Raw genomic sequence first — 72,089 nt, forward strand, 5'->3', positions numbered from 1 at the left:
TAGAAAGGTAAGACTACAAGCAACCATGCACCTTCTCTCAGAGGGGAGGAAGGGTGGGTCGCATGTGAATCTAAGCAGATACAAGCATCAGAAATACGATTACGGTGAGTAATGTATCCCTTCTGAGGCTTGTGGAATCTGCTTTGATCACATGCTGTGCATAGATTAGCGAGCAGTACCTGAAGAAGGAGGTGGGATGTGAGAAGGGTCATGAGCAAATAAGTGTCTTAGAACCGCTTGTCCCACTTGTGTATCTGCCTTGGAATGGGTGTCAATGCAGTAATGCTGAGTAAAAGTGTGAATAGAGCTCCAAGTAGCTGCTTTGCAAATGGTGTCAAGGGGTACATTTGCAATGCAAGCCAGAGTGGCCCAATGCCTCTTGTAGAGTGGGCTCTTGGCGTGAAAGGCAGAGTCTTTTCAGAGAGTGAGTAACACAGCTGGATACAGTTAATAATCCACTTCGAGATGGCACCTTTAGAGACGCGATCCCCCTCTCTGCCTGTAGCTACAGAGACAAACAGATGATCTGTTTTCCTTAGCGGTCTGGTTTTATTTACATAGAGGACCGCCCTACGCACATCTAGGGTGTGTAGTTTCACCTCAGCCGAGCTTTGAGGGTCCTGGAAGAAAGCCGGAAGCTCGATGGACTGGTTTACGTGGAATTTAGATATAAACCTAGGTGAGAACCTAGGGTGTGTGCGTAAAACCAGTTTGTCTTTATGGACAGTAAAGAAGGGATCCTGCACTGACAGAGCCTGAATTTCACTGACCCTTCTTATAGAAGTAATAGCTACTAAGAAGGCCATTTTATAAGTCAGGTTTTTGAGACTGCTTTTATGCATGGGCTCGAAAGGAGGGCGCATGAGCTTAGATAGCACCACATTAAGGTCCCACCCTGGTGGTGGGTTTGAAATAGGAGGGTGAAGAATCTTTACTCCTTCCATGAAGGCTTTAACTACTGGTACTTTCCACCACAAGACCTTGTTATGGGAAGTGGTGTATGCCGACAGGGCTGCCAGGCGTACTTTCAGTGAGTTATAAAAACCAGTCCTGCATCCAGCAGGTGGAGCATGTATGTAACAATAGTGGAAGGAGTGCAATCAACAGGGTTGATTTGTTTACTCTGGCACCAGATAACAAATCTCTTCCACTTGTCAAAGTAGCAGTGCCTTGTGTTTGGTTTCCTAGATTCCCTTAGGATGTCCATACACCTCTGGTAAATTGAGATGTCCAAACTCTATGACCTCAGGAGCCATGCTGCCAGGTTCATTGAGTTGGGTTGCTGATGCACTGTTTGACCTTGGTGCTGGGACAGTAGGTTGTACCAGGCCGGAAGTTTGATGGACTTGCACACCGCCATCCTGCGTAAGTGTGGGAACCATGGTTGTCTTGCCCACATGGGAGCAACTAGGACGAGCGTCATCGACTCTCTGTTCATCTTGTTGACCACCTTCCTGATGAGAGGAGTTGGTGGAAAACATCCCAGACCAGTTCATCCACAGGGCGTTCCCCTGGGAGTCTGGTTGGGGGAACCTGGATGCAAATCCTGGGCATTGTCTGTTTTCGCTTGTGGCGAATAAGTCTATAGTGGGGAAACCCCACTGAGAGAAGATATCTTCTACGACCTCTCTGTGTAGAACCCATTCGTGTTCCTCTGGGAGGGAGTCTCTGCTCAGAGCATCCGCTAGGGATTTGAGCTCCCCTGGAACATGGTGTGATGACAGGAAGATGTTCTGTCTGAGTGCCCATATCCAGATTTTCTGGGCAAGCTTGGACAGATTTGGCGAACAAGTCCCTCCTTGCTTGTTCAGATAGAACATGGCTGTCGTGCTGTCCGTCCGGATTTGCACTGACAGGTTTAGTAGGTAGGGCTCGAACGCCTGAAGCGCTCTGAATACTGCCAGAAGCTCTAGCAGGTTGATGTGGTTCTTGGCCACTGAGGGAGACCAGAGACCCTGAGCTGTGTGGTGGAGATGGTGAGCTCCCCACCCCGTCAGGCATGCATCGGTAGTGACTACTGCCTGTACTTCGGGATCGTAAAAGGGTTTCCCCTGTGCAAGATTCTCTCTTGTCCACCAGTGAAGGCTTTGTACTAGTGTTGGCGAAACGACCACTAGATCGTCCCACTGACCACTTGCCTGAGACCACTGTTTCGCCAACCATTCCTGCATGGGACGCATGCGCAGGCGCGCATGGGGGACCAGGTAAATACATGACGCCATCATGCCCAGCAAACGCATTGCTTTGCGTACCGTTATTTGGTGACCGGACTGATATTGCGGAATTTGCAGTAGTATATTCCGAATTCTTTCCTCTGAAGGAAATGTCAACCCCTCTTGAGTATCTAGGATTGCTCCTAGGAACTGTTTGGAGGTGCTTGGCACCAGGCTTGACTTTTTCTTGTTTATTGAGAAGCCTAATTCGTGGAGGAGGTCGATAGTCCTTTGAATGTTTGTCCTGCAAATTACTGCGGTTTCCCCCGTTATGAGCCAGTCATCCAGATAAGGGTACACCGGGATTGCCTCCCTGCGTAGGTGTGCAGCCGCCACCGCCAGTACCTTGGTGAATACCCTTGGTGCCGAAGCTATCCCGAAGGGCAGTACCTTGAACTGGTAGTGCCAACTGTCCACCTTGAAGCGCAAGTACCTTCTGTGTGCTGGGAACATGGAAATATGAAAATAGGCATCTTTCATATCCAAGGTTGCCATGTAATCCCCCTTTTTAGGAGGGGGATTACCTCTTGTAGCGTATTCATACGAAACTTTTGGGGCTTGACATACTTGTTGGCAGGCTGTAAGTCCAATACTGGGTGCATTGTCAAATCTTATTTTGGCATAAGGAAGTAAGTTGAATAAATACCCTTGTTTACCTGGTGTCCCGGGACGAGTTCTAGCGCGTCCTTTGCTAGCAGATTGGCGATCTCCTCGAGGAGAATCTTCTGATGTTCTAAAGAGTGTACGCTTTGTCGTGGAGGATGGTTCCGGGGACGCTGCAGTAATTCTATACAGTACCCTGCAGATACTGTTGACAGCACCCATCTGTCTGATGTGATCCCTTCCCAAGCTTGGGTGAAGTTGGAAATGCGTCCCCCTACTGGGGTTGCGTGAGAAGGGACCCTGAACTGAGCGTCACTGCTTTGGTGGAGGCGTGCCGCCTCCTCTACTGGGGATGCCTCTGCCTTTACAATGCATGTCTCTTGATAACAGTACCTTCTGCTATCAATCTGCCTGCGTTGTCCGCGGCGTCAAAAGTTGCTTTTAAAATGCAACCAGAAATTCTGAAATTCGTGCTAACTGGCCCTTTAAGGGTTCTGGTGCAGAGGCTATGAGTGCTGCGACTTCTTCCCACTGATGGCAGTTGTAGCTGGCCAACAGGGTGGTGGAGTTTGCAATCCTTGCCTGATAGGCGGACGTTGAGGCTACTTTCCTGCTGAAACCATATCGTTTTTTGCTCTCCTTGTCTGGAGGAGCTTCGGACGATGGCAAGGGTGTTCCAGCCCTCTTACGAGTGTTAGTGACAACCAGGGAGTCTGGCTTCAGATGTCCTATTATATAGAGAGGGTCAGACTGGGCTGCCCTGAAAAGTTTTTCAACTGGGATTGACTGCTCTGGTGAGGTTCGGGTTCACCAGGGACGGGTCTATTCTTCGCTGAATAGACTTAAGGATAGGGATGGTCTGGGCAACAGGCCTCCTTTCTCCCACTAACTCCTCGGCGAAGTCCCTCTCTTCCTGGACACCGTGGGTGTCAATATGGAAATGTTCTGCTGCTCATGTGAGAACCTCGTTCAGGAGGGGTTGGTTATCGACAGGGGAGTCGGTAACTTCTCTACCGGGGAATCTACTCTGTAGGTTTCAGGGTCTTCCTCTTCCTCTTCTTGGTCCTCATCATCCCCATAGTAGCCCGTCCCGGTTTGCTCTTCTACCATGCCAAATTCTTGGTCCTCACCAAAGGAAGTCTCTCCTTGATACTGTGAGTATGGCCGTGAGTATGGTTGTACATCGAAGGGGTCCGAAGACCTCATAGGTGTCTCAAACCGGGGTTTCTTACTCGGGGGGGGGGGGGGGGGATGGGATCATTAGAGCCTGAGGGTGTAGCCCCTTGTGGATTATATGAAAGGAAATGGTCTGGATTTTTATCATAAAAGTCTGCTAAAGAAGACATCCTTGACATGACCCTATCTATGTCATCACTCGACCATTCTTTGGAACTGAGAATGACTCTCTCAGAAAGTCTAGGAGACTTATCCTGAGTAGATTTGCTGGTTTTAGAAATAGCAGCAGACTGGGGCTTGTCCGTCTGTTTAGGAGGAGTGGAGTGTTTCACAGGTGTGCAGTGGCTGCTTCTTCTGCTGTTGTCCCCCCTCCCCGTGAGTGGAAGAGTGTTTTCCCTGTCCATTGTGGTTACGGAGGTTTTCGACGCCTGGCGTCGAGGATCGGGGGTAGAGTCCCTGTCCTTCGAACGTGGGGCCGCGCTGATCTTGTCTGCGGGCTCCGACTCCTGGAGAGCGGCCTGGGGGTGGAAGTCGTCTTCGTCCTCCGATGATCGAACTTCTGTTAGCTTAGGGAGCGAGGCACTCTTGGCAAGAGTGGATGATTGCCTGGAGTCATGCGACGATCTCGATCGAGAACGCCCAGAGGACACCGATTTGGACCCTTCTCTATGTGCCTCTTTCCGAGAACTCGACGTCGTCGAGTCTCGGTTGGACTTCGTGTGTTTTGTGTGAGTGGTGTGTGAAGTGCTTGTGTCGCCGGGGGCCTTCCCATAGCTGCCCTGTCGGACGACCTTCCGAGGTCGGGGACTTGCGCTCGGCTGTCTTTAGACGCCGTAATGCCCTCGCCGTCCGAAAGCACTGCGTCGCTGCCATCGCTGAAGGCGCCCTCCGCTGCCATGGCCGCCTGCCTGGCGTGGTGGGCCCAACGCTTCGTCGAACGGTCCTTAAGTGTCTTAGGTTTAAACCTACTACACGCTCTGCAGTTCGCCTCGGGGTGGTCCCTCGGCAAGCAGAGATTGCACGTGGCGTGCCTGTCGACCCAAGGGTATTTGCGATTGCACTTGGGGCAGAATTGAAAAGGGGTACCCTCCATACGCACCTTGAGGCAGCGGGCTGTTAAGTGTAGGCAATGTATAAGATGTACCTATACCAAGAGTGTAGAGTATGTCCAACCCCCCACTCTCCCTACTTGCAGGGCCGAGGCCAGAGGCCTTCCGAGGCCCAAATCCGGCGTGCAGCAGCCGACGGTCGAATTCTTCTCCAAGCCGGCGTCGAGTGTCGAAGTTCGACGTTGGGATGGGGAAAGGATGTAAATTTATCGATATTTTAGCAAAAGTATGGCTAAGGCCAGGGGACTCCGCAAAATGCTTCCGACCAGTATGGCGGAAAAAAAACAATCTGAGGGTCCTAGACGCGTGAGGGATCTTGGGTACAGTGGAAGTCACACTAGGGATAGTATTACTGGCACGCCCTGTGTCGACGCCCATTTTCGAGTTTCAAAAAACAAACTAATACTCCGCAGCTTCCACTAGATGTCGGCCTATGCACAGCATGTGATCTAAGCAGATTCCACAAGCCTCAGAAATATATATACTGAGAAGTATATATATTTTGTAAGAAGAATTTTAAAAAAATGATGATCAGGGAGTAGAGAGGTGCAATTTACAACATGGCAGCTCAGTACTTCACTCAAGAGGACCAGGATTGGCCTGAATATGAGGAAGATACGTATGAAATTGATGAAGTGGCGATAGCAAGCAGCTTAGAAAAGGTGCTAGGTTTCTCGGTGGAGACTAGCATCAAGAAAGCTATTTCAGACATGCCCCCGCCTATCCAGCAGCGTCTGGACAACGTAGAGGAGCAACTGCATGAGAACTCCCTGCCAAGAAAAAGAACTCAAAAAAGGAAGCACCTTTCAGATGGGAGATGTATCCCGGTTCACCTGAGTAAAGACTCTACGTCCCCCCCACCCCCCGAGCCAGCCAGAATCGGCCACTGCTGCCCTTTCAGACACCTTCTCATGGCTGAAAAAGGCCTTTTTGGAAAGGAAGGAAACCCCTTCCGCTGATGGACCCTCTTGCCCCGAGGAAGAAAACAGGGGTACCAGACCCTCGAGCCCAGAGAGATACCTACAGGGCTTTGACCAAGAAGGTTATGATGACAACAGTTTGAGTATCCTCATTGACAGAGAGGGGAGACAATCAATAGGGTCGCGACCCTCTACCTCAGGAATTGTGGCAGCCCCCGTCCCTAAGAAGTCACTTGAGGAGCATTATCCCTCTAAGGGGATGTTTTCCCCGGAACATCTGGTACATCCCAGATCTTCCGACTGGGAGCCGTCTCCAAGAACATTGGAGTACATCAAAGACAGGCTGCGTAAGCCATTAGATAAAGAAGTCTGAGCAAGGCTTAAAGCGGAGTGTCCACGCCCGGTAATCCCAGAGAAAGTCGTCATGACACCGGAGTTAGACTCCAAAATGATCACTTTCCTCAGAAAGAATGCTAAGGATCCAAGAAAAGTCATAGATCGTGCCTGGAAATCCTGCCAGGACAGAGTGTTGGACGTCTCAGGTCCATTGGCAAAAATGATGGATCAGGCTGAAGCAGCCATAGCCACAGGTGATCCTATTGATCCAGTGATTCTATCGGGATGGGCTCAACAAGCCATCTGTCTGCTGGGCAATGCTAGCTGTGCCATTTCAGCCGAGCGCTGCAAGGGTATCCTTCACAAAATAGACGCAAAACTATCCGAGTGGGCAGACACCGAGTCCGGAGCCTTCGTCAAGGAAATGGCAAAAATTGTGGGCACATTTACTGCGCTAGACAAAGCACAATCCTCCATTAAAAGAGTCTTCTCTTCAAAAATGTTTGCCAGGGCCAGTCGAGGCAGAGGTCGCTCGTCCGGCCGATACTTCCTTGACCGAAGACCTCAGCAATCCAGGGACCATCAAGCCTGGCAGGATCGCTCAGACACCTTCTTCCCATCGAGAGGGCGAGGAAGAGGTTGCGGTTGGAGGAGAGCCGCCCGATACCCTGCACAGAAGCAGACCTCAGGTCAGTCTACCTATATCAGCGCACGTGCCATTAGTGCCCATAGGAGGGAGGCTAGCTCTTTTTGCGAATGCATGGGATTCCTTATCAGGGGACGCTTGGGTCAGAGACACAGTTCGCGGCATGCGCCTAGAATTCTTCACACAACCTTTTCAGGTAGGCCGTCCCATTTCAATCACAATGTCCAAGCAGGATGAGGTAGAAATAGACAAGCAAATAGGCAAGCATTGAAGCAAGCGATTCGCCCTGCACGAGTTTAGGCGGTTTCTTCAGCCCCATATTTCTAGTGCGCAGGAAACAGAAAGTACGTCCAGTGATAAACCTCAGGGCCCTCAACGATTTTATCATTTACCGCCACTTCAAGATGGAGGGTATTCACATGCTCAGGGACCTTCTGAGACCCAACTACTGGCTCATGCGGCTGGACCTGAAAGATGCATACCTTGCAGTGCCCATACATCAGGACCACGCAAGCTACCTGAGATTTTCCTGGGGACACCGAGATTGGAAATTCACGAGCCTTCCATTCGGTCTTTCTTCAGCTCTGTGGGCTTTCTCCAAGCTCCTGAAGCCAGTTGTGACACGTTTGAGAGAACAAGGCGTCATACTGATAATATATTTAGAAAATATCTTCATGGTGCAATCCCAAGCTCTGGTAGAGCACCAGACCAAGTTGGCCATGGATCTGCTACACAGTCTCTGATTCCTTATAAATTGGGAGAAATCTTTCCTCCACGCATCCAAAACCCTAGAGTTTTTAGGATTCGTCATCGACACCGAAACGGCTCAACTCCGCCCGGCGTCCAAGATTCACTCTACCAAATGGGAGATCCGCAGACTCCTGCAGAGGGACGATATATCTCTTCGAGACCTAGCGAGAGTAATAGGCCTTCTCTCCTCCTCTATCCAAGCTATTTTTCCAGGACCCCTACACTATTGGGAGTTACAGAGGTTGAAGGGACAGCATCTAAGACACAGCCTTTCTTACTCACAATGGCCGACTCTATCACCAGAGGCAAGAACAGAGCTCAACTGGTGGCTCATACACATGGAGGCCTGGACCGGCCGGGCGATCTTCGGATCCGTTCCAGACATAGTGATAGAATCAGACACCAGTCGTTCCAGCTGGGGAGCGAGATGCGGTCCAGTCGCCACAGGAGGGACATGGTCACACCAGGAACTCGGTATGCACATAAACTGCCTCGAGCTTCTAACGGGTTCCTTCGCGGTACGTTCCTTTACCAAAGACAGTGAGCTGTTAAATCTTACTCAAAATGGACAACATTTCAGCGGTAAGATACATCAATCATCTGGGTGGCACCAAATCTCGGCTTCTGGCGGAACTTGCCAAAGACTTTTGGCATTACTGCCTAGAGCTCCGAATTTCTGTCGCAGCAGAATATCTACCAGGCCTGACGAATGTAGTGGCGGATTGGTATTCCCGGAACCCAGTCGATTACAGCGACTAGAGGCTCGACAGAGAAGTCTTCCTTCGACTTCAGCAGATTTGGGGTCCCATGTCCAAAGATCTATTTGCCTCACGCCTGAACATTCAGCTACCAGTGTTTTTCAGCTGGAATCCAGATCCAGCAGCGACCGCGACGGACGCTTTTCTCCAACATTGGACCGAAGGGGTGCATTACGCCTTTCCCCCCTTCAACATAACACGGACCTTGGCGAAGGCCTGTCAGGAACAAACAGAGTTGGTTCTTATAGCCCCGGTCTGGACCTCTCAGATCTGGTATCCAGTTCTTCTGGATCTTTCTACGGATTTTCCAATCCTTCTGCCCCAATTTCCAGATCTCCTACTGAATCCTGCAGGACAGCGTCACCCTCTCCTCCTCCAAGGGTCTCTGGTCCTAGCAACCTGGAGGATTTCAGGTCTAGGTGGAGTGTTCCAGGAATGTCCCACATGGCAGTCCGCCTCATCGAGGAGAGTTGGGCCCCGGCCACACTCAAAAGATACTCTAACTCATGGAACGCCTGGAGAAGCTGGTGTCAGGACAAAGGCTTACATCCAGTTTCGGCACCTGTAGAGGAAATTCTCAATTTTCTAGCGTCCTTAGTAGAAAAGGGTCTGGCCTACAGAACGATTAACGCATATTGTTCTGCTATTTCAGCAGGCCACGACCCCATAAAAGGAATTCCAGCTGGTGAACACCATTTAGTCTGCAGGCTGCTTAAGGGTCTAAGGGTTACTGCTCAACCTCCGACTCGTTACGGTAAACTTTGGGACGTCAAAAAAGTGTTGAACCTTTTTCTATCTTGGCCAGATAATAAGGAGTTATCTCGCACGGCCATATCTGGTAAGCTCACTACACTCCTCTGCCTTGTCTCCTGTAGGAGAGTGTCTGATGTCAGAGCCCTCGATCTGGCGGGCAGAACCTTCTCCCCTGACGGCATAGTATTCCACATACATAGAAGGACAAAGTGCAACTCCAAAGTGATTTCCTACCCTGCCTTTAGAGATCAGCCCAAGCTCTGCTTAGTCTGATGCCTTAAGGCTTACGAGGTGGTCACGGCTCCCCTCAGAACATCTCCTGATGGGCAGCTGTTAATAGCCTTACGTAAACCTCATAGAGCAGTCTCCGCTCCGACCCTAGGACGCTGGTTGCGGTGGACTTTAACCCAGGCAGGAATAGATACCTTGCACTTCGGAGTCCACTCTGTGAGAGGAGCCATGGCTTCTAAAGCTTTTCAAGTCGGAATCCGACTGGAAGATATCATGAGAATGGCGGATTGGTCAAGCGAATCGGTATTTAAGCAAGTCTACCTGAAACCGGTCGAACAGCCGCCATCTAATGTGGTAAGTAAGCTTTAAACTAGCATAATGGGAGCCTCCGGTCTTGACATAGAACAAAGATTTTCCATAATAACTTACTAGAAAGTCTTCATTCTATTAAAGACACAGAGGCAAGCATTATCCCACCCAGCGAGAAATCGGGTTACACCACGTCTAATGACCATTTATCTGCGCTGATAATTGTTATATGTTTTCAAATGCATGACTGTTTTCTTTGGAATAACATAACGTATTTCTCTCCCTCCACTCTATGGGAACTAGGGTTGTAATATGCATGATCTAACTCCAGTTATCTCTCTCTTTTGACAGCGCCTACCGACAAATCCGCCTAATTCAGGGCTCCTTCTTTACTTACTACTACGAGTTGACTACAGTTCCGAATTTTCTGTCGGCCAAGTTCGCAGCTTCGAAAGAGGAAGTGCATCATATTCAAGACTGTTTATGTGGGGACTTGATACTTCGTTGATGGATACTGGTCACGTGTTTGCTGACCTTAGACTGGACTTTCCCTTAGGCCTCTGGGAAATGTAGTTTTATGTTGTTTACAGGATTTATAAGCCACATTTTGTCATTTCACTGTTAAATTTATGTTTATATTTTCTGTATATGAGAAAATATCTTGCTGCTGAGAGCTTTCTTTAAATATATAAATAACGAAAGGAAAGCATAATGCTCGCCTCCATGTCTTTAATAGAATTAAGACTTTCTAGTAAGTTATTATGGAAAATCTTTATTCCTACAAATTCTGTTTGCGAGATACAAAGGAGCTTGGTTGGTCAAACATTTGTAAGTAAGAGAGAGCAATTTACGAGAGTTACATTGTTTAACCGGGAGCCAGTTTAAAGAGCAACAAGCTTGCATGACATGTTCCTTATGTGTGAGTCCGCAAACCACTCTTACAGCACTATTTTGAGCAGTCTGCAAGAACTTTTGGTTATTTTTCGTGGTACCGGCCAAGAGACAATTGAAGTACTCTGTTTTAGAATGCATGAGTGCAGTTGCCAACACTGCAACATTAGCATCCGGCAGAAAAGGTTTAATCTGTCTGATGAGCTTGGTAGTATAAGCGCATGCAGACTTGGTATGTGTGACATGCTTTTCCATGCTAAGATTTATGTTTTAATAGATGCCAAGGGTTTTAACCCAAGGACTTGTTTTGATGGCACATCCTGCGATAGTAAATTGGTCGTACCTGGTATCTAGACTGGTCAAATGTTGGCTGGATCCCACTAACATTAGCTCTGTTTTATTGCCATATGAGGCGAGTGAGTTGGCATTCATCTATCTTTGGATAAGATCATAGACCTGGACAATGGTACGAGAATCTCTGTCGTAATTTCTCGTCAGCTCCAGGACCAGCTGGGTGTCGTCGACATAATTGGTGTATTTAATACCACTATCATACAGGAGGTCAAAGAGAGGCCGGGTATATAGATTGAACAGAGTTGGTTATGGGCAGGCTCCTTGAGGAACACCACAAGATAGCACTTCCGTAGGAGATAGAAATCAATCAGCTGCTACCCTGGCTGATCTGGATCCCAGAAACGAAGCAAACCAAAATAATGCTGACTTTGAGTATTTAGTAATATTCTCCAGTCTCTCAAGAAGTAATGCGTGATCAACAAGATGGAACGCAGCCGAAAGATTGAGCAACATAAGATGGCTACCCGTTTCGAATCCACAATACTTGTTAAGTTGGCTCTGAGATCAAGAATGGCAGTTTCTGTGCCATGTTTAGCACGAAAGCCAAATTGCAACGGACTCAGCATATTATTTGTTTCAATGTATTTCTGGAATTGAAAGTAAGCAGTTCTATGTAAAATCTTTAGCAATAATGTTAAATTAGTGATGGGGCGGTGGTCGCTCGCATCATTAGGATCTAAAGTTTCCTTTTTAAGATCGGCGTGATCCAAACATTTTTAAGGATGCATGGCACTGTCAAATTAAGAAAAGAAGAATTGACAATTTTGGTGATGAAAGGCGCCAAGTAACTAATCATCAAACAAAAGGGAGGTCACTCTTTATAAGTAAAACACATGTGTACCCTTACTTTGGAGGATAATGATAGTCCTGTATTGAAGGAGTATGCCCATCTGCCTTTGACCAAGCTAATGTGTTTATACAAGGTATCAGCCATAATTTCAAGTGTGCATTTCAGATTGATAGATTCAAGAATCAAACACCTCCTGAAGCGTTTCAAGAACAGCTATCTTTGGAATACTTATCTGGTTGTGATGTGTAGTGGGAGGCATTGCATTGAGTGATAGTGAGCTGATCGCAAGAATGATGTTTCACAACAATTGGACTTGCGCCATTGTCTGATTACTAAATGACGCAGACATTAGCGGGGAGTTTGAAGAGTGACACAAGGAGCAACCAGAGGGATTTTTTCTAGCACCTACAAGATGCACATTTTTATACACACTTGTTTTCCCCTGAGGAATGCCCAGCCAGTATCAACTATATGGAACAGAAACTTATATAAGTCGGGCCAATTTTGACACAATGGGAAATTAGGTAGAACAAACCACCACTGTGTCATTGTCCAGTTATTGTGACTGGCTTTTGATATTGGAATTGTCTGAACAATTGTATGTGTATTCAGTGGCGTAGCACAAGATCTAGGGGCCCCCCTGCAAGCAATGCTGAGGGCCCCCCCAACTCGGCAAGAAATCACGGGTAGCGCCACACTCTGGGCCAGCCTAGATTACCATGCTTGCCAATACGCACAAACTTAATGCTGAAGGGGTATGCCTCACACTGCACTAGGAGAAAGATATAAATATGTGTTTTAATGCAATATACAGCACACTTTCTGGGAAAAATGGGCTAAAAAGCCACAGTGTTTGCTATTGTTTTGGGGTAACACCAATCCAATGCATGCAAGTCACCAACAGTGCACATGAACATTAATGCTTTGCAATAAAAAATGCCATGCCATAATGTAAACATGTCCAACTGGCTCCACAATGTAGACCAGTGTAGACTCATAATAACATTACAGTAAAGCATGCCGGGCCACATTTAGACATACCTAGACTGGATGCACCAAAATTACAGTCGAAGCAATAAGACTCATCAAGAACAGAGCACACATTAAAGCCTGTGTCTCTGCCGCCTCTAACAACACGGCCCAGCTCTTTAAAATCAGCAAGGAACTGGCCAATCCTGTTGCAGTCTCAACTGCTCTTGTTCCATCAACATGCCCTCTGTACGGCTTTGGCCTCTTGCTTCTCTGCTAAAACGGAGGTCATCCTGTCCACTATCTCCTCTTCCTTTCTGGGGCCCCCTTTGGCCATTTTCTCTGCTTTTGATACGGTCAACAACACCATCCTGAACAATTCACTCCGTGAGAAACTGAGCATCATGGATAAGGCCCAGGAGTGGCTGACCTCCTTCTTGGACCACCCCTCCCAGGTCCAACTTGGCCCCTTTCACTCTGCCACCTCTCTCTACCTGTGGCATTCCCCAGGGCTTTATCCTCTCACCCTGCTTTTTCTTTTTTTTTGTTTTATAAATTTGTTTATTATTTTCATGTGCAGAACATACAACAGATAACTCTTCCCCCCCCCCTCCTCCACCTCCCTCCCCCCACCAGAGAATATTCTCAAAGTCCTCTGGGAATCGCTCATGCCTTGACCATGTCCAATATTCTTATTTTGTATGGGCACCACTCTTCCATGTAGTCCTATTGAAGATATTCCAACACCTTTCCCCATTCTTTTTCAAAGGAGCCACTAGCGCCCTTCAGGGTGTGTGATTGTTTTTCCATTGTGACCAGTGTCCAGACCTTCTGGAACCAGCCGAAAACCAGTGGGGGATCCGGTTGCTTCCAACTCTGGGCTATAGCCGCCCAGGCTGCTATTAGCAGTCCTATAAAGCACCTCCATTGCGACTTAGACAACTCTTTTGCTGAGAGGTCCTTGAGCCCACACATCCACACCCGCTCCCCCATTCTAGCCACATTCGGGGACATCCCCTGCATCTGTGCCTTTATTTCGACCCAGAAGCCCTGTATCTTTTTCCAGTCCCACCAAATGTGCCTCCAAGTACCTTCGCCTCCACACTCTCTCCAGCACCGATTGGATACCTGCGAAAACATCCCTTTCGACCTCACTGGAGTCAGGTGGCATTGTGTCATTACCTTTAGCCACATCTCCCTCATCTGTACGGATCGGGTCAACCTTGGGATACCGCCCCATAGTTCTTCCCAGTGCTCCCTACTGATGGGCTCCCCCAAAGTTTGCTCCCATTTCACCATATAGGTCCAATTTACCCTTTTCCCCCTGCACATTGATGAACTTATAGAGTTGATACCAGCTTCCTTGTTCCCGGGTTGGTTATAGCAAACTTCTCAAACTGCGTGAGGTCCCGTGTCGCCGCCTGTTTAATCATTGGGGTAACTAACCAGTGTTTAAGTTGTTCATATTTAAACCTACTTGATTCCCTGAGTTTCAGGCTCCTTTTGCATGTTTCAAACGGGAGCACCTCTTGATCCTCCACCAGTTCCCCAATTCTTGTACACCCCGCCGACTCCCAATTCCTATAAGCACCCTTTTCCATACCCGGAATGAATTCTGGGTTCCCAAACATGGGGGTAAAGGGGCCTGGTACCATTGTCACTGTGCCGTTATGCGCCAGTTCGTCCCACAGTCCAGTGGGAGAGCCAAACCCCCCTCCATTATTGGGGCCGTTAACACCACTCTTGATACCCTTGGTGCTTTCTTTTTCCATATAAATGCGGTTATAGCCTTTGCGAGCGCCCTGGAGAAGTACCTGGGGATCTTTATCGAGATAGCTTGAAAATAATATAGCCGTTTTGGGAGAATAGACCTCTTTATCGAGGAATCTCGCCCCCACCATGAGATCGCCAGCTGGTTCCACCTCTCCAAGTCCCTCTTGATTATCCCCAACAAGTCCGGGAAGTTCCCCCATACAGTTGGTCCACCATGCTCGTAAGAGTTATTCCTAAATATTTGATCCCCTTATCTGCAAACCTTAGTCCAAGGGATGCGGCCACCCTCCTCAGTTCCCCCAAGTCCCCTGCCAGTGGAAGAATTTCTGATTTATTCCTGTTTATCTTTAATCCCACAATCGCCCCAACGGTCTCCAGCTCCATTATCACCTCTGGGAGAGTGCGAATTGGGTCCGCAATGATCATCAACAGATCGTCCGCGTACGCGACCACCTTATGTTGCTTACCTGCCATTTCCATCCCCTCTATCGTCCCGGACTCCCTGAGCCCGATTAATAGTGGCTCCAGGAAAATAGCATATAATAGGGGGGAGAGGGGCACCCTTGCTTCGTACCCCTGGATAGCTCCACTCTACCCATGCCCTCGCCGTTAATGCCTATCCTAATTGAGGGGGAATTGTAATTAGCCTTAATCATGTTCAGAAATGTGTCCTCAAACCCCATCCGTACCAGAGTTCAAAAGAGGATTGACCATTCCACCCGGTCAAATGCCTTTTCGGCATCAACGGCTGGCAGAATTGCAGGGGTTTGCATGATATCAAATTTCTCCACCATGTGCGCTATGCACCTCAGTTGTCATGAGTTTGCCTACCTGGTATAAATCCTGACTGATCTTTATTAATCAGGTTGGGTAGTAGCAGGGATAACCTAGAAGCAAGAATTCTTGTGTAGATTTCCGTGTCCTGATTTATCAAGGCAATTGGGTGATAAAACCCTGGGTGTGACGGGTCGTTTCCCGCTTTATGGAAGTCCAGGACCTTCGCTTCGTTCATAGTTGGGGTCACATTTCCCTCCTCTCTAAAGGAGTTGTACAATTTTGGCAGGAATGGGACCAAATCCTCTGCATACATTTTATAGAACGCTGCATTGAAACCATCTGGCCCCGGCGCTTTACGCGTCTGGAGCCCCTTAATTGCTATCCTTACTTCTTCCTTGCTGATGTCCCCATCCAGTTCTCCCCTGTCCTCTTCGGTTATATGCGGCAATGTGAGAGAATTTAGATAGCTATCTTGATCGTCCCCGCTCGGGTTACCTGTGGCATACAAGTCTCGGTAGAAGGCTTGTATGCCACTACCAGCGGCACCTCAAAGGGACTCTTCCCTTTCTCACTTTCCCCCAGAAGCTCACTGTCTTCATAGCCCTGGTTCTCTCTAGGCTGGACTACTGCAACAGCCACTTTCTCAATCTGCCTTCCTCTACTCTCCGCCCTCTGCAACTAATCTAGAACAGGACTGCGAGACACATATCCTTGGCCTCAAGTCCATGGACCGTATCTCTCCAGCCATGAAATCTCTCCACTGGCTCCCGGTGGCTGCACGGTGTCATGATTCCTGCCCCTCATGTCCCCAGCCCACCAAGATGTCAGGCTGGAGCCAGGCCACGATCACCTAGATGGCCCTCAAGGGCCTCTCCATCCCTCCAAAGACCCACTTGGAGTCAGACTTTGCGCTTCTGGCACCAGACTCACTCACTCCCATAGGATAACATTGGGGATTGGACTTGTAGTGCATTGATGGTGACAAGATGGATGCCCCCATATATTTCGGTTCCCAGAACTGCATGTGCAGTCTATTCTTTTGGGTGTGTTTCAGCCCAGAGACACCTGGGATACCCAGAGACTATTTATGCCACACCCAGGCTGAGAAACATGCTTTGCGTTTTCTGCACCTGCAGCGTGACACTCACTGTGTTCGGATCGGTCTCCAGTAGGCCTGCATCTTTCTTCTGCGCTCAAGAACACCGTTAGGAACAGCCTTACCTTGCGGCGCTTCTGCCCATCATTCATCGCTCCTTCTATAATGCGGGCATCTTCAGCGATGTCATTCCCATCCCGGCACGCTGCTTCCTAAGGAAAAGGGAAAAGAACAGAAAAAAGGCATTAGTAAGCATTCAGCAAATCTTTGCTTATTTTTAAAGACTGTACGAGCTTCAAACGCTTACCTGAATCCCAGCGGCTCTGGGGGAACTCTGTCTCTGCAATAGGGAAAAGACACTCCAGGTTAGCGTGGAAACATCTAGAAGTGCTGCATACCGCGCTTACTCACCGCAATTCTTCTTCATAACAGGCATCCACACTGAAAACGTCGCGGTACCTAAAAGACACAGAAAAATAACTCAGTTCAATACAAATACGAAAGGGTTGCACCGCGCATCGTGCTCTCACTCACCTTCAGCGCTACTCATCTCAGCAGCACGTCGCCATCCCCGGATGCCGGCCATCATCTAAGGAAGGAAAGGAACGAAGTTAGAGAACTGTTCAAAAGACTCATTGTACTTACCTGTCGGACTCTTGCCAGTGAAGTAACTAGGCAGCAACAAGCCTGCATCAATCAACGCGCCCCTGCGCTGAAAGCAGGCCGGAGAGCACACTTTCCAAGAAAACAAGGCGAGCTGGGGATCAAAGGGAAGGGTTGGACCCCAGGGAAGAAGAGGTTCAAGCACACAGAGACAATAGGGAGTTAAACTCTACCAATCCTGTGTTTCAGGCCCAGTCTCCAGTCGAGTAGACTCCAGAGAAGGGTTTGAGGTCGTAAGAGGTCAGAACAGGCTGAGTGACGTCCCGTGGATACCAGGTGAGCGTTACACAAGGATCAAGTTCAAGACCCTTTGCATTGGCCACAAGGCTTTCTGAGGCTGGGATCCACACTACATCCAATGCTCTCTTACAAATTACCTTCTTTCTTGAGCCCTAAGTATTAGATGCTTCTCCAGGCAGAGAGGGGGGAATGGTAGATCCCTCTCCCCTGCAGGTGCCTCCCTCTGGAATGGCCTCCCTGCCCCTCCCAAACTTGAGCTGAACCACATGAAGTTCCGGAAGCAGCTCAAAACGTTCCTCTGCTCTCTCCCTGCCCGGCTGACCTACCTGACCTACCTGTTTGCTGTATCAACTGGTTGCTTGGCTACCCTCAGTCTCAATGAGTCCAGGCTCTTTCTTGATAACTCACCCTTGCACTGCCTCTGGGCCAACTATGCAGTTAGGGGCTGTAACTGTAACCCTACAGCCCCTTGTTCTCCTTGCACTAACCAGAGCCACACTGCCCTGGCTGCACTTACTTACTTAGAGCATTGCTGCCCTGTTTTTCCCTCCCCTCCCCTCTCCCTTGCACTTCCCCCTCCCTTTCCCCTTGCACTTCTCGTTCTCACACTTGCGCAATCTGAATGACACAAAGCTTAGTAAGATCATTTATCGTGTCCTCCCTGTTTTCCTTCCCTTGTCGTGCCTAAAAACACTTGTGTACAAGCGCGTTATATATGACTTATCATATCATATAATTTTATCACAGATGCCCAGAAAAATATACAGTGCCACAGTAATAAATGGTTAGACTGGCAGAACCCAAATGCCAGTTTAGCCAGGTAATTACACTTAGCAGGACTGCTTTATCAGAAATGCCCAGTTAAAACAAGTCATACCAAACTGAGGAATGACTAGACTGGCTGCACCAAAATGCCTCTCTAGCCACTAATACCACATCCCATGCCTGCTTAGCATGGACATGGATGACCATTATGATTTATTGCACAATCCCACCCCCTCCACACATCCCCTCTCTCTCCCATCCCCTACCCCAACCTCCAAAATCAGCTTGTTGGTCCAGAATTACCTTAACGTCCCTCTTCCTTGTCCCACTGCTTACGTATGAGGCTCCTTGCCTCATAGGTAAGTACTGGGATGAAGAAGAGTGGGACTAGGAGTAATGAAGATTACCAATAAGTAATCAAGGCATTAAACACAAGTAGTGGTGCAACACCATTGAGCTGACTGGGCTTCATGAAAGGCCAAATCATATAATTTTCGGAGTGCCTCTGCAGGAGCAGAAACTCGCACTCCTAAATTGGATGACCCTAGTGGATGGGTCAAGAATCCTTTGTGTGTGGATAGATCAATATTTAAAGCGTATCCTGTGGGGGGGATGATTCTACTCCAAAGTATTTTCCCCAATGATGGTCAACAGGCCATGGGCTCTGGCTTGGTTTTGACTTAAGGATTTGAGGATTTGGGGGAATCAACACCCATTGTGCCATCCTTGAGAGACCGCTAGACATCTAATTTGGGCTATACTCTTACAGCCAATTCTATGAAAAACACAATCTTGGATTACTTCCCTTTGGAAGTCAAGTCCAAAGTGAATGAATTATGGAAAGAGATTAGATGGATAGCCCCTGATTTACCTAACTATCAGGCTCAGACTGGAGATTTGGAAGGATTGAATATTGACCTAACTGAGGAGGATAGGGAGAACGTCGACATCCTCCCTAATCTGTACTCCTCTTTTGAACTTAATGCGGTATCGGCATTATTGGAAGTCTCTAGAGTGGCTAAGGACTTCCAGGAAAAATCTATGTGGAGTGACACCAGAGCATTAACGGAGGAGGTCAAGGGTGAAGGACCCCTGGATCTGGAGCAAAATCCTCCAATGATTGCTGCGCTCAATTTTGTTCTGAGCTCCCTAGTTAAGGTCTTTGGGAACTTAAAAACCGAAGTGCATCAGCAGTCTGGTGCTCTGCTGGAGATTATTAAGGAGCTGGAAATAAATGAAACATCGTTGGTGGCTTTAAAGTCAGCCGTGAATGATTCAGTACGAGAATCCTTAGCGGAATGCCGCTTGATATCCAAGACTCAAGCTCATAAAATAGATCTGCTGATGGCCCAATGGGAGGGAGCAAAAGAGGAATTGGTCACTCTAAAGTCAAAATGTGTGGAAGTCTCAAGTGGTATTGTCCAAGGCCGATGCCCTGGATGCTTGCAAGTATCCCCTGCAATTTTGGCGAATTTGGGCTTGGATGATACTCCACTATGCACTTCAACTATGGAAGAATTTATTCGGTTGGCACAAACGGAGGTACCAGAAGAGGTCGCTCAGCCCCCTAGAGAGGTGACTGTGAATCCTCTGAAAGTCCATGCTCTTTTTTATTGTTGTTGGAAGCATGGAAGCATCTGAAGATAGTGAAAATTGTGGCCAAAAATCACAATCGAACTGGTGCCACCAATTGCGTCATTCGAAATCTGAAAGGTTTGCAGGTGGAGGATTGTCCCAAAAATAAAAAGAAAGGAACCTCTCAGGAGAATGGGAAAAGAAAACTTAAAAAAGGGCCTGGTAAACCATTACTCGAGTGAGAGTTTAATTACTGAGCAGGAAATTGGAAAGATCAATGTGGGGATTCAAACAGAGCGAATCAAACCATCCCTAAAGATAGCTCTGATCTTTATAAAAGCTGAGCTAAATGAAGGATGGAAAAGCACGACTGGGACCTGCGCGATAGGGTGCCAAAAAGATTTAAGCTCTGAAAATGAATGGATCATTGAATTAGGAGTGGCCCAAAGCTCCAGCCCAATAAAAGCTAAGCTATGTATTGACAGGAAGACAATTGGGGACAACCAATATTTTGAAAAAAAGCAAGGGGTTCGGATACCGTGGTTTAGATCGAATGATCACGCATTGGCTCATAAAGTTAGCAAAACTCAGGAGAATTCTCAAGGCCTGAAGCTATTTCTCTCGAGAGCCACCCTGAATAATAAATTTAAGCAACTTCTGAATCGCTCTGCAATTCTCTGAGATAAATTCCATCCCCAGTCTAAAATATTTCTCAACAGCTGACATTGAACGTGTCAGTTTTCCTCATCGTCCCAACACTGACAATGCAGAATTAGTGATGAAATCCAGATTGGGGCTGTAGGCTATATTAGGGGCCAAGTCAGATTGGACTCGGAGCGGTTTTCTTATATCAAGAGACCGGTCAGATCTAATGGACCTAATTCCCGCGAATGCATCAAATAAAGAACTACGGATCAAATCTCGGTTAACAACCAAATCTTTAACTCCACCAATGAATGTTTGGGAGATGGTACCAGAGATTGTCTCCCAAATTCTCCTGAACCTGGGTAATCCGGGGCAGAAACTCTAGTCAGCACTTAAATTCAAACTCTTTCCTGGAATACGAGGGGTTATAACTCCTTCTTGAATGACATGTCGAAATGTTATATATTTGAAAAGTTCAACATAATTTTTTTCCAGGAAACCTGGTTGGAAGTCTCTCTTGAGATGGATGGTTTCTCTTCATATCACCAGTTGCTACGAGAGCAGGCTTGGGATGGCTTGCAGGTGGCTTATGCATTATGTGTAGAAATTAGGTGTTTGGTGGATCTGTACTGCTTTCTGAGGATGATCAAGGTATCATGATTGTTAGAGTTGAAAGGAAAGGGCAATTTGGTGACCATGGTTGGATATTAGTAAATAGTTACTGGAATCCTGCTTCGAAGTCACTAATTGCCTTCATTCAGAATCTTTCAGAGTTGTTGATTACATATACAATACTTTATCAGTTAGATGATATGGTAACTGTGGGAGATTTCAACTCCGTGTCTGGAAGGTTGTTCTTCAATATCAGATCAAGGTAAACGAAAGATCATTGATGGTAACCTTTGGAGTGAATTTATGGGGGAGTAGGATCTGTGGATGCTCAATGGGACTCTGAGTGGAGATCTCCCCAGCGCCTCAACATGGACGAGGGGTTCTCTCCACTCAACCATCAATTATGTTTTTGTCTCCAAGAGCATGTTTGAGAGTTGTATAGAGTTTAAAGTCACTGATGGGAATCTAAGTGATCATGCCATGTTGGAAGCGACTTTTGGGGTTCATCAGGAGCCCGCTGGCTCTTACTTCACTCAATAGCTATCCATAAACCCTGCTGGAAACAGATTAGTAAGATTTGATAGAGGGGGGCGAACCCTCAATGATAACTTGGAGTGGTCTATAAAAACTTGACCAACCGAGAGTTGTCCATACAGTGTGCGCTGGGACACTTTGCTGAATTCCTTTGGAATTTAAATGCATTGGTGTCTCGTACACCTAAAAATATTCCACCTCATAGACACCAATTTGATTTACAAATCCTGGAGGAAAAACAAGAGAGAGAAAACTTTTGAGAGCCCTAAAAAAGTCAAGACTAATATTCAACAGCAAAATGATGAAGCCAGGTTGATTAATAACTCCTATAGAAATTAGATGAGGTCTCATAGATTCTTGAGGCTCCAAAGAGATGGTGAAGAAATGCTGAAGGCCATATATCTTAAAAACGTGCATAATTTTTGGACCATGTTAAATACGAAAGTAAATCAAGCCCAAGATGTGATTATTCAAGAGCAGACCTGGGTTGATCATTTCGCTAATGTTTATGGCCCGCCTGAGATTGCCTAACCTAGGATTGAGATAAATACAACCTGAGCTCTTAGTTGTTCTACAGAGGAGATTGTGGTTTTAATTACTAAATCATCAGCGTCCCGAGCTTTAGGGCCAAATGGACTCACTAATGCAATCTTGAAATTAAATCCAAGCACATGGGCAAGGGTGTTAAAATTCCTATTTGATAAAATAAGAGACCAGAAAAATTCCAGATTCTTGAAGAAGCTCTGTAATAATTCCCATATATAAGCAAGAGGATCACCTATCCATATCCAATTACCATCCAATTTCTCTTTTTGATGGTGATGGCAAAATATTGCAAGGTCTAGTCTTGAGGGATCCGGAAAGTTGGGCCACTGGTAAAGGCATCATTTCAAAATTTCAAACTGGTTTTAGGAGAGGATTATCGACCTTGCAGAATGATTGGTTCAGGTTGCTTTGTGAAGGGCGGTAGACCTCTGTTCGGAGCCTCGGTGGATTCATCCCAGGGCTTCCATACTATCAATACAGATTGTCTCTGGGGCAAACAGAAGAGTTGGGGCTTGCCCGATAATTTGCTAGCAATATTGATTGTATTGCATCATAATTCAACCTTACGTGTTAGAGTATCAAGATCGGGTAACCTATCGCAAGCAATTGACATAGAGAGTGGTTCGTCAAGGTTGCCTTGTCGCACCGTTTCTCTTCAATTTGTACCTCTCTGACTTGTTTCAGTGGTTTCAAAAATGAATTGTGGCAAGCCCTAAAATCGGAACAACTGGGATATCCTTGTTAGCATACGTCGATGATATCGCTGTTCTAGATTATACACAGATTGGCCTACAACGGCTTCTTAATGCCTTATCTGAGTATGCAAAATTAAACGACTTGACTATAAATCCAGAAAAATCTAGAATAGTGATTTTCAAGTGGCCACAGGGGAAGGCAAAACCTTTTTCTTGGCAGATTGACAATCAAGCCGTCCACATTGCAAATGAGATCATATACCTGGGCTCTAATCATTGAGCTTTTTCGACCAAAAGGGACCTACTATCTACCTTAGTGCTCAAGATTCTGAATTTATGCTCTCGAATGATTAAAATTCATAATAAATTGTGTAAATTCTCCATTCTCCCATTAATAAAATACTACATAGTTAAGGTAGTTCCGACTCGGCTCTTTGGTCTTGAGTGTAATCTCCAAAGTTTTGAAATCGATTGGGACAAAATAGAGGAAAAACTTTGGCAAAGAACCTTGAATCTCCCAAATTCCATCCCTATGGTCTGTATACAATGTGAATTAGGTTTGACATCACTCTTGGCCTGGCTTGAATGGAAATGGATCGCACTTTACAGATTAATCCCTGAGCCTCCTCTCTTGTTACTTTATTTTATTTATTTATTTTTTTATTAAAATGTTCTGTTTGGTTATACAAACTTTTCATTTATATCATTTACAAAATGAGAACGGGTTGAAATTTAAGTTTCTTATTCTTGGTGATTGATAGTACTCAGAATCGCAGTCCAAAATTTAATTACTGTTATGATCAGGTTCTTATCATGTCCTTTTAAGATATGGGCCCATCGTTCCTGTGTATTCATCTGTTTCTGGGAGATTTTAAAGTAGTCCCGGAACAAGTTTCTCTTATCCGTCACAGCTTGGCAAATCATGATTACGTGAAAAAGAGTCTCTTTGGTGTTGTCAATCTTGCAAAATCGACAGTTTGTAGTCATAATGGTTGGGTGTTTTATGTTAAATAAGTAATCGTGAGTTGGCAATATGTTTATGCGAAAGCGTAGGAATTGGTCTCGGATTGATCGTTCTGGAAAGCAAGCTAGATATAGTGGTAGCTCTTTGAGAGCTCTTGCTTCTGTTGAGCAATTTAATGCCCATTTGTATTTTGATTGTTCCTCTATTGTTTTGATCTAATAATTTTGCTGAAATCTTTTTTTGGCATATTGTGGTCTATTTATTAGCATGTCTTCGCTGATGTCTTCGGCCTTCATTTTCTTTATCTCATTAGTCCAGTATTGAAGAGCTGTTAAATATAGAGGGAACTTTTTTTCCTTGAGTATTTCTAGAGATGGTATTTTATCCTGGCAAATTATTTTTCTGTAAAGATCAATTTTTCTCCAAGTAATAATAGATTCTAGCGATTGAAATGCCAATTCAAAACGAATTCTTGGCATTGGAAAGGAGTTGGGTAAAGCAAGAGTTTTTCTCCAAAATATGGCCTCGTATTGTTGCCATTTCATCATATCTTGATTGATTATTGTTTCTCCTGCATAGGTTAGGATGGGGACCACTTTTTGTCTGTACAATAAGATTGTTGATTTTATTGTAAAAGTTCCAAATTTACAATGAAAAAAGCGACCTAAACGGGCTAAGGATCGTGCTTTCCTCTCAATATGGTCTTTCCATTCCTGCTCAACTGGTGATGGATTTATCATGGCGCCAAGATATTTGAATACTTTTGTTTCTTCAATCTCTGTATCTTCTAATTTTAGTTTCACCTTTTGTCACCTTATGGTATGCAGAGATGTTAGTCTCATTAACTTGGTTTTCGTGATGTTAATTTGTAGGTCGTTCTCTTTCATAAAAAGGCCCACTTTGTTTACCGTTCTTTGTAAACCTGATTATGTTTTGTCCATGACAATGATGTCGTCTGCATACATTAAGGTTTTTAACGGTTCGTTATTAATCTTCGGTGGGTTCGAGAGAGGATTGTGAATCGCTTGTACAAAGCTAAATGTATATAAGTTGTAGAGACAAGCAGCCAGAGGACATCCTTGTTTGAGGTCGTTCCAGGTGATAGATAATGTGTCTGTTACTGCACCGTTTTTTGTTAATCTGACTCTGATCGATGTATTTGAGTAGAGATGTTTGATTGGGTTGAGAATGGATGAAGGGCATCCCCATGATGTTAACTTCAGCCATAATTTTTCTCTATTCACTGAGTCAAATGCTGTCTTTAGGTCTATAAAGACAGCATATACTTGTTGTTTCTTTGTTGTCGCTTCGTACTTAATCATACTTAATAATAGCAGATTCACGTTTGTGCCGATTTTGTTAGTGAACCCAGTCTCTCTCTTCTCTTGGAAACCATTTTCCTCTGCCCAAGTATTGAGTTTTTTCATCAGGAATCCCGCGAATAGCTTTCCCAATGGGTCAAGAAGGGCTATGGGCCTATAGTTTGTTGCCATTTTTCTATCACCAGCTTTGTAAATCGGTATCAATATTGCTAGGTTCCAGGTGGATGAGATTTGTTTGGTTTTCTCTATTAGATTAAGCAGTTTTGAGAAAAAGGTAGCCCATTCTTCAGGGGCAGATTTTAGATCGGCATTTGAAAGCCCATCAGGTCTGGTGCTCGCGATGGATTCAGGGCCATAATGTTTTTTTTGTTCTCATCTTTTTCCCATGTTAGGTCCCAAGCCTGATGATTGTTCGAGCTTCCTGTTGGTGAAATGCCTGTTTTCTCTTTGTAGAGGTTTTTGAAATGTTGAGACCATTCTCCAGCTTCTACCTCTTGTATCATGGTTGATGCATTGGATTTTTCGTTTAATAGCGACCACAACTGTCTGGTGTTTTTCTGTCCTAGAGCCGCTAGTATCGCCTCTGCGTCCGCTTGGCCCATATTGGCTTTATGTGATTTTATGAAGTTGGAATATTTCTGTTTTTCTTTTTTTATTTCTACCACAGAGGTTATTGTATTCTGTTTTTTAAGTAGTCGAATTTGTTTGTGTAAATTCTTTTAATTAGCTTGATGTAATGATTAAACTGATGTTTATATTTGATTTGCTGATTCGCGCAGATTTTTTTAGGTTGCTGATATTTGTGTAGAATCCACTCATAATTGAGCTTTATATGGTCTGGTAGATTTGAAGTCTCTAAGTTTGTCAGCAGGTCAACCATTTGGTGTTGGTTTATTCGAAGCTTGTTTAGACCGTTATTGAGTTCCAACTCTGGGAGGTATAATCGTGAGATTTGGGTTTGAGCAGTAGTCCATGTGATTAAAATTTGGTGGTGATCACTATTTATTTGTGGCTGATTTGCAGTTGCCGTTAGGTTTTTTAGTATCGTTTCTGAAATGAAGATATAGTCTATGATTGAGTTGGATTGTTCTCGTGTCCATGTTGGTGGTGGTTTATCTTGGTCATTTCGTGGTTGTTCAGTCAAGGTTAGGTTTCTAATGAACATTTCTTTGGACCATTTTTTTGCTCTTGACGATTGGTTGGAGAATTTTAGTTTCATACCTTCTGGGCTATAAAGATGAATATTCAAATCACCAGCGATTATAAAATCTGTCAAATTGTGTAGTCTGGCAATTGTATCGAATTCATCGAAAATTGAATCAAGAAATATGTTTTCATTCATTGATGTTGGGTTCCAATAGATATTGAAGATAGTTAAATAGCTGGATTCCTTTTTTGGAGTTTGAATACAGATGGTAATGTATTGCACCCAGGGGTGTAGATTTTGCTTTGCTACAATTGACCAAGATGGATTTATTTTGGTCATAATCAACATCCCTGATGATGATCTACCTTGGTGTGAGGTAATCGCTGTGTTCATGAAGGTTGTAAAACCTTCGCAAATTACCTCTTCAGACAGCCAAGTTTCCTGTAGGCACAATATTGCCACATCTTTTTGGTTTAAGGATCCTTCTTCAAATAGATGGTTTGAGCCTCTGGTATTCCAGGAACATAATGTTATCTCTTCTGTCTTTATTTCATTGTTTTTTGGTTGTTATAGATAGGTCTTGATTCTTGAATTTTGATTATCGGCTCGTTGTGTTAATTTTTGTTTGATTTGTGCGTTATAAGACATGTCAGGATGCATTTGGTCCGTCTTGCGGATCGGATGAGGAACCTTCCCAGATTGATTTGATTGAATGTTTCTGTCCCGCAAGTCATTGCAAGATGCTGGGTGCCTTGTTTTCTGATGGCCGTTGATATGCTTCTGTTTGTTTTGATACGAGTACTCATGCTTCATAGATATTTTTAGTTTTTTTGAGGCCATGGATTTGGTTAGAAGGACTTCTTCTGTTGTAAATCCCAATTTCAGTAGATGGTTATTTGTTGACAATACATGCATCATCGATTTTTGTTTGTAGAAGTCGATGTGAACTGTATCCATCTGGTTTTTGTTTGGGAAGTGTAGAACATCAATGTCTCTCAAAGTGATTTCAGCCAGTTGTGGAATGACTGTAAATAAACGTAGAATGTTTGATCTGTTCATAATTAGGACTTCAGTAGAATTTGGGGTAGTTGCAGTCAATGATAGGCAAAAGATATTATTTACTTTCCTTGGTTCCACAAAAATAGGTCGAGTTAAAGGGGATTCTCCTTGGTCCATAGTCGTTTCCACGCTTTTGTAGGAATTTTCAGTTTCGACTGAAGTCCAGCTTTCTTCATTTGATACTATAGAGCATGTGAAGGAAATATTAGTGGATGTATTGATCAAAATCGAATTAGGTTTTAAGGTCTCAGAACATTCATCTAGGACTATTAGTTGTTCATCTTGAGGATCTGTTAAAGTGGTATCCAGATCTGTTAGGATACTTAGGTTTTTTGGTTTGTCATGACGACTCCTCGTCAAATCGATATTGCGTTTTGGTCAATAGCAGCTAATAGTGCGTCGAGTGGCTCTCGTCTTCTCTTTGTATCAGTGTTTCTCGCTTTTGTTCTGGACCATCTGTTGCTTTTTTGGGGCCTGATCTTGGTGTCGCAGGGGCTTTCGTCATGTCCAGTTGGTCTTGTTTCTTCATATTTTCCAGATTTTTTTGGGTTGTTGTTATCAGTGTAGTTTGTTGTTTTTCAACCACCTGCACTTTTCTTAAGAACGCTCGAGCGCCTGTTTGGTGTTTTTCTTTTACAGTTTTTTTTTTTTTGTCTGAGGTTGGTTTCCAATAAGGCCTCTTTTGGTTAGGTCAAAGATGTCAAATGGAGTACATGACGAAGGTTCAGCATTAGCAATATTTGTATGTGGTTTTGCAGGATCAACTTGAGTTTCGTATTGGGTAGTTTGGTTTGTTGTAAGTTTGGTATCAGATATGACTTTTTCACTTTGAGGTTGCATTGAGAGATGGTCTGGTTTGTTGTCTGTTCCAAGATATTTTTTTGATTTGTCGTCCAACATTTTCTTTGTGATTGTTGTCAGGGTATCTGTTACATTTTGTTTGTCAACCCGATCAATTCTAGAAATTTCTGCCAGGCGGTTTTGCCAGGTCCTGGTGGTTTCTGCCTCGTAGTTGAGACGTTCTTGTATCGTACCCATGAAGCCTTCTATATTAATTTGTTTTGTTAGAATCATAGCCAGCAGAGTTGGTTGATCTTTTGTCGAATCTACCAAGGATTCTTGGATTTTAAGGAAGGGTACCATAGCTACTGAGAGAACAGCCACTAGCGTGTTCTGGAGATCCAGCATTATTGTTGGGATTCTTTCCAGCATCTCAGTGGGAATATGCATTGTAGTCTCCTCTATTATCGGTTGATTGTTGTCAACTGGAGTGGATTTTGATGCGGAGGCGTGAGGAGGAGAGGTTTTAATATGCGTGGATTTAATTTTGTTGACAATTGGCGTGGATGTATTATTTGTTGCCTTTCTTATGGTATTCTTTGGTCCTCCGAAGATTTCTTTTCTTCTTTCTTGTGAGTCCATAATTGCATCAATTTCCGTGATGTCAAGAGATGGACGGGCCACACGGTTTTCCAGTTGTTTATTTGTATTTTGTAGAGGAGAGTCTAGCAGATAATATGATGTTTGCCATTGCTGTTTTGCTGTTCGAGCTCTTTGCTGCAAAGATGGAGTGCAGGGCACGTCCGTGCATTTCTTTAAATGAATTTTTGAAGTTTGTATTGATGAGACATTTTTTGCAGAAGAGTCAGTATTTTGACTAGCTAAAGTGGTTTGTTTGGTTTTTTTCCTCTCTAAGTTCAATACTGTTTTCAAATCAGTTTTATCGTTATTTCCAATGAGTTGAGTATAGGTGACGTAATTAATTGATCTTCTTTTTTTGGCTCAACGGGGAGCGGTTGGTCAATCTGTCAATCTTGTTTGCTATTTTAGCTGGAGAGCTGAGTTGCTCTTGACTAGGGCTTGCAGCCGGGTATATAGGTGTAGTGATTTTAGGCACATTAGCTAGTGTCTCTTCCAGTTTTCCTGTAATCGGGGTGCGGGGTTTGGTGGAATCCATTATTTCACTCTCACAATTAATTCTATAGTATACCGCCGTGTGACCGGTGAAACAGAAGGATTAGCCGTGTTACCAGCCGTAAACGGCAGCAAAGAGCGTCTGAAAAGCGGTTTTGACTCCGACAGTCACAATCACACACAACACAAATGAAGTTCAAAGGTTAAATCCCAGAAGCCACAATCCAGCCTAGCAATCCAGTTGAAAGGTGTATATGTAGGCGCGACTGCTCAAAGGGTCAAGCCCCGCAGTCAGTCGCGCACAACACAAATGAGGTTCAAGAGTTAAATCCCAGAAGCCACAATCCAGCCTAGCAATCCAGTTGAAGGTGTATAAGAAGGCGCGGCTGCTCAAAGGGTCGAGCCCCGCAGTCACAGTCGCACAAAATACAGATAGGGATTACTACGATTGTGGGTTGGCTGTATTATTATGTTATAGAAGTTCAAAAGAAAAAGTTTGACAGTGCATTTAGTGGAGCAAACTGATCCGATACTGCTCACCTCCTTTTTTTGATCCTGAGACGTGCTCCTGGAGATCACTCTAACTCCTGCACCAGAGCATGACCTCGAACACATCCAGCTTTCTCCAGGCAGATTGGAGACTTTTTGAACCCACGGAGGCTCGTAGCAGATTCCTCACTCTACCTTCGCCACCAGAGCCAAACAGCAGCCTAACAGCTCTGTTTGTTGCAGCTCACCGCCCTTGACACCGCAGCCGGGCTTCACTTGTCACTTTATGAAGATGTGGCTATACAGTTACAGAAGGGAGATAATAGATTTCTGAAAAAACTCAGGGATAGAGGTAATGATATCCTAGCGCAAGCAGATTCTGGCTGAGAAATCCTGATTCAAAATCTGTTAAAAACAAAAGAAAGTATGAAGAGATGGGATTGGATCAGAACGATCGACAGGATGAGAGCAGCTAAATTATCATCTTCATTTAAAATATGTGATAAACCTCGATCTTTTTTGCCTTCTTATCTAAGGAAGTCTCCAGATCTAAGAACTAGGGCTGACTTCCTTAGATTCAGATTAAATATTCTACCCACTTTAGAAATCGTACATATAAGAGATAAGGGAGTTTTTCCTAGTGATATTTATAAGGAGTGTGAGCTGAATGCAAAGCATACTTCCCAACATCTATTAATGATCTGCCCAGGGACCTGGGACATAAGGACACTTAGATTAAAAAGATGTGTTCATAATGCTGAGTTTCTGGATACTTTCATGTTTTGGGAAAGAATGCAATCGGGAAACGAATTGTTCTTGACAGCTGAAGTGGTAAAGATCCTGAATGTTTTAAATATCATTAATAGGAATGTAATTTGTTAGAGGATACAAAGAAGAAAAATATCTGCACTTACGTTTTTTAGTTGATATATTGTTTTTAAATAGGTTTATAACTGATTCTTCTATTGATATCTTGATCTTGAAGTCAAACTTAATATCTTTATTCTTGATGTCTGTTTATATTAGGAATGTTTATACCTGTAATTTTGTCTTCTTACAATTGTTTTGTTTTAATTTCTTTGAGAACTTTGGATTTTTCTTTTGGTTTGGTGGTCTTAAAAAATTGATGTGTAAAAATTCAAGATTTAGTTTTTTTGGCTAAAGCACAATAAATAAAATTTTTTAAAAAAATCGAAGTGGCTCTGCGACGTGTCAAGCAAAATCCTGCGCATAGTCGAAAGTCTTCAATTTTGATACATAAATGAAAGTTTGAAAAAACTAGATAAATTGGTCTGAGCCCGACAGAGGGAGACTAATACAAAGTTTTGTGTTAAAGTGGGTCTGAGCCCGGAAAGGGGGACCCAGGGTGAACCGTGCATCACCAGAGAAGTTATGTGTATGAAAATCCTGAGGAGAAAGGAACTTTGAATGTTTGTTTGTCACATCCGGTCATCTGAAGTAAGAGACTTTGAATGGCAAAGAGACATTTTGGTACAGAAGGCCTTGATACTGAGATTTTGAACTGCATCTTTGTGCTAGAAAAGCCCGAGTATGTGCTAAGTGTCAGAAACCTGAAGGTGTCTCCCTGCCTAAACCTCAAGGATCTGTCATCCAGGTGGCCAGGGCACGGCCATTGCTATTGGATCCAGTTCCTGGGGGTGGACCAGTAAGGGAGGATCACCTGCCTGGGGGGTCCTCAGGGAATGGTATGCCGACGGGTGAGACATGGTTTCCCCTTCCTTTGACATCTTTTCCCCATCCTCGCACGTAGGACATTCCAAACCACTAACCCCCCTTTCTGACTCTAACACTTTAGCACAACACAAAAGACAACGGACTAGTACTCGAGCCATTTCCCTGACATGTCCCAATACCAGGGTCAGGCAATTGATCAGAATCACACACACCTGACGACCCTTTTCCTTCCCCACATGGATAAAAGGTGGAGCCAGAGGGCACAGTACGAGAGAGGCGAGAACAGCAGACGGCACAAGACGGCTACGATGCAGCAGTTCAAACAAAGGAGAAAGGCAGAGGAAGTTGAGAGGGTGGCAAGGAGAGAAGTGACCTTGCTCTTTTGGTCCCAGGCCCTCGGAACCTTTGTAGATGAGAACCTAAGACCGCGAACAACACACCCAGTCGAGGTAAGAATCGATAAGACCAAGGCTATGTTGAGTGAGAATCGCAAAATGGCAAAGTTGTGAAACAAAACTGATGAACTACAAGTAAACTGTAAAAAGTGTGAAGGGGTGACCAGCAGCAGAGGGAAACTGACACCACATGGGTGCCAACTCAAGAGACTCTGGTCAAGCCCCATATTGAGGAACTACAGAAACCAGAAGGCCATAGGAAGGCCGCCAAAGGAACACAAAGTGGTCATTCGTGCGGGTGGAGCAAAAGCCCTGTACATTCAAAAGACTTTGATTTGTGAATTGGCATGAAAGCAAGGGAAGTGAATCTTGTATTTTAAATAAAAGTGAGGGACGGAAGTCCCGTGAACATTTGAAACTATGGCGGTCCGAGCCCAGCCGAGGGAGATCCAGGGTGAAGCTAAATTAAATTCTGGCAGTAGAGAGTGGTCCGAGCCCAAACGAGGGAGATCCAGGGGTGAAGCCGTCACCCAAGGGCTGGCAGTCGAGAGACATCCGAGCCCGAGCGAGGGAGATCCAATGAGTTAAGCTATCACCCAAAGTTTAATGAGAAAAGAATAAGAAGATAAAAGGCAAGGAGGGTCCAAGCCCGACCTAGGGAGATCCACGGGTGAAGCCATCACCCAAAGTTGTTTGATAAATTAACTGTGATAAGTAGAAGTTAAAGAAACGGAAAGAGTGAACACGAAGGAGGGATGCTGGAGATGAAGCTATCGGCCAAGTACTGACAATTGAGAAGGGTCAGCCCAAAAGTGGGGGACCGAGGGGTGAAGCCCTCACCCTATGTGTACTGTGGATTACAATTGAGAAGGGTGAGCCCAGAAAAGGGGGAACCGGGGAATCTTACACTTTCTAAGGAAACGAGACTTGGCCATCGACGGTCCTGAGAACTGCCATTAGGATTGTCGTCTTGTGCTAGAGAAACCCGAGACTGTACTGTGCTCCATCAACTCCACCTTGCCCCGTGCTCAAAACGCGGGCAAGGGAGACCCAGACTACTGCCTCCTGACTTATCATTTGAGACCACTTTTTTCCTTTTTGAAACTTAACCCCCACACCCTTTGTATTTAGCGTAAGGAATTGGCAATAGGTTTTTTTAGTATGGGCCTTTTTATTTGACTTTGACGCCACTAGGACTGCCATATTTTCATTTGACATCTGTCCCCATCTTAGATTTAGGTTTAGATTAGGTGTTTTCCCAACCCGCATACCACTTTCATTGTTCAATAAACACCCTTGAACTGTGATCACTTGTGTCTGTCTTACTTGTTGTCACCATAAGTTCCTCACATAAGCTTGCGTGTGCCTCCTTGTCCCATGCTGAAAACATGAGGAAGGGAAGCTAACGGCTTAACTATTCTGACATATAATTTCTTGAACACTTTTCTTTTGTACATTGTTTCCCACACCATTTGTATTTAGAAGTAAGGATTAGCATGAGGTTTATTAGCATAGGCCCTTTTATTTTGACAAGACACCACTAGGACTGTGGTATTATTACTTGATGGTCGTAGCTTGCTCTCATCTGTAGATTTAGGATTAGATAGGCATTTTGTTCAAACCCAATTGAAGTTCAATAAACACCCTTGAACTGGGGTCACTTGTGTCTGTCTTACTGTTTGATACCATGCCTTACTTACATGAGGGACCCAAAAAGGAAAGTGCATGGCACAGCCCCAAAGCCAGTTACTTCCTATATGGTAGTAATGATAGGGTAAGACCACTTAGTAGTGCGCTAATACCTCTGTTGTCATTTGGTGGGACACGCTGCGAAACTAATGACATGAGATTCTACCCGTAACCTCATATGTAAAATGCATATCACTGTTATTACTAGTTGGACGCGCTCGCCCCTGAAATTATGATAGTTAACATGTAATCACACAAATTGTGAATTTATTGCATGTTGCTTTTTTGAAAGGCTTCCAGTATTAGTTAAGTATAGTTCAATGGTTGCTGTAGCTGAAATGTTAATAACTGGCTTGATTCCTCAGGAACATGGTTGGTCAAGTAATGTGCCGTATCGGTGTGATTTTGAAACTTCTTGGCAGTATGTAATCCTATACAACCATGAGTACCATTGAGGCTTTACTGTAACGCTTGGTAGACCAGCAGATGAAAACGGACCAGAGGTTTCAAGAGGGGTTGGATAGAATCACCTCCAGCCAACAACAGGTAGGCCTCCCTCATGGCATCCTACACCCATACAGAGAGGGCGTCACCACAAAGCTGAGTCCCAGAACAGTAAAACTCCTCCGGGTCAGGTAAAAGCCTGCTTTTCCTTCAGCGAAAAAGGGCACTGCATTTATTAATTTATTGGTTATAAGGTGCGCTATACAGCAACAATGGTGCTTCCAGGCGCAAAAGACAAAAGAGGCAGGGTGACATGGGAGTTAAACAACAATAACAGTCCTACTAGGCCTTGTGACATTCAGATCGTGCATGTGCAGTAAGGGAGTGAGGAGGAGTGGAGGGGGATATGTGACGGACAGGGGAGGGGCATACAAAAGCAGGGGGAGGGAAGAAGGGCCTAGGGGCTAGGTAAGTGCTGGGGGCAGCCCAGGTGGTCAAGTGCCAGGGGATGCTGGAGGAGGACCCCCCTCTAAGTCTGAGGGAGTGGGTTGGACCAGAATCGGAAGGGATGCCCAATCCACCAGGCTAGTTAGAAAAAGGGCCCAAGAAGTCACTTCTGAATTGGGGGTGCTGGTATAGACTGGTCAAGGAGGGCCTGGAGCCCTGTAAAATTCATAAGGTGCCAGGCTGCCAGTCTCAGCAGTAGAAGGGGCATTAGTAATGGAGGGCGAGAGGGAAGGAAGCAGAGAAGAGAAGGGTCTTGAGAAGCTTCCAGAACTTAAGGAGGTCCGGCTCAAGTCTGAGAGGTGCACGGATGCCATACCAGAGGGAGAAGCCTGCCAAAGACAGAGATCTCCCCCTTCCCCCACTCTCTGCTCAGAAAAGCGTCTGATCTGGAGAAAGTTCAAGCTAGAAGACCAAAGGGCTCTAGCAGGGAGGCATTTAGGGAGCGAGAGTTGGATATAGCGGGGTCCCAGGCCCCAGAAAGTCTTGTGGATGATGATTGAATTTGAAACTTGCAGCCACCGGGAGCCCGTGGAGAGAATTTAGGGCTGGGGAGATGCGGTGCCTGGGCGTAATGCCAAGGTTAAGTCTCGTAGTCCTATTATGGATAAGTTGGAAGGGGCAAAGAGAGGAGAGAGGCATATTGAGGAAGAGGCTGTTGCAGTAGTCCAGCCGAGAGAGAACCAGAGCTCTGTAGACGTTGAATTTCTGGGGGAAGGTAAGGAAGGGGACAATGCCTCTGAAGAGGTGAAGTTGAAAGTGGGCCTTATTGGCAAGTTCCGTAATTTGAGGGGAAAAGGAGAGAGAGGAGTCTAAGATGACAACAAGGTTTTTAGCCTCACAAGATGGTGAGGGGGGCCCCACAGAGGGCAGCCAGAAAGTGGGAGAGAAACAGGGAGCAGATCATTGAGATCCAATGAGAAGGATCTCAGACTTACTGGCATTAAGACAGAGATCTTTAGCCATGCTCCATGCCTGAATAGCGATCAGACAGTCAGGTATGACAGAGGAGGTAGAGGAGGGAAGCTTGAAGGAGAGCTGAGTATCATCAGCATAACACTGGAAATGAGGAGAGAAGGATGAAATCAAGTGGGCAAGAGGGGCAAGGCAGATGTTGAATAGCCACAGTGATAGGATAGAGCCCACAGGGATGCCTATGGTAGCGAGTGAGATGGAGGAGAGGAAAGGGCTCAGTTGCACCTGGGAGGGGCGATTAGATAGAAAGAAGGTCAACTAGTCCAGTGCCAGGTCTGTGATACCAAGGTTATCATGGAGCCTTTTTATGATGGTGACATGATTGATCATGTCAAAGTCAGAGGACAAATCAAGGAGGATGAGAACAGAAGCAGAATTGGATTCAAGGTTTGAGAGCAGGTCTTCACGAGTATTCAGGAGATCAGTTTCCGTGCCTCTAGATGTTCTGAAGTCAGAGTGGTGGTCATGGAGACAGCCAACATATTCAGTGTGGTGGGTCAGTTTGGAGATGACCAACTTCTCCAAGAGTTTGCCCAGGAAGGGGATAATGGCAATAGGGTAGTAGTTAGCTGGGCTGGCAGGGGCTTTTTTAGGAGAGGGTGCACAAAGGAATGCTTGAGGGAAGGTGTAAAGGAGCCAGTGGCAAAGGAATGGTTACAGAAATCGGTCAAGGTGGGCACGAGAGTGGAAATGTCCTTGATAGTTCTAGAGAAGCAGGGTAGCACCTGTTTGGAGTAGACTTTCATAGAGTGGGCAGCTTTAGAGACCTCATCCGGTGCTATGGGGGGAAAAGGAAGAGAGTATGGGGAAGGGGACGGGGGGGCCAAGGGAGGCCTGACAGCAGGAGAGAGAGGACAGGATGTCCTGGGTTTTGGTGGTGAAACGGGAGGCCAGTGCAGTACAGAGGGCCTGGGATGGAAGATATGATATGGCATTTGTAATGCGCCTATACACAGGTGCTTCAAGGCGCGACGAGGTAAGGAAGGGGGAACAGAGGGAGGCCATAGACAACAATCTTACTAGCCCAAGTAAGAGAGATTGTGCAAGTGCAGGGGAGGGGGAAAGTGCCACGGGGAAAGGGGAGGGGGCAGTGCTGTACATAGGATCAACACAATAAAAAGAGGTGTGGCCAGCAAATGGCAGGTGCAAGGGTAAGTGCAAACAGCAGGTGTCCAAAAGTGCAGGTAGGGGTACTGTAGGGTTACAGATACAGACCCAAGGGTTGCTGGGAGGCAGTGTGGGTGTGCAACTGGCCGGGCAGGGCCCTGGGCCCGAAATCAGAGGGTAGCCATATGACTGGTGCAGTATCAGACAGGAAATCAGCAGGGGAGAGGAAGAGAGAAGGCAGAAGCAAAGAAGAAGGTCTTGAGATGCTTCCGGAACCAGAGATGGTTCTCCTCAAGTTTCAGAGAGACAGGGAGGCTATTCCAGAGGGAGGCCCCAACCGAAGAAAGAGATCTACCACCAATTCATTACTTGGAGAAGCGACGGACCTTGATGGAGTTGGAGGAGCAAAGAGCTTGCTTGAGTAGGAAGGTATTAAGAAGAGAGAGTTGGAGGTATTGAGGGCCCCAGACCCAGAAGGCCTTGTGGACAATGCAGGGGGCCTTGAACTTAATCCTTGCAGCCACTGGGAGCCAATGCAGAGATTTCAGTGCTGGAGAGATATGATCCCTGGGCTTGAGGCCAAGGACAATTCTCGCAGTCCTGTTCTGGGTGAGTGGCAGAGGGCAGGGAGTAGAAGCAGGCAGATTGAGAAGGAGGCTGTTGCAGTAGTCCAGCCTAGAGAGAACCAGAGCGCTGGCGACATTGAGCTTCTGGGGGAAAGTGAGAAAAGGAAGAATACCTCTGAGGAGGTGCAGTTGGTAGTTTGACTTCTTAGAGATGTCAAAGATGTGAGGAGAAAGTGGAGTCGAAGATTACCCCGAGGATCTTAGCCTCACAGGTGAGAGCAGGAAGAGGGCCAAGGGAGGCTGGCCAGAGAGTGACAGGATGTAGGTGTGCCGATGAGGAGAATCTCTGTCTTACTGGCATTAACGCAGAGATTGTTGGTGCCACACCACTCCTGGATAGCAGACAGTCAGAGATGAGAGAAGAAGAGGTGGCAGAGGGGAGCCTGAAAACGAGTGTCAAGAAGAGAGGAGGAAACTGCAGTAGGATTGGCAAGTTCCTTGCAGATTTTGAAAATTTCAGCCATAGTGTTGGTGGACCCAGTGATGCGAGTTTGGATATGGGCCCTCTTTTTGCAGCAGATGGAGAAATGGTATTGCCTCTGGAACAGGCGACAGGCCAGTTTGTCAGTGGATGTGTTTGAGGCCTGCCATTTCCGTTCAGCAACTCTGCACTTGTATTTCAGAGGGGCTAGGTCGGAATCATACCAACAGTTGTGCTTGGAGACAGGCTTCATACAAATCCTCATGCCAGGGGCAAGGATGTCAAGGGTGTTGGAGATGGAGAGGTGAAGGTTAGCGAGGGCTGTGTCAGTGGGAGAATCAATGGCAGGGATGGGAAGGGGATGAAAGTGGCAGCAAAAGCATCAGCTGATACTTGTTTCATCGGTTGAATGACTGAGAAGGAGACTGGCAGAGGCCTAGCCAGGGAGCCCAAGATCTCAAGGTGAGAGGAGAGGAAAGCATGGTTAGACCAGGAGAGAGGTGTGGTGAAAGGGTGCACGAGGAACACATAAGGCAGCCTAGCAGCAAGACAGGTAGACATATCAAGGGAACAATAAAAATAAGTGTCCAGGAGGGGTAGGGTTTAGGTTACAAACAGCAGAGACTATGAAACCAGGAAGTGGGATAAGAAGACAGACGGAGAACCTAGAATGTGATCAGTAATTGCAAGCACACAAAGATAAGAATATCCTGGTGAGGTAGAGAGCAAGTATGAAGGCACAACCTGTCAATTCAAATACAGATTCGACATTCAGGATAGAGGCCCAAAGCCTAGTTTATAAGCACAGCAGCCATTTCAAAGGCACACAGATTTGGCTTTCTAGTAAAGGTAAAAGGCATAACATTCATTTAAAATACAGAGCACCAAGATATGACTTTCAGAAATAAAGGTAAAAGGCATAGCAGTCATTTAAAATACATAACACCAAGATTTGACTTTCAGAAATAAAGGTAAAAGGCATAGCATTTCAACACAACCAGTGGGTTTCAGGACACCCTGATTTGAATTTTCATAAAAAGGGGAGAAAAGCCTAGCAATTAGACAGAGCAGGCAATTGTCAGGCAGCATGAGCACACAATATGATTTTTGCTGGCCTCAGTAGTAGTACACAGAGTGTGTATTTTGCTTGCCTCAGAAGTAGCACACAGAGATTGTTTATGTTGGCATCTGTAGTACACATGGTTTGTATTTTGCTGGCCACAGTGGTAGCACACAGAATTAGGTTTTGCTGGCCACAATTGCTGTAGTAGGATACAGGCTGAGTTTGGCAGGTAGGAGCAATGCTAAGTGAAAAGCACAGTAAAAGCAACACTTAAGGTAAAAAAGATAGGAGGCAAAGAGGCAGGTAGCAAGTTGCAGGTAGAGTTTTGGACGGGTACTGTTGCAGTTGCAGTGTGCACACATTGTCCAAGGAAACAAAGAAAAGCACATATGGAAATAGGTTGGATGTCGGGTGACCCTTGGGAGGAGTAAGAACTGATGAGGGAAGCAGACATAATACAGCCTAACATCTGTTTTTGCACCTCCTGTCCTCTTAATATACAATACATGCCCTAGCTTTAGTAGATTCTGGAAGCAAACAAACGGCTGTTCGGTCCGATCTGCTGTATCCTGATAACTTGCATTTGGGAGAACCTATCAAAATAGCCTGTGTCCATGGGGATAAAGAAATGTACCATAGAAGCTCAGTCACCCTCACAGGGGAGAAAATATGATGATAAATTCTGCCATAGCACCAGGACTTCCTGAGTAGGTTATAATTGGTACAGATTTTCCTAATTTAATAATCCAAGAGGAAAACTAAGCCTGCTTCAAATTATTCCCTCCTTGATACCTGGGAGGTAAACGGGGTTTGAAGTAGCACCATCCATCTGGGACTGGAATAGGGTTACTAATGTCCCTAATCCAAAAGATCTTTTTTCCAAAATACAAACCCTAATTTCTGAAGGGGAAGGCGAAATCCTGAGAGGAAGGGTATGTGACGATGCATCGGATCACGTCACTTCTCCCGAGTGGGGAGACCTTCCCTGTAAGGCTAGAGAGGTGAGCACGCTATATACAGCATTGGCCCTAGGGGTGGCGGGAAGTGGGATCTCACAGGGAGAGACTCCCCTGAAGTGGACAAGGACTCCTGTTTTGTGATGAAACTCCCTAACCCTCTTGCCCTTGAGTCCCTGAAATCTGTAAACGTCTGCTGAGAAACCATCTGTCAGCACTAATGTATGAAATGGTAATACCTCTTCCTTTCTTCCTGTAAAGACCAGAAAGACTAAAATGGACACAGTCTGCTGTCACGGCATCTTCAAGGAGTCCTGTGAAGAAGAATATTGATTCAGTTATGCAAACTACTCCTTTGGAAAATACAGAAGGTGCTGGGAAGAGGTGGCCTCAAGGAGGCATTAAGAATACCCAATGGACACAAACAAGGGACTGTGACTCTCTGCTGGAGGTGAACCAGCTGAGTGGAATAAAAACATAGCAAGGACTAAATGAAAAGCAAAGCAGGCGTGAAGCCTGGCAGACCCGCGAAGTTCGAACCGGGGCACAAGAAGCAATGTTGGGGAAGTGAACCTCCAGTTGGGAGGATGCTGACAGCAGACTACAGGATTCTTTTTCAGGCTAACACCGAACAGTCCTGACTGGAAGCTGGAAACTGACCGAAGGTGGCGTGACCTCGAGGAGGTGGATTGAGTAGTCTATTAACTGGGCCGATACCGTCTAGTTGGAGACCCCGCGGAGCCCAAGCACAGCAGCAGGGAACAGAAAGAGAAGCAGAGAGAATGTACTTTGGGAACCCACAAACCTGACACGCCAAGAAAAGCCAGTGACGTGGCTCCATCAATTAAGGGGTAACCCGAGTAATGGGAGACCCGTTGCGGGTTTTGGGACGGGAGCTGAAGTTAAAGAAGACTCAGGGTAATCTCACTTGTCTCAGTCACAGTATTAAAAATACCAAATGGGAAAAAGACATTGGAAAAATCTCCCTCATCTTAGTAATTGCATCAAGAGTATTGAAAGAAGAGAAAGCCTTGGGAGTAATCTCCCTCATCTCAGCAAAGGTATGGTAAGGAAAGAAAGGCCCTGGAGTAATATCCCTAGTCTCTAGAGTTTGGACAGAAGTATCAAGTGCAAAGATTACATAACTAGTGATTGTCCTCACCTCAGTTGTGTTTAAGAGCCTGCAAGAGAAGAACATATCGGGTGTACTCTCCCTCATCACTCTCACCAAAAGAGACATTCAGGCTAAAGAGTGCCACAAGAATAATCTCCTTTGTCAGAGTGTTAGCAGAAGTCACTGACATAACGGGAACAGTTCCCTTTGTTTCCATCAACAAGAGGAGGGGAAAGAAAGATGAAAGAACTGTGTTGGTCACAACAGGAGTGTTAGACTTTTACATAATCCCTAAGAGAAACCTGGAAGAAAGTGCAAAGGTTGATGAAAACTGCTGCAAACACTGTCAAGGGTTAATCAACAGCTGAATAAACTTATCCAGGAGAAGGGAGTGATTCTCCTGCGTCTTTCACTTAAATTGATGAATCAGAAATTAAGGCAAAGGTTTATGGGAAAAATCCTGCAGATCCCTCATTGACTGGTTGCCTCTGAGTACTACAAGGCTCCAGGCACCCCCACCCAGTCCCCCCTTCCCTGCGCTTACCTGCATTCCCTGGCACTTGCCCTCTGGCCTCCTCTTAACACTTGCACCTCGCCTCTTCACCCTGTTCCCTTCCCACCTTAGCACTTGTTTTTCGCAGACCAGCATTTGCACCCCCTCCTTGCACTCCTTATTCTGCACTTGCATGATACGAATGTCACAAGGCCTAGTAGGACCGTTATTGTACCTTTCTCCCTTGTCGCCCCCTTCTTTTGTCTTGTGGCGCCTTGAAACACCATTTGGTGTATAGGCACCTTACAAATTTCCAATAAATACATAAATAAAATAAATATAACTCTGCCTAAAGTCTCCTACTAGGTGGCTAGAGGGAGGGAGACACTTCCTGATCCCAACACTGGGCATGGTGTACTGTGAGGATCACCTCAGTGGGGACAGGGCCTAGGGTAGTGAGGCGATTCCGTGGGATCAAGCACAGTATTTTTCCTCTGATAGGGAGACTCTTAACACTGTGCCAATAGAGGTTATGGCTTATTGCCATTTCAAAGTATCTCAACCTCCTATTAAACCTAAGGTGGTGAACCTTAAGTTGTAACAACAAAGTGTATTATACCGAAAGACTCTTTTTGGTAACAAAAATTAAATGCCCTCCTTACTTCCAAGGTTACACTACATAGGATTGCGGCAATGGTGTCTTCTCTAAACCATCTTCCTCTAGACAATTTAAAACCCCCAACCTATCTGCTAAAGTTACTAAGCGGATCAAATCAACCTTTAAAAGTAATCAAGAAATAGAAAACCCTCATTTTGGGAAACCAAGCTACATGTCCCAGAATCCTAGATGAACCGAGATGAAGAAGAGGACTGAAGAGGCATGTAAGCCTTAAGCCTAAAGCCTAATAGCCACTTCCATAGTTGGGTCATTGAGGCTGAGGGCTTACACCTGAAGCTTATTGTCAAACATGTGGGGTTTAAAAGGCTTCAGCAGGAGAGGAGATGTAGAAGGAGGTGAAGAAGGAGATGAAAGGCTGACAGTCTTAGAGGAGCACAAGGCTGGCAATTCACGAGGAAGTGTGAACACAGAAGGGACGTCGGAATGTGGCGACAGTAGATTTCACCTGCATGTTCTGAGAGGGTCCTGTGTTTTCAAAACCTGTATTGCAGAGGCTTCGCAGAGGTAGACATGCTGGAAGTGAAGTTTACCCCATGTGAGCTGAGTTGCTTTGATTGCAGAGCCATGACCATGCAGCAAACCAAGGCCAGAGGCAGAAGGCAAGCAGAGGGTTTGCGGAGGGAGAGAAGCCCCCAAAGAAGAAGGTTGGATCAGAGATACCCATGCTGCAGAAGAGTGTGGGTCTCAAGTGAGCCCAAAGAGGCAGAAGAGGTTGAGGAAGTTGATAGTGCAAAGCAACTCGCAAACCACTGTGCCCCTGAGGCTGGTGAGTGAAGCTTGGCACTCAGACACACTTAAAAAGCCTTGGCGGTAACTGTAACCAGCTCCAAAACAACTTGCGTAGAGTTGAAAGCAAGCAGAAGTTGTTTGTTACTTTCAAGTACTGTCTTAACAATGAAAATGTAACACGTGCATCTAGTCTGAAACTGTTGCGTGGAAAATAAACCACCTTTTCATTAATGGTTAAATACTTGTTCTTATTACCGCAGTTGACTTGTGCCTTCAATTGTGGAAAAGGAACACTGCCTTACATTCCGAAAACACAGAGATACTATTTTGCAAGTTTTACTGGTGAAAAAAGCACAAAGGAAGGTCACGTGTGGCCAATTACGTTTCTCGAAAGAAGTCAGAAGTTGTCTCTTTAACTTTACACAGGAATACAATTCCATTCAAGTCTTTAAGCTTTAAAGAGTGGTCGCATGTGAATAATTATGGTTTTGCTTTGAAGATTAAACCTTGTAGATGCCTGAATTGACATTCCTTATTCTATAACATGGCTAGACGGAAGCAAATAACAAGCACTACCCAAACCAAGAGGCTAACCCTGTTTCCAGTGAAGCAAGTACTGTTTAAACCCCTCCACTTGAAAGGTGAAGTTGTCAACAGTCCAGTAACCTTAAGTCTAAGTGTGGCATTGTTACCTGAAGTCTGAGGAGTGGAACTAAGGCTTCTGTGTAATTACATGACAGAAGGGGTGTGTATAAGTCTGGGGAAGGAGAACTGTGTGCTTGCAAAGAACTTTGGGTAAATAACTTGTAATGTTGAAGACTACTGAAGTTGGGAGAAATTCTTTTTTCTGGGTAGAGGCAGGTTACCCGTGGTGGCAGTCAGACAGAAGAGGCAGAGAGGTTGCCCCCATTTGGAAGTCCCTGAAGGGAAGATTGCCTTGCCTACTTGTAGAGGTCGAAGTGTCTTGTTATTGCATGCCCAACAATACTAAAGTACTGAACAGTGGTAAATTTATTTGGTGGCAGTCTGACATACTGAGGCACAGAGGTTTCCCCTTTCAAGAAAACTGAAAGGAAGACTGCCTTGCCTACCTGTAGAGGTTGAAGTGTCTTATCATGAATGCGTAATCATTCTGAAGTGTAAAACAGAAGCAGAAGTACCTGAACTGTGGTGGTGTGTAAAACTGTCAGTGGATGTTACAGTGAAGTAGTTTGGAGTAGTAGCAGGCTATGAGAAAAAATGATAGTTCTCATGGTAATAACAGTTGAAGGTTGGTTGTTAAGAGGCAATCAACAATCCAAAGAGAAGCATTCTGACAGTTATAACGAATGTACTGCAGAGGTTTTAACTAATTGTAAAGTTGTAGATGCAGAAATTCGATTACCAGTGGATTTTTGTTTGATGAGCTTTTGTTTTGACTTGGAACTGACAAGAACTGGTTCAAGACTTTACTTTTCCTTTGAACATTTTGAAGTTGAATGTAAAACCTTTGACAAGGGATCATCCCAGGACAGATGAAGGTCATCCAGATATTGTTCAATTCTTGTCTAATATTTTATGTTGCTTTATTATTATTCTTTGAATGAGTTGTTGTTTAACCCCTTTAATGCCACGGACGAGGTATCTTGTCCTTGACATTACATTTGCAGTGCCAAGGATGAGATACCTCTTCCTTTTTGGCACTGAACTTTGTGCAATCCCCGCAAAGCAGGGATTGCACAAAATTGAAATACAACCCACGGGCTATGTGAGGAGGAGGTTCCAGGGAGCCCCTGGCAGGGTCCCCTTCCCTCCCTCGAGGGAAATTCTGTAACGCAGCCCAGCCAGCACTCCAGGATAGGTGGGGGTGATGTCCCTGGCCTTAGGCAGCTGTCTCCCATGTTGGTTGACCATCCCCAAGTGCAGCGGCAGTCCCAAGGAGCCTCAGCAGGGTCCCTGACCTTTCCCAGAGGGAGAAGCTGTAACGCAGCCGAGTCAGAGCTCCAGGATTTGTCAGGGGTGATGTCCCTGGTCTTGGCTGGCTGTCTCCCATGTGGGTCGACCATCCCTAGGCCCAAATCTGTAGGTTGTCCACACAAGCAAAATCCCTCAAAATCTGCTCTGCCAAAAGACTTGGGGTTACCAGTGGTTTAGCCTTCTCCCTTTGCGCCCAGGTAGATGCACCGTTTTCAATGGGACATCTGTGGGAACGTGGGAAGGTATGACATGTGTTGTTGGCGGCGTGTTTCGGTGGGTTGGCAGGGGGAAATGTCTGAAAATTGTGGGGGTTTTTTCGCCATATTTTGGACCTTGCTGGGAATTGTGGGTAATACATTCTGGGGAGATTCGCACAAGTCAGACCTCTGTGGATTCCCACAGGTGTCTTCTATTCAGAAATGCATGGGGTTCCCTGTTTTCCTTGGTGGCTTCAACACCCTAGGCCCAAATTTGTAGGTTGTCCAGACGAGCAAAATCCCTCAAAATCTGCTCTGCTGAAAGACTTGGGGTTACCAGTGGTTTAGCCTTTTCCCTTTGTGCCCAGGTAGGTGCGCACACACATGTGAGGTACCATTTTCTTCGGGACACCTGTGGAAACGTGGGAAGGTAGGACATGTGTTTTTGTCAGCGTGTTTTGGTGGGTTGGCAGGGGGAAATGTCTGAAACTGTGGGTTTTTTTCACCAAATTTCGGAACTTGGCCAGGGATTGTGGGTAATAAATTCTGGGGCGATTCACGCAAGTCAGACCTCTGTGGATTCCCACGGGTGTCTTCTATTCAGAAATGCATGGGTTCTCTGTTTTCCTTGGTAGCTTCGACACCCGTGGCCCAAATCTGTAGGTTGTTCACACGAGCAAAATCCCTCAAAATCTGCTCTGCCGAAAAACCTGGGGTTACCAGTGGTTTAGCCTTTTCCTTTTGCGCCCAGGTAGGTACGCACACACATGTGAGGTACCCTTTTCTTCGGGACACCTGCGGAAACTTTGGAAGGTAGGACATGTGTTTTTGGTGGCATGTTTCAGTGCTTTGGCAGGGGGAAATGTCTGAAAATTGTGGGGTTTTTTCATCAAATTTCTGAGTTTACCAGGGATTGTGGGTAATAAATTATTGGGCGATTCGCGCAAGTCAGACCTCTGTGGATTCCCACGGGTGTCTTCTTTTCGGAAATGCATGGGGTTCCCTGTTTTCCTTGTGGCTTTGGCACTCTAGCCCTGAATCGGTAGGTTGTCCACAAGAGCAAAATCCTGCAACATGTGCTCTGCCGAAAGACTTCGGGTTACCAGTTGCTTAGCCTTTTCCCTTTGCACCCAGGAAGGTGCACCCACACATGTGAGGTACCGTTTTCATTGGGACACCTGTGGGAAGGTAGGACATGTATTATTGGCTGCGTGTTTCAGTGGGTTGACAGGGGAAATGTCTGAAAATTGTGTTTTGTTCTCCAAATTTCTGACTTTGCCAGGGATTGTGGGTATTAAAGTCTGGGGCGATTTGGGAAAGTCAGACCTCTATAGATTGCCACTGGTGTCTTCTTTTCGGAAATGCATGGGGTTCCCTGTTTTCCTTGGTGGCTGTGACACCCCAAGCCCAAATCTGTAGGTTGTCCACAAGAGCAAAATCCTGCAACATCCGAAAGGCTTGGAGTTACCAGTGGCTTAGCCTTTTCCCTTTGCACCCAGGAAGGTGCACCCACACATGTGAGGTACCGTTTTCATTGGGACACCTGTGGGAACGTGGGAAGGTAGGACATGTATTATTGGCTGGGTGTTTCAGTGGGTTGACAGGGGAAATGTCTGAAAATTGTGTTTTGTTCTCCAAATTTCTGACTTTGCCAGGGATTGTGGGTATTAAAGTCTGGGGCGATTTGGGAAAGTCAGACCTCTATAGATTGCCACTGGTGTCTTCTTTTCGGAAATGCATGGTGTTCCCTGTTTTCCTTGGTGGCTGTGACACCCCAAGCCCAAATCTGTAGGTTGTCCACAAGAGCAAAATCCTGCAACATCCGAAAGGCTTGGAGTTACCAGTGGTTTAGCATTTTCCCTTTGCGCCCAGGTAGGTGCACCCACACATGTGAGGTACCGTTTTCATCAGGACACCTGTGGGAACGCGGGAAGGTGGGACATGTGTTGTTGGCTGCGTGGTTCAGTGGGTTGACAGGGGGAAATGTCTGAAAATTGTGTTTTATTCTCCAAATTTCTGACTTTGCCAGGGATTGTGGGTAATAAAGTCTGGGGCGATTTAGGCTAGTCAGACCTCTATAGATTACAACTGGTGTCTTCTTTTCGGAAATGCATGGGGTTCCCTGTTTTCCTTGGTGGCTGTGACACCCCAGGCCCATATCTGAAGGATGTCCACAACTGCAAAATCTGCTCTGCCGAAAGAGTTGGGGTTACCAGTGGTTTAGCCCTTTCCCTTTGCGGCTAGGTAGGTGCACCCACACATGTGAGGTACCGTCTTTGTTGGCACACCTGTGGGAATGCGGGAAGGTAGGACCTGTGTTGTTGGCGGGGTGTTTTGGTGGGTTGGCAGGGGGAAATGTCTGAAATTGTGGGGTTTTTCACCAAATTTCGTAACTTGGCCAGGGATTGTGGGAAATAAATTCTGGGGCGATTTCCGCAAGCCAGAGCTCTGTGGATTCCCACGGGTGTCTTCTATTCAGAAATACATGGGTTCTCTGTTTTCCTTGGTAGCTTCGACACCCTGGGCCCAAATCTGTAGCTTGTTCACAATAGCAAAATACTGCAAGTTCTGCTCTGCCGAAAGACTTGAGTTTACCAGTGGTTTAGCCTTTTTCCTTTGCTCCCATGTAGGTGCACCCACACATGTGTGGTGCTGTTTTTGTTGGAACACCTGTGGCAACGCAGGTGTTTTTGGCGGCATGTTTCGATGGGTATGGTGTTTTCTTTGCCAAATTTTTGACTTTGCTGGGGTTTGTGGGTAATAAAGTCTGGGGCGATTCACAGAAGTCAGACCTCTGCGGATTCCCACAGGTGTCTTCTTTTTGGAAATGCATAGGGCTCCCTGTTTTCCTTATTAGCTCTGACACCCAAGGCCCAAATCTGTAGGTTGTCCACAAGAGCAAAATCTCTTCTGCTGAAAGACTTGGGGTTACCAGAGCTTTAGCCTTTTCCCTTTGCGCCCAGGTAGGTGCACCTACTCATGTGAGGTACTGCTGTCATCGAGACACCTGTGGAAATGCGGGAAGGTAGGACATTTTTTGTGTTCGCTTGGTTTTCAAAACGTTTTCATAGATTTGCTGCTGCACTTTGTCGCACAACCCTTTCATTTCCCAATTGTGAACCACATTTAGTCGCTGCATTGGGCACTGTACGCTTTTGTAACCTGCACAAGTCATCCTTCAAAAGGTCTGCCTTTGCTCTTTCAAAAAATGTATGCTTGCCATTCCTCACCACACTTGTCTTCCTTATTTACACATGCGAAGTACGTCTATTTAGGCCGTAAGCATAAAAATCCTGTTTACCATGGCTCAGTTTTTGGCTTGTGGTGTTGCTTATTTTGTGAACATTATGAAAAATGTGTGATTTCCTAACTGGAAGAGTCGGGTGAATGTAGCCGAGCATTTTCTTCTCAGAATTCACAGAAGCCATTGCCTTACCGGGCCAACCATGTCCACCACATACCTTTTTTTCTGTCATTTCTCCCATTTTTCCCCAAACTATGGAATTTCTCCCTACATAGTTGTTGCCTGACCTGCGCAAATCACCCCTTTCTAAACTTGGAATTTTGTCTACTTTTCAGAAATATATGCCTTTCTGTCCTCCCATTCAGCTTTCCTACCCTCCTCTTCCATTCCGTCCATGCATGTCCTATTGGGGCAAAAAAGGGCAAAGTCGCCTAACTTTCACAAAATGTCTGTTAACCATATCAAAATGTTTTTTTGGTTTCCACTCAACCTGTTCTCAAAAGCGTGGAAAATGGCGACTTCAGCACAGCAAACCACTTGTTCCTAGCTCTTACAAGGGAAAAAACCCACTGGCGTCTTTGTACATCATTTTATTGGCATTTTCTGAAGAAAAAAAATATTCTCCCTTTTTGATTATTTTCTCTCACCCCCATACAGCAAACTAGGATTCCTTCTTGGCGTTATGACCGCCTACATATGGGAAGAAAAGGGGCCAAATTTGGCAGAGATATCTCATGTAACAAAAAGGTTACAAGGGATTGAATGGTGACATACCAAAATCACTATAAAAGGCCTTGGCACTGGGGGAGGGGGATCCCTTGGCAGTTAAGGGGCTAAGGGTCAGTTTACCTATGTTAGTTAGCCTTTAGACTAGGTAGTGAATCCCCCAATTAAGTAGGGCAAGCAAGGCTTTATTTGTAAACTTTTTCTTTAATAAAATGTTTAGTCTTCAGAAAACTACAAGCCGTGGTCCGCCTTGCATTACTGACCCCTCATATAAGGTGGCAGGAATGGGATTCAACTAGCTTGATGCAAACTAGGGACCCACCAACTAGTGTGGGGGTAAGACCCCTGCATGAAATTAACAGTGCATACTACAGAGGGAGAGGACTGTGTGGTACATTTAAAATGTAGAGATGCCATTTTGCAACAGAAACAACAAATAGTAGATAAAAAGGCCTTTCCCCTAGACCACCAAAAACAGTTTTTCCACCAGAAACCTCTTTCTAACCACAAAGGCCGATCCGATTATCATTTAAAATCTTATAGTCAACTTACTTTCATTTTAGTACCTCAACGTGAGCATCTTCCTCTCCTCCCACCACTCTACCTAATATTGATCTTAGCAGGGACGAGGACCACGAAATATCAGGAGAAGTGGACTTTGAACAACCTGGGGTAGATAGAATATCAGGATCAGAAGTTAGTTATGAGTATTTTACTCCCCCCTCTGAAGAGCCTGAAGGAAGTTTGTTAAGAGAAATATTATCTGAAACTGTCATCATGTCTACAATAAAAGATCTTCTGATGAAACTTACTGAACATCAGATCTAAGCTGAAACTAGGTTCCAGGAAGGACTTGAGAGAACTATAGCTTCTTCCGAGATACCTCTGATTCCACAGGGAATATTACAACCATATAAGGAAGGAGAAGACCAAGAACTTTTTTAATCAACTTTGAAAGTTTAGCTGTGAGGAACCTGAGGGTGTCCTCGCCTCTTTTGCCCCAGCATCCTCTGCTCGGGTGGCCAGGGAAAGACCATTGCTTTTGGATTTAGTCCCAGGGGGGTGGGATATGCAAAGGAGGATCACCTGGGTGGAGGGCACGTGGGGAATTGGGAGAGGTTGTCTTTGGGTGAGATATGGTATCCCCCTTTCCGTTGACAAAGGCAATCCAACATTCCCTCTGCCTTTGTAGGCTATTGTCAGCCCATGACTCTTTATTCTGACCAACATGTCCCACAGACCTTTTATCATAAGACTAAGATGAGGAGCAAACAACTAAGAGTTATACACACTCCCCTGCATTTACACCACTTTGATAGTGAGACAAGGAAGAGGGATCTTGAGGAGGATGACTACTATAGTCAGGCATGTCCTACTAATCAGCTTCATCAAAGTCAGGCAATCAATGTGGAGGACTTGCACGTGCAGTCTGTTACAAGCATCAGGTGTATAAGAGGGAGAGGGAGAGACGGCATAGAGAGAAGGAGCTGGGAAAGGATGCAGCATATGGAGGAACCGGATGGAGGGAAGCCGGGACAAGCAGGAGTATGCGGGAGACGCCAGGGCCAAGAATGGCTGTGAGAGTGTCAAAACTCCTGTCATTCCTCCTCCCCGGGGCCCACAACAGAAGCTGTGGTGCGCCAAAGCCTCCAAGGTGCTGCCGGCCCCAAAGAGAGTGAGAGAAGCTCTCAACAGCTCCCTCCATGGAAGAGCAGGGCTGTAAACTGCCCAAGTTAATGAGCGCTGCTCGCCAGAAGGCTCACGGGAAAGCGGCGCAATGAAGAGGATACAGAGAAGCCTAGAGGAGCAAACGCTTACCAGTGAGTGCAGAAAAGGGAACACTCATGCCAGGTCACTCTGGGGCTGAGAAACCAACGTACCTGAATGTCAAACGATCTGAATCTTGTTACGCATGCTATGGAAGGGCAAATGAGATCACTGTGAATAATGAACAAGCTACCAAGTATAATGGGTACTTTTGAAGAGTGCAACGATCATTATTAAATACCAAACTAACTAAAGGATGTATTGAGTATGTTTTGAATACGGCAACCAAAGCAAAGCAAGTGCTGAATCATTATGAACATTTATAAATTAAGTGAAAGTAAGATGAAGTGAAAGCAAGGTAATGAAAAGGGCTAAAGTACCACAGTGTGAACTATATGAGATACAAGTGATGGAAAAGCCAAAGGTCTGCCAAGAATAATGGGAAATGAGTATTGAGCCCAGATACAAGAGTCCACAGGACTACAGGTTGAGGGAGGAAAACCTGCGTTGGGCAGAATCTGAAGAATACAAAAGGACAGCAAAGTGCATAGGGTTACCGGTTGTGTGGTCTGATAACTGCGCTCAGACCAACTAACCTTTATTTGAAAAGAGCCAAGAAAAGTAGGGCTATCGGTTGTGTGACCTCTAGTGGGTGGACTGTGTGGTGTGACAACTGCTCCTAGACCGAGTGGCCCACTGAGAATGAACAAGAGGTTGAATTGATATTGTTTTGAGAACCAGTGGATTTGAACTGCCTTTTGTGTTTGTGCCAGCGGAAAGAGTCGCCGTCTTGGGGAAGGGAAACCCCCAGGGCCTTTTGAGGAACTGTGGAACTGTGTTGAACCTTGGGGAAGGGAAACCCAAAGGCCTTTTCAGGAACTGTGGAACTGTGTTGAACCTTTGTGAAGGGAATACCCGAGGCCTTTTGAAGAAATGCTGAACTGTGTTAAGTTCTTGAGGAAGGGAACCTTGAGGTATTTGTGGAACTATTTTGAACTTGAGAGAAGGGGAAGCTGAGGGAAAGTCAAAGATATCCATACACATTGTATAGATTTAGTTGTGAGGGCAAGTATAGATTTTAGACAGACAGACTATCCTTGTTTTGTTAGGTAGGGAAATCCCACCTTAGCATAGGGCAAGTTGGGCATTACTGCATCCTGACATTTAAATAAAGCAAGCTTTTCTTAGAAAGTTGAATCTGTCACCTGTGTCATACTTCATGATGCCTTCGCATAGCCCACCAGTTAAAATGGGGTACGGAATTGAACCAGGCCCACATCCAAGCCTACAACTCCAGAGCGACTAACAACATGGCCAAACTCTTCAAAATCTGCAAGGGACTAGCCAGTCCAGCTGCAGTCTCCACCTCTCTCCTCCCTTCCAAGGCTCTATGCACCACTTTGGCCTCCAATTTCACATCAACAACTCAGGACATCTTGTCCTCGCTCTCCACCACTCCCATCTCCACTTCCACCCCTGCATCCATGCCTCCCTTGGCTCCTCTCCCTCTAGTCCCTTCACTCCCCTCCCTCCTGCCCATAGCATGGGATGAGGTCTCTAAAGTGATCCACCCTAAGAAGGCTTCCTCCAAACAGGTGCTCCTGTGCTCCTCCAGCGCTATTAAGGACAACCTCTCCTCTCTCGCCCCAGCTCTTTCTGACTTCTGTAATCACTCCTTGGCCACTGGCTCTTTCTCTATCCCTCAAGCACTCCCTTGTGCATCCTCTCTTAAAAAATGCATCTGCTGACCCCTCCTGCCCACCTAACAACCTCCCTATTTCCACTACCCCTTTCCTGGGTAAACTCTTGGAGGAGCTGGCCCTCCCCCAGCTGACCCTCCATACTGACCTTGTTGGTTTCCTTCATGACCATCAATCTGTAATCCAGACATCCAGAGGAACAGAAACTGCTCTGCTGAACACCTGTGAAACCATGCTCACAAATCTCAACTCCAACTCTCCCTCTGTTCTCATTCTTCTTGGTCTCCCCTCTGCTTTTAACACAGTCAACCATTCCATCCTCATAAAATGACTCTGTGACACCCTCAGCATCACAGACCGGGCACTGGATTGGCTGACCTCTTTTCTCACTAACTGCCTCTCCTAGTTGCAATTGGGCCCTTTCTCCTCCACCATCTCACTCTCTACCTTTGGCGTCCCCCAGGGCTCTATCCTATCACCTTGGCTCTTAAACATCTATCTTGCTCCTCTTCCACACCTGATTTCTTCCTTCTCGCCTCATTTCCAGTGTTATGCCAATGACACACAACTTTTTTTCAAACTTCCATCTACTACCTCCTCTTCCTCCTCTCTTATCCCTGACGGTCTGTCCACCATTCAGGCATGTTGTGCAGCTAAAGATCTCTGCCTTAATGCCAGTGTGCAGTAGGAACCCAGCTGCAGCACCCTTTGAAATGGATGGGGATGCAGATTAATACTCTCGCATCAAATCAATAATGACAACTCGATAGTTTGGCAAAGGGAGTCTGTTTAATGACGAGTACAAAAAACAGGGAGTTCATGAATATCCGCAATCGCTCGATCTTCCTTCTCGCTTCAACTCCAATTAATTTCAGAAAAAAACATAGTATTTATAACAAAACCTCGTCATCACTGATGTGCAACCCTTAAAACTTTAACATGCAACTCTATTGGTTCTAGGAAGGTAACTTTAATATAGGCACTATATCTGTATATGGTAACGGGGAGTGGGGATTGGATAAACACTGTCAGGTGGGGCATATAAGCCCTTCCTTCAAAATGGCTACTGTAGACATCATTAAAAGTATGATGTCTCATTGGTCCTACTAACTATAGGACCCTAGATTACTGAGTCCACTATGATTGGGTTAGCATCGACCCCACTCATACTTTTACAGTTGCTTAGCAGCGTGCAGAATAGCCGGCCAGGTGCAGGGAGCTTGTCTGCTCCCTCCAGTTTCCCTCCAATTATTGCTACAATCAATCATCACTTCAGTGGTCATGTGTCAATTATCTCTTTGTGGTTGGCCTCGAGTCTGCTTCTTGGTCTGGAAACGTTAAGGCGTCTGTGCATGGCACAGGTCCATGCGTAGGTGTGAAAGTTTCATCCCTTCTTGCTCGTCTGGTCACGTGATTTCGACACCGTGAAATCATCTTGTTCTTCATGCAATTTCGTGTATTTGATTTAATTCTGCCAGCCATCTGCGGCTTATCTTGACCTTTCTGAACAGGATACTCTGTTCTTCTTCTCATTAATTGTATCCACTGTTAGTCTATTTCAGCCGATAGAACCATGTCTTCTTGGCGCGATTTACCTTTGTCTGGGTTTTTCTCCGTCTTTAATTCTCGATTTGTTTGCTGCGAAGCTCTCCCCTTTAGACCTTTAAAAACCTTTGGTTGATTCTAGGTGGGGCTTGCTGCAGTCTATTTTACTACTAAGCATAAGGAAGTCTCTCGATTTCTTGCTTCATGCGGTTCCTTGCATATGTACACGTTTACTAACTAACTGAATATTATCATCGCGCATGTGGCATCATTTCTGACATCTTGACATCAATTATTTCACTTTAGCCTCAGGATGTCACTTATCCATGGTGTTTCATCTCTTTTTATCATTCACAGGCCGTCATATCTTCTATATGTGAGTCAGTCTGGGTTCTTGTGACGTCACCATTCGTCTTCCTTCAGTATCTTTTTAGCTTCTTCAGGGATTGCATTCTGACAATCGTCATTCTGTCTCATGTGTCGATATGGTTTCCTCAATGGGTACCTTACTGTCCAGGTTTTCTTAGGTGTTGGTACTTTAACAGGTGCTGTTCTTCTGATAGGTACTATACAGAGCCCAACTGCAGCTCTCTGCTGGTTTATTTATACATCATACGTCACATATTTCAGCGTGAACGTTCCTGGTACTTCAAAATGGGCGGTTGGAGTGTGAATAGAGCTTGGCACCTCCTCTACACTCCCCCCTCTGGGCTATTCATCAACCACTTTCACTTCTTCCTTGGTATTCACCTTTACTTCATCCTCTGGATCCACACATAGAGGTTTGAAGAAATAGATCTTTGGCGTCCATATCTTTTGGACTCCCTTCAGGCTTCCTGCTGTTCCTACGTGCTCATCTTTGTTCCAAGTCATTAGTTGACATTGTCCACTTGGACTACAATAGATCCATTTTACCACATAATTTCTATGTTTCCTTGGATATCGGATATCGAAACTTTGTTCCTTCTGGTGCATAAATGCTGGCTTTCACAAAGTCTCTTATTTCTTCATCAGGCAGGTTCTTGGGCTTCCAGTCTGACTCGACATCAATCATGATCTTCATCCCTATAGCCTTTTTCGCAGTTTTCTGGCACTGAGAGATTATTATCTTGATAACACAGAATCCGAGCAATATCATCACTAGCAGGGCTCCTAGGAATTTGATCTGCCATCCACTGTGGAACCCATGAAAATAGTGATCCAAACCAACTGTTGTCGTCCACTTCGTCAGTTTCATCAATCATCTGATTCTGTAGTTTTATCAGCATACCTATGGCCACTGTTAAAGTTCCATTTTCGTCATCGTGAGATGGTATAAATGTGCAATATGATTCTCCGATTTTTGTACAAACCCCTCCATCCATAGCTGTGATCATGTTAAGGACATATCTGTTCTGGAGAGTCATTAGTCGAATTTCCCTTAACTCTTCCTCGATTGCATTGAATACTTTTATTGTCGTGTTGATGGTCTGCAGTAACTCCCATATGGTTATCTGCAACCATTTAGTATTTGCTCCAACCTGAACTCTTGGCATCAGAATTGTCGTGAACACTGATGAGGTCAAGCTGAACAGCCTGTGTTCATATGGAATTGCATGAAAAGCTTCTTCTGATTTGGCAGAATAGGAATTCTCTCTCTTCATTCGGCTCAGTTCCACAGATCTCTTTTTCTTCAGGTGAGCATCTGCTTTCGCAAAACTATCAATATTCAGATCACTTTTTGGAATCACCAATGCTGGAACATGGACATTCACCAGTGTGCATATACCTCCCCAGTTCTTCGGCAGTCTGATATATGCTTTGGATCCACATGCCCAATAATGATCCATAACCACTGCAGTACAATGTACCATTCCTGGAGAGTCAAAAACTCATCCACAGTTCTGCTTCTCTCCCATTTTCCTTGTGCCATCATTCCTGAAGCAGAATTTTGGGCTCTCCAATGGCACTATCTGTAAGGGTCCTCCTCTGTCTTCGACCTGTTAAGGATTTTAATCAGGCACACACCCGGGACTCGCCTAGCATGTAATGCACAGATTAAATACTTATTTGCTATGTCTATAGGTTCAATATTCTGAGTGATATACCACTCATATCACACCTGTTTAAAAATACCCCACACCCCCAAACAACCCCCCCCCCCCAGGTTCAATATTCTGAGTGATATACCACTCATATCACACCTGTTTAAAAATACCCCACACCCCCAAACAACCCCCCCCCCTGGTCACAGTGGACCAGGAATCAGGCTGGTTTGTAAAGGTAATTATTTATATATTTATTTACAATTCAAATCCAACACAAATTTTAATATATATATATATGGGGCTATATATGGGGCAGCAATCACCAATGTGGTGACAATACAATCAGAAAATAAGTAAGGCAATTGAATTCACTTTTAAGCAGCACAGAAGATAAAACACAGGGAAAAGACAGTTTTGGTTTGTGAACAGATAGCGCTTAGGTTAATATTTCACCCTGCAAAGTTCTTAATTCACAATTGAGCAGTTCTATACAGAGGTCAGTAATCAGCAGGTATTCAGGAACAAAAGAACATTATATAGAGTATGAATGTAATCTTCCCTCTCAACAACAAGCGAGAAAAGTTTTTTGGCACTTTGACACTTTTAAAAATGACAGTTGAAAATGGCTTTGTGAAACAAGGAAAAGTGTGCAAAAATGCTTAAATTGATGTAAATTCCTATGGGAGCCATACTAAAAAGATTCTAACCAACATGAGCTACAAGATAAACAACAGTACACACTTTAGATCAGAATGTAAATTAAGAAACACATTGAATGGAAAAAGACATGTGTAAAACTTTTGCAAAATGCAAATTCACTGCAAAATTTCATTATGCGATTTTTAATTAAAACGGGTCAAATACACTGTTCCGCAATGCTTTATTTAAACTATATTAAGGACTAGGAAAAATAGAATGTCACCTGTGAATCTCCACAGTTACGCACGGCCGATTGTAACTCTTCACGTATGATACTCTGGTTTCCGTTCTGTATGGGAATTACTTTATTTAATCCAAATCACTAATGGGTTATGGTTTAATGAAACAAATGAGAAAAGAAATCAGCACAAGAATGGTTCTGACAATATTAGGGTTCTGAAGTTAAAGATGGGATGGTTGAGATTGGGGCAGGGCAATGCAAATATATACTATGGGTTACTATGATTCCTGTTTATACTTACACTTCACTGTAATTTAAGATTAGACCGTCAGGGTTCTGGTCATCCCGGATCGGGTCTACCAGCAGCAGGGCCCCTCTGGCAGGATGGTCCGCTGGGCGGTTCCGGTCAATTAGGACTGCACCTCAGACTGGATTTGGATTGGCCCTTCTGGTCACTGGACATGGTAGATTAGCAGGATGGCGAGTTCATTGGGCAAACATGAATGGTAGCAAGCCAAACTGGATCAGAATTATTTCCCTGAAGTTTTGGATGGTTCTAGCTGAAAAGAGATCAGCATGTGCTGGGCCTTGGTTTTTGCAAAGAAGTCTGGAATCGGGACAAGATGAAAAGTTCTGGACAGGATGAAAATGTCGGGAACAAAGTGCTGTGTGCAAAATCCGAAGGTAGTCGGGAATCAGCCTGTATGTGTGTGGTGAAGTTCCTATATTTATCCTGCTAAGTGACATCACAAAGTTTATGGTAGGGGCAGAATTTCAAACCACACCCCCACGCTGTGAGTGGTCAAAGGCACTTGCCTTGTTCTGGTTGGAAGTCAGAAACGAGCTGTCAACTTTATGATGTGATTTAGGAACTCCCACATTGATTTGAACCACAATATAACTTTTGCACAATTGCGCATTTCTATAATTAATGCCCCCTAATAAAATCGGACACATACATTATATATTTTGTGAATTATCCTTACGTCCAATTCCCATCTCTGTCAGAGTTGTCTTTGTCGTTCTGTGGAATTTTGTCCATTATAATCATTACTGTTTGGCCTAACAATTTCTAATTCAATATATATCTGGGTGATTACCCCTAGAACATGAGTATACAATATCATATTTGCAGCATCAACAGTTTTGCCACAATTATTCTTTTCCTGTGACTTTGGTTCCTTATGTAGTACAGGGTTCACTAACGTCTCGACTAAAAGAGCATAAAATTAGATTTACAACCACCAATCTTTAGATTTGTCCTCCTTCATGTTGCAAATTTAAAGGTTTTCAAAACATAATCAAAAATATGCATTTTAAACAACAGATTGCTTTGAGCAGTTTTATTCTCTCCTTTCAACAGACAGCTGTCAAATCCCTTTGATCAGGGTGGGGTGTAGAGGGAAATTTCCTGCCCCTTTCCAGAAGGAATCAATGCTCAGCCTGCCATTGTCCTTGGCTCAGCCAAACACGAATATCTAATAAGGTCTTTGTTCTAAATATGCGAGAACCTCCAGCATCAATTAAGCCTTCCTGTAGCAGCAGTGTTTCAACACGAAGTGCCAGCTTTCCCCGGTTGGACACTGTCCAATCAGAATGAACCAGTTAATTCCAAACCTTGTTACTTTAAGGTTCACCTACAATCTTTCATTTAAAAAATATAAAATGCACAGAGTTTATAGGGGATTTTGACAATTGAAGGAATTAAACCCTTCACAAAAATTGCTTTTACACAGGCACATTTTGGAAAAAGCACTTTTAAACTGAGTCTTTTACATCAGAGTTTCCTTTGCAGCATACACATCTACTCCACACCATGTCTATCCTTGAATTTGTTTGCAGTCAGAAAATAAGTATTCAGCCTTTTCTTGGAGTTTTCTCTGCACAGCTGAAATTATTATATGTTGCCCCTTTTAGCTGCATTTTTCTCATGTAACTGAAAACAAAGTGTTGCTGGACTGGTTTTTCATGAAATACATTTCCTAGCTGATGTCAGTCAGTGAGGCCCGGTTTTCTCCGAGCCACCTGGAGAATCTGTGATTTCAGTACACTTTTAATTTCAATTGTTCCCTTGGAAAATTAATGAATTTAGCGCCAAAACAGCACTTTGAAGGTAGCAATTGGTTGCATTTTTAAAAAGCATTTTCTTTTTTTTAGCCCACTTCTGTGGCCTTGCTTCATGTTACATGTAACAGCACTCGGTGGCATTCTCCTGCAGTGAGTTCTGTTTTTTTTTACCCCAACTTTGACTGTGTGTGGCAGGGGTGTACAGCCTTTTGTGATGGTGAACCATGCGCAGTTTTGCAGATTTTTGCGCACACAGTGGTTAGCGCATCAATTTTTGGCTGTTTCTTTGCCTATTGGCAAAGGGGTGCAGTGGGGCACATCGGCATGGGTACAAATAGCCCACAAAGCCCTTCCCCCACCCCGACTTCGGCTTGACTTCCAGTCATGGGGAAGTCAGGCACGTGGGATTTTTCTTTCTGTCCATGTGAAGAAATCTGGTTGCTTCTCCTGTCGGTGATTGATTGATGCAACACGCTCTCCCCGCCGGTTCTGGTTGGGATGGGAAGATACTCTTGTCTTCTTTCCTGCTTTCTTTTCCAGTGTGGAGCGAAACTCCGGATCTGTTGGGTTTTTCCTTCCAGGTCCCCGAAGAGGTCCTCCTTGGTGGTTAGGTGGATTTAGTGCAATACTAGAAAACAAAACATAGCGTGGTTATGAAAAATGTCCCACCACTGTTCCCAGGGGGATTTCAGCAGTGGGATAGATGCATACATTAAATGACAATTTACAATATTCCCGCATGGATTCAATAACAATTTAAAGTATTACTTGTATTCAATGACAATTTAACAATTTTCTAGGTGCCTGGATTATCTCCCTCTGGGTTTCCGGTAGGCTCTTCCATTTGCTGCAAAGTATGCCTGGGATGGCAACTCTTTAGCTGGTTTATGTGGACCCACTTGTCTTCCCCTTCTGTCAACTTTCCCTTGGGGTGGCAGATTCTGTAGGCTACTGGTGAGATTATGTCCACAATTTCAAATGGTCCCCGCCAGCTAGGCAGAAATTTGCGCTCCTTGGCTTGGTTCCTTTGGAAATTGTACAAGTAGCCCCTGTCTCCTACTTGATATTCCTTTTTGGTTGTCTTAAGGTCATAGTTGGTCTCCATACTGTCTGCAGATCTTTCTAGATTCCGCTGAGCATATGAAAAAGCATGTTGAAGGTGTTTTCTCAGATTCTCAACTTACTCATGAGTTGTGGAGGCATTTATCAATGTCTGCTCTTGGGTTCTGTAGAGCAGATGCTGGGGTAGCACCACCTTTGTCCAGTCATCAGCACAAATGGAGACATTTTTGTTGCAGAAGACGGGGTAGTTCTGATGGCCATCAGGACAAGGGGTAATCGAATATACCAACTTGGCCCAGAGCCTGCCACAAACTTTTTTAATATGCTCACAATGGTTTTATTGTAGCTCTCAACTCCACCACTAGAGGACAGCGGTATGCAATGTGTAATTTCCTTTTTACCCCAAGTATCTCCCACATCTTTGTCATCACTTCGCTGGTGAAGTGACTACCTCGGTCTGACTCAATCCTTTGGGGTAGTCCAAAACGCGAGAAGATGTGATTGATCATCAGGGCAGCTGCTGTTTCTGCCTTGCAATTTGGGGCCGAGAGACATTCCTCCCATTTAGTAAACAAGCATGTTACGATTAATATGTACTTGTTCCCCCTAGAGGAGCGAATCACGGGCCCGATGAAATCGACTTGCAAATCTGACCAAGGCAGTGTCACCCCCCTCTTTTGGAGGGGAGCACAGTGTGTGAGTGATGTTGGCTGAAATTGTGCACACACAAGACACCCCTTCAAGTATTGGTTGAGGTCCTGCCCCATGTGTGGCCAGTATGCAACCTCTCACAACATTTCTAATGTTGTATGAAACCCCCGATGACCGACTGTGGCTGCATCATGGGCGTGACTTAGCATCACGCTTCGTAATGAGGTAGGGACCACCCACTGTTCACAGCCAGATATGGATCTCCTTACCAAAAAACCATGTTGGATTCAGAACATTTTTTGACATTTCATCAACACTCTGAGGTCCTCTTTCCCAGTGCAATAGGTATCCATCAGGGGAAAGTTCTCAGGGTCCTCAATGTGTTGATAAAACTTACCAACTATTGGATCCCCTTTTTGAGCCATGATTAAATCAGCATATGGGGTCTCCTTACTCCACTGGGCAGTTGAGAGTTCATTGTGAGCATTTGTCTGGGACCTAGTGATAGCAGTGACCTGGATTTCCCCCAACAGGGACTCAATCTCAAGTAGATCTCCTTGGATGGCTCTGGTTTTGGCCAGCTGATCAGCTAAGTCATTTCCAGTTTTGCCTGGTCCCTCTACTTTGGAATGACCCTTGATCTTTTTCCAGTAGATGATCATCCCACTGGAGATGACCATATCATCAATATTTTGTAGTCATTTTCCATGTTTTAGTGGTTTGTTGTTAGCATATATCATGCCTCTGATTTTCCAATTAACCAGGTGCTCCACGAACCTGTCCGGACATAATCTGAATCAGTGATTATGACCAGTTTGTGGAGTTGGTGTTGGACGCCAGTGAGGATGGCTTGATGCACCGCCATCAGCTCTGCCACCTGACTACCACAGGGACCGATTTTGTACCTAGCTGAGGGTTCTGGGGCATCATTCACCCAGGCATTCCCCACGCGATCACTAGTTCCTTTCCCCCGTTGTTGTCAACATGGTAGGAGCACCCATCCATGTAGACAGTGAGCATTCCCACACACTTGTCTTCTTCATAGACTTTGTGTGGGGGAATTGAGGTATACCTCCATGTTGTCCTTTATTTTAAGACTTTTGTCCTCAAGACAGTTTTCTCCGGCACAATCATGCAAGTCAGCCAGTCCTTGCATGAGGAGATTGCATTGCTCACCAATAGTGCACGGACAGTAATTTATCACCAGTACAGTTGCAGAGCCAATACTTTGAACGCAGGTAGACGTATTGCTCTCCTCTGAAAGGTGCACAGAACTACCATAAATCACCAATGCAATTATAGAGCAAATACTTCAACCCAAAAACAGACACGATAATTCACAGCCACGCACACTTTAGAAGATAATCAGCTCTGAAACCAGCTATTTATTCAAAGCTTACAGGTACATAGAAATAACTCATACAACTAACATGGACATAGATCGCAGAAAACAGTAAAGAAGTCAAAGAAAGAATACATCACCGTGGGTGTAACTTAACAAAACCTCATCTCGCCAGAAAGACCCCGATAACAGCCAGGCCGAGAGCACAACAGCCCACAGGTATGTCGGACCGGGGGCGCCCCCCTCCGACTGAGGTCTTTGTGCTTGTCCCGTCTGACCGTTGAGGGGTTCCGCATATGTGCCCTCCTCAACAAGGGGTGGCAACTTCTCGAACCTTCTGGCAATGCGCTTGCACATTGATGGGTGACCGTTGGTTGCCAGCTGGGTCAACCAACAGTAACCTCAAGGAGCAAAGCGCTTCCCTCTCCTAAATGCCCCGGAGTACAATTCCATAACTCATCTCAAAACCTTGGCGCAGGCATAGCAAAACAAACCTTGTTATCGGGTACTAGCCGGCACCTGTGGATCTTAGCTTTCCCAGCGCCGTGTCCTTGGCTGAGAAGGCCTGCATTCCAAGCCCATCAGCGAATAACGTTAAAAGCATGTTTCGCAAAGCAAGTGCAGCTTTCCACTGAGGCATGGATAAATATCCATCATGGCTCTGAGTGCCCCCAGAATGCACTGCGCACCAGCGCCATGTTTTAGCTCGAACACCACAATCCACCCTTGGATATTTACTTTCCATAGCCCAGTGGCAAAGGAGGCGGTCTTTGAAACCGACAGAATATTAGAACCAAGTTGGGAATACATTGAATACAACAACAACAAGCTATTATGATAGCTAATATAGTACAAATACAAGCAAAAGCATAATGCAGTGTACCTCCAATATCAGGAACCCATGAAAATAACCAATCCCACCAATTTCCAGTATGATCTTGGGATACTTGAGAGATAAGATCTCTCAAACCTCGAATATGACTTTCAATGGATCGTGAATGGTCACTTAAATTGAAACAATACATCCCTTCAACTGCGTTACAACCTAAATTATGTTTCAGGAATAAGTAATCAACAACAGCTCTGTTCTGCAAAGTAGCTCTTCTAATAACTTCACTATCGAGGAACAATTCTTCTAAAGCTTGAGAAGTATGATTGAGTCCTTTTACTACTAAACATGCTAATTTGATCAAAGATTTGTAACCTCCAGCAGCTAAACCCCAAACACCCACTAATGAAAGGGTTAATGCTAAAACCTCAGCTTCTGATAGCAAATGTACATGTGAATCACAGTCAGGAGATAATCCCATAGATTCAAAGGTTGACCTTTTACCTCGAGTTATCACTGAGTGTAAAGGAAACATCATTAGTCCTAATCGAGTCAAAGCACATGGACCTCCAGGAATGTTAGCTGGAATATAAGTATATGCAATGTTACCACATGAAAAGAGCCATTCTGTTTCAAATGCTACCATCTCTAATTAGAGCTCACACACTTGGCAGCATTATTACAAATTAAAGGCCTTAACATACGCACAGCTAACTTTGGTGTGCGCATTCCTTTTATCTCAAAATATATTATGCTCCTGCTCGCCCAACCCTGCTGCCCCAACAATTCATGAATCATTTTCCTGGCTACATGCAATGTAGTAATTTTGGAAAAGGCAAAACATCAACATCTCTGGTTAAGGCAATTCAGTTGGAAGGGCAAAACATTTAGTTTTATTTTTTTAAATTTTGTTTTTCACACTTTAATCTCAAAATGCATTTAACAATCAGGTTTCAACATGTTGGCATTCAAGTGCTGTTTCACACAGCTGTTTGTGGTGCATGATGTCACAGTCCACAACCCATTGTCCACAGTCCTTTAGACAAGAAAGGCAAAACATATCAATAAGGTCATTACAACCGTCGACTGAATCATTTGAATATGACAATATGCCAAGTCCACACAGTGACAGTTCTGGAAAAGTTATTACTTTGTTGGACACTTCTCGCAGGTTGAAGAACCAATGTCCTCACGCTTCACGCACGTTAGTAGCATTGAGTGCGGTGCAGGACAGGTCCAAAGTTCACATATCATCTTGCAGTGACTCGCTTTCTCTGAGAATGCGTCTGCTTGACTGATCAGTTTCACCCGGCAATTGCACACGTCTACCCCCCAATCATGGCACGCTACTTTTGTGGTTATTTGCCTGGGCAAAATACAAACAGAAAGGTTAAGATTTCATCAAAAGGTACACTATGTGTGTTATCCACATTAGGATGTCATCAAACTTCAATATCAGCGTTGTCCACCCCTTCCCTTAACACCACCCCCGCCTTCAGAAGTATCATCACCCTTCTGCATGTTACTGGGGGCTTATTTGCACTCAACCATACGGGGTGTAACTGCCTAGTCACAAACTCATTTGTGCAATGCGATCATAGTTGGTCAATGGTACCTCAGACTGATCTGTGATTTTACAAAAGCCATATAATAAGTACCCAGGTCGCACTTCTCAATGGATCAATGCTTTTCTTTGTCACCAAAGCGATCATGAATGCCAGGCACCAGGCGCCAAGTTGCTTCCAATGTTTCATGATCTTTATTTAGGTTGCCCTGCTGGCATCACTCCATTTTTCAAAGGTAAAGTCCTTCAGTCCAATACCGCCTGCAGTTGCACAAGCAACTTTGTTTATCTTTTCCCCAGTTCTCCATACAGGCAGTGTCTTTAAAGCCTCTGGTTTTCCACTTGTTATTATCCCAAAGGGTGTTTGCTGATTTCTTGGGCCACCCTTTTGAGAGCGATAGTCTAAGTCAGTTCCTTTAGTTGCTTCAACAAATCATTAATTCTTGCACTAAGCCGTGAGGTTTCTGGATCATGGCTAATGTGCAGTGTTCATGTTATACTCCAAAGCCCCGCTCTGCATGTTGTCTCTTGCAAAACGGCTACCTTTGTCAGTTTTGCTTCCATCTGGAACGCCATAATGTCTTTGTCAGTTACTCCAGCCCTGGCAATGTAGCTTGCATTTTTTGCCAGCTGTGTATTTTCACTTCTTAAAGCGCCTAGAGGTTTCTTCTCCAGTGCACAGCGCTTTACTTCAGTTCACATCACATGGGATACTGGGATGCAGCTTGCACGGCAATGTCTCTTGAAATGGGCAGCTGCCTTTTCTTAGCCCATTCACAGATGCACAGTTTCCCCCAAATGTTCAGATGCGTGATGCGCCCAGTCTGCCATTTGATACTGGGCGAATTCCTTGCTTCTGATCAGCTCTGTTATTGCATGCCAGTGTCAGAAAGCATGCGTACATCAGCATGTGTAAGGTAGATTGCGCTCTTTTTCATCTTCTCACTCACAGCAATTATTGCCTTTAGTTCAGTTTCAGCATTCTGTTTTTGCACCCCCCTCCTCAGTCTTTGCTCACACTGACGGTGTCTCTAACAGGGGATGGAATGCAGGAATGTCATTGTTTCTTTCCTGTGCACATGGCAGCGCCATACGCACGCAGCAAGCTTGTCTCTTTGCCTATAACTCTTAAGCTAGGGCGGCTTCAATGGAAGGCACTCGTTTCAGACAGTTCATCCAGATTAACTGTTTTCTGCGCTGCTCCAGCAACTCAGAAAAGCTCCCATATCTGCCAGCTTCTGTAAACACCATTTTACTGAACAGGAGCGCGGCATTCTGCTTTCCTGCCTTCCTTCCAACAGTTTTTTTTTTCACGCACCTCACCCAAGACAATGCAAGTTATCTTCAAGGCACAAGCTCTGCACAGCAAGACTCTTATTTTCAAAAGAGGCACTTTTTCTTGTCATCAGATTCAACTCCATTTAATTTTGCAAATCGCCTTTTAGCCTGTTTAAACAGATGTCCCATTTAAAGGCATACATTTTTCTTTTTTTCCTCGTAACCTTGTAGTTTGGCTTCACAAACTCACTCCAATGCAATGTGCGATCTTTAAAAAGAACCCTCAACCCACTAAATCTTTGTGCTGTCTTATCACACACAGATTTTCCATTCTGTTGTACCATTGCCAGAATATAACCACTTATTTCAATGCATTTCAAACATGTCATGTGTAGTGCAGCTCCCTGCACGTTATCTGCAAAAGCAACCCACACTCTATATTGCTTGTGGGCTGTTAATTTGTCAACAACATTTTCACTATATATCACAATCAACTTATCCTTGTCTCGTATAAAACATACATCCCTTAATAACAACAGTACTTTTGCTTTTAGCAGCAAATCCATGGCATAGCGTGCGAACAGTCAAAATACTCTAGGGGCAATTTAGAAAATATAAATTGTCTTTCCCCCCCAAACCAGTGCAAACTGGTTCTGCAATTCCAAATCAACACACAAAAATCGAAAATTTAAATGCCATTCACTCACTTTTTTTTTTAATCAAGTGAGTCTCTCACCCATTGTAAGCATGGCACAGCTAAAATGCAATGCAGGCAATTTTAGTGTGTTCCTTTAAACATAATGCACCACCAGCACATGGAATTTACAGTTGCCAAAAACAAACCCTTTAGGCTTTCAACACTGATGTTACTCTTACATTATAAGAAAGGCGCACCTTTGCTTCCTTATATTACAGCCCCCCCACTCGCTAGCACACTGGGGCTGAATCACAATGTTTAAACACTAGTCACAATTTGCCTGTCAAATACTTGCAATTTTTTCTTTCTCTGCTCTCATGCCAAAATAGAGCAAGCTTTCACTTTGTAACTTTGTCAAGGGAAACCGCATGAAAAAATTCTTTCCTAATTGAACATAAATCTTTCTTCACCATTCATCAGAGCACTGTGAACATAGCCATTTTTCTACTTTGCTCACTGCTTTTCGGCTCCCTGGTTTCATTTCCAAGCAGTAAGTCAGCCACGACTGATTTACTGAAGGGGAAAGATCTCAACCACACATGCTATTGGCCGCGGCAGGCCGACACAAAAGGTGCTGTCTATTGGCTGTCTCAGAGCTGCAGTGAGACGACCAAGGAAAGGCGACAGCCTGCTCTGCATTCTCTCACACAATCGTCATTTCACAGCAAGGGAAAAAGGGAAAAAAAACAAAACAGCTTAACACAGTTCAACAGCCACTGCCAAATGAAAACAACCGTTCGCTCGCAATGTAAGCAAAGCCTATCTGCGTTCAAACAGATTATTTGGAGCAATTCATGACAAATATCCCATCCTCGTCGCCAAAAATGTATTGCTCGCCAATAGTGCACGGACAGTAATTTATCACCAGTACAGTTGCAGAGCCAATACTTTGAACGCAGGTAGACGTATTGCTCTCCTCTGAAAAGTGCACGGAACTACCATAAATCACCAATGCAATTATAAAGCAAATACTTCAACCCAAAAACAGACACAATAATTCACAGCCACGCACACTTTAAAAGATAATCAGCTCTTTACGGCTATTTATTCAAAGCTTACAGGTACATAGAAATAACTCATACAACTAACATGGACATAGATCGCAGAAAACAGTAAAGAAGTCAAAGAAAGAATACATCACCGTGGGCGTAACTTAACAAAACGTCATCTCGCCAGAAGCGGCTGAAGAACCCCGATAACAGCCAGGCCAAGAGCACAACAGCCCACAGGTATGTCGGACTGGAGCGTCCCCCCTCCGACTGAGGTCTTTGTGCTTGTCCCGTCTGACCGTTGAGGGGTTCCGCATATATGCCCTCCTCAACAAGGGGTGGCAACTTCTCGAACCTTCTGGCAATGAGCTTGCGCATTGATGGGTGACCGTTGGTTGACAGCTGGGTCAATCGACAGTAACCTCAAGGAGCAAAGCGCTTCCCTCTCCTAAACGCCCCGGAGAACAATTCCATAACTCATCTCAAAACCTTCGCGCAGGCATAGCAAACCAAAACAAACCTTGTTATCGGGTACCAGCCGGCACCTGTGGATCTTAGCTTTCCCAGCGCCGTGTCCTTGGCTGAGAAGGCCTGCATTCCAAGCCCATCAGCGAATAACGTTAAAAACATGTTGTTTCGCAAAGCAAGTGCAGCTTTCCACTGAGGCATGGATAAATATCCATCATGGCTCTGAGTGCCCCCAGAATGCACTGCGCACCAGCGCCATGTTTTAGCTCGAACACCACAGGGATGATTCTTGTTTTGGCCCTATCTGACCTCCACAGGAAAGCCTTGCATTGACAGAATTCGGGAAGTAATCCTTGTTTTTGACAGGGTGAGCTAGGCAAGGCGCTTGTGAAAGGCTTCTTTAGAGTGGTCTTACTACCTCAGGTTGTTCTGGACCCCACTCTCACTTGACCCCCCCCCTTCAACAGATAGATCAGGGGTCTTGTGATCTCTGCATAATCATCAATGAACTTTCTACTGTAATTAGTCAGTCCAAGGAGGCTGCTTAGCTAAGGCAGAGTTGTGAGGTTTTTTAATTTCAGGATTGCTTCCACTTTCTTTTCCTGGAGACAGAGACCCTCAGGAATTATCTCATGCCCCAAGAGATTGACATGGGTCCTGCACCACTGTGCCTTTTGGAAAGATAGTTTTACTCCGGCAGCCCTCAACTGTGTCAGAACATAACGGATCTCCGCTATGTGTTCCTCCACAGTTGAGCTTTTGATCAGGACATCATCTACATAGGCCAGGTTACCCCTTTCACCCAAGTCGGTCATGGCCTTATGCAAGAAGATATTAAATTCATTGCCGGAGTTGATATATCCAAAGGGAGTCCGGGTCTATGTGTACCGCTGCCCCCCGAAGGTAAAGGCCAGATTGTATTGGTCCTTCCTACTGACAGGTACGGTCCAGTACCCATTGGTCTGTTCAATGGCAGTGTATACCTTTGACCCCTGGATCTGGTCCAGCCCTTGGTCAATGTAGGGAAGAGGCCATCGGGAAGTGTAGACCCATTTGTTTAGCTCCCTTAGGTCAGCACAGTCTCTCCACTGTCCGTTCAGTTTTAAAATCTGCAGCACCAGATTATTAAAGTGCTGTGGACTGGACGAATTATCCCACGGGACTCAAGGTTTTTAATTATTTCTGTAAGGTACTCCATGGATGCGAGAGGAAAGCGGTATTGCTTCACAAACACTGGCGTCATAGCAGGGTCCGTGGGAATTGTTGTTGTATGGATTTCGGTGTGGCCACAGTCATATGAGTCCACCACAAAGAAATCCTGAAAATCTAAGAAAACCTGTTTCAACTTTAGCTTTTGCTCCAGAGTCTCACAGGCATCAGCTAGGTTGACTCTCTCTTCAATCATTAGCCTGAAACCCGGAAAGACTTCTGGTTGGTGGAGAAGTCCCTGGTTAAAGTACTTAAAGTACTTCAACTGATGGCTTCAGGTGGGAATGCAGTCCTGGTGGACTTGAAAGATCACCTCATCCCTCCTGAAGTCACAGGTCACCTCTTCCTTACCATAAGGGCAGGAAGAATACACCAGGAAATTCCCCCCATGCCGGGTGAAGATCCTGTCTGGTGTTGTCATTGTCACTACTATCACTGTCAAAACAGTCATTGGGGATTTGTCTTATCAGTTCATTACCTAAATCTATGGAAAATGTCGGTCATCAACCGCCATTCCAATAATGTTACTCCTAAGGTCGCTGTTATCTGCCACTATTTGAATGGTGGTGTGTTCTGTATTGACTAGTGGTGTTGGGTTTACCCCCACCCCTTGCTGTTGGAGATGGGCGTTGAGGTGAACATATGCGTCAGGATCTTGCAGTTTCTGTCCTCTTTTCATTTTTACTTTAAGTGGGAATAGTAGGGTCCGTTCTGGGATGGTGACTTCCTCTCCAATCTGAACTTCAACTGCATATGGCAGCAGTTGAGCTGACCAAAATGCTTTCTCTGGATCATCAAAGTTCATGGGATTACCAGGGCCGTCACGAGTGGAGTTCAGGGGGGGCAAACTGCCCCGGGCCTCGCACTTGTGGGGGGCCTCGTGGCCCCCTCTCCTAAGTGGAAGGCAGCACAGTCTCCCGTCTCCTTTATTTACACAGGGGACTGTGCTGTCTGCTCTCTGCCCCTGCAATGATTTTGCTGTTTGTTGCAAAGCCGTTTGGCTCTGCAACAAACACCAAAATAATGGGAGACAGCAGGGCTCAGAAGTGGGCTCTGCTGCCTCCGTCATTCAGCTGAAAACGTGGACATGCTGAATGACAAGAGAGGACTCCTCTCCTGTCAGTCAGTGGTTTCACGTTGCTCAGCGTGACCACGCTGACTGACAGGAGAGGAGTTCTCTCTTGTCAGTCAGTGGGTTCATGTTGTCAGCGTGATCACGCTGACTGATGGGAGAGGAGTTCTCTCTTGTCAGTCAGTGTGTTCATTTTGTCAGCATGATCACGCTGACTGATGGGAGAGGAGTTCTCGCTTGTCAGGCAACATGCCTGCGTGTCGGCTGCGTGGATGCTTTTTAAGGGTGCATGGAGGTAAGGTAAGTGTTCTTAATTTTAAATTAAAAGTGTATATGTGTATTTAAATTAAATTAGTATGTGTATGTATGAATGCATGTTGGTGTTTGCGTCAATGCTGTGTTTGGTTTTATGTATACATGCATGTATGGAGTTGTGTGACTGGTGGATGAATGCATGGATGAAAGTGTTTTTTGTGAGTGTGTGTTCAGCACCACCCCTAAATGTAGCCGCCCTGGGGGCCACTTCATTAAAAGATGGGTTCATGGCATCAGAGGTGCCCCTAGGCTAAAATGTCAGGGGGGAAAGGGGACTAACACTTCAAATGTTGGGAGAGGCCCTAACGTCAGAGGCTGTGAAGAAGGGGCAAACATCCTTGTGTGGGGGCACTTAACATCTTTCCAAATTTCGAATGAGACTTTTCTGGTGAAGCTTCAATGTTACAAGCAGCTACCTCTTGCCTTCATTTCTGAAACGTCACACTTAAGGACTGCTGTGAGAATGAGATGTCTCATGTCACCACTTCCCTTCTAATCACTCCCCTAGTATGCAAGTGCTAACCCCACATCCCGATTTCAATTACCTAAAAATGTATGGATATGAATGCAGGTGCTAACAGTGAAATAACTTTTCATGGCCATGCTAATCCCTATGGCAATTCTCACCCAGTTCCTGCCCTCCCCACCCAAAACACCTCCTCACTGGAACTCTTTGAGCTAGCTTTAAACATGCCTTGCCATCAAACTTTGCTCTCAATGTGCCTGCAAGTGTTTCCTCAAAGGAGTCTTCTGAGAGTTCATGACTTCATTGGAGTTGTAAACACGTAACTGGTGTAATAAAAATGCCTTAATCAGGTCTGCCTTTGGCCGATCAATTTAAAAACACCCTGCTGTCTTTCGCTGAAGTTCTTTTAAAAATAAGCATTGGCAAAGCCAACAGTTTTGGCTTGTGTATAAGTATTAGGCATTTACCAAGCACTGCTATTACCTGCTCAGGTACTCAAACCATTTTGCACTGGCACTATCAATGGCCAGCTAATACCAATACAGAAGTGCCTTTCCCATGCCTACACGAATGCCCAAACTGTTAGCATTGTCAGTGCTCTTTTTGCTTTACCCTTGATGCACAGGACTATGCATCAAGGTTAAAGCAAACATACTACTTGGCTAAATTGGCCCACATTGAATGTAGGCCAATCTAGCCAGTAATAACCCTTATGGTACACAGTCAACCTGGATATACTTTCTGTGGCATGGCCTTTTTACTGGCTGGGAGTCCGTACATAGTAATAATGGCATATATTGATGCAGCCTGCATGGACATAATTAGAACAACCAGCATGAATATATTTTTATACTAGCATATCTCGCATGGAAAGGCGGCATGAAATGTATTGGAAAATGCTCCTATGCACAATTTGTGATTTGCAACTATTGGGAATTTCCATGTGCTTCCATACAAAACCACTTGCAAACTGTATGGATTTCTACCCAATTTTGCAAAGAAAGTGCTGTAAAATGCATACTTTTAACCCAATGTTTCAAACATTTTATTGGGAGTGAGAACCCCCCTCAAGCAACCCTTGTTTGGTTTGGGTTCCCTCACTGTGCTCTGTTGATCCTGCCTAATTGGCACAAACATTTAAGCCTCTTAAGTTCAGAAATGTACCAGCCTCCACTGTACATCATTTGTCACTGTGTATGATGTGTGTTTTAATGCTCACACAGGGGCAGGGTGCTCCTTAATGATATGATGTGGCATTTATAACTTGCCTGTACACAAGTGTTTCTAGGCGCGACAAGGCAAGGAGGGAGAAACAAAAGTGTAGGACAAAACACAGATCTTACTAGGCCTTGTGTCATTCAGATCGCGCAAGAGCAGGGAAGGGGGAAGGGGGAGGGGAGAAGTGCCGAGGGTGGGGTAGGATGCAGAAGTGCAGGAACAAAGGAGAAACAAGAGTGCGGCCAACTGGTGGCAAGTGTGGCTACTCACAAGTGCAGCCAACGGTTGGAGAATAAGAGCAAGAGC

Source organism: Ambystoma mexicanum, chromosome 11 (assembly GCF_040938575.1).
Source record: "Ambystoma mexicanum isolate Mex_15411 chromosome 11, UKY_AmexF1_1, whole genome shotgun sequence".
NCBI lineage: Eukaryota > Metazoa > Chordata > Amphibia > Caudata > Ambystomatidae > Ambystoma > Ambystoma mexicanum.